We start from the raw sequence: 72,089 nt of genomic DNA on the forward strand, positions 1-72,089 counted from the left end.
CACACCAAAAGAAAACGACGACGAGGAACGGAAGGACGCAACGATGGGTTGTCCCCTTGAGAAGCAGTCAAAGCGGCGGCGTAAGCGCCGCCCCAAATCCTGCCTCGGCAAAAACAACGATCATACAGACCCGGCGTTAGAGCAGGGTGAACCATCGTTGGACCACGGCAACACGGAGAATCAAACCGAACAACCCGACTCTGTCAAAGATAATAGTCCGGACGAAATCACACCGGACAGACACCCGGAGCAACAGAATGACCATCAAAGGCTTGTTGCCACCGCGAGGAGTCTGAAAAAGCAGAAGCAAAGGCTCAAGGCTGCGCAAGACACACTCAGAATCGGATGGAGTAAAGTACTCAACACAGCAGTGAAGTACGGCGGTAATCGCCCCACCAAGAGCTACCCGAAGCAGAAGTTGCTACCTGAATTCGATGAGGAAGCCTCAGATCCCCCGCAACCAAAAATTAAAACGGCCATCTGGCCGGATAGACGACCTCACGGCCAACATAGAGCGGCAAACAACGCCGCACATAAGCCAATACGCGATCCGCGCGAGGGCTCGCATCAAAAAGACGGCGCAATTAGATCCATCTATGGACTACACAAGCGCGCTCCAGCATACGATGCAACACAACAAACATCCGAACGCCACGGTACACGCAAATACAGGGGTGCCGCACACCCTCTATGTTTCACCGACGAGGTGCTGGATCATGAATTTCTAGAGGGATTCAAACTCGTAAACATAGAGGCATACGACGGAACAACAGACCCTGGGGTCTGGATTGAGGACTATATCCTCCATATCCATATGGCTCGAGGAGATGATCTCCACGCCATCAAGTACTTACCCCTCAAGCTCAAAGGGCCAACTCGACACTGGCTTAAAAGCCTCCCCAAAAGCTCCATCGGAAGCTGGGAAGAGCTCGAAGACGCTTTTCGGGCAAATTTTCAAGGGACTTATGTCCGACCTCCGGATGCGGACGATTTGAGTCATATAACTCAACAGCCCGGAGAGTCAGCCCGAAAGCTTTGGAACAGGTTTCTTACTAAAAAGAACCAAATAGTCGATTGTCCGGACGCCGAAGGCTTGGCAGCTTTTAAGCACAGCATTCGAGACGAATGGCTTGCCAGACACCTCGGCCAAGAAAAGCCGAGAACAATGGCAGCATTAACAAGCCTCATGACCCGCTTTTGCGCGGGTGAGGATAGCTGGCTAGCCCGATGCAGCACCAGCGACCCAAGTACATCCGAAGTTAGAGATGGAAACGGGAAATCACGACGCAGCAGAAATAATAAGCGCCGGAATAAATAAGACGGCCCGAAGAGCACGGCGGTAAATGCCGGATTCAGAAGCTCTAAAGGCGGCAGAGATGAACTGTCCAGCTTAAACAAAATTCTGGACCAAATATGTCAGATCCATAGCACCCCCGATAAACCTGCAAATCATACCCACAGAGAATGTTGGGTCTTCAAGCAGTCCGGCAAGCTCAACGCCGAACATAAGGGGCATGATACACAAAGCGAAGACGAGGATGAGCCTCGCACGCAAAACACTGGGGAACAGAAGAAATTTCCACCAGAAGTCAAAACAGTAAAGTGTTACACGTGATAAAGGGGAGAAGCAAACCGGCACTCCCAGATAAACATGCCCAAGGGCCTATCGTCGCGGAGTTCTGCCACTGGCCGTCTCAGCCGATCACCTTCGAGCATCAGGATTACTCAGCAAGTATCCAGAGTGCAGGATGGGCTGCCTTGGTATTAGACCCAATAATTGACGGATACCACTTCACACGAGTCCTGATGGACGGCAGCAGCAGCTTAAACCTGATATATCAGGACAGAGTCCACAAAATGGGGATAGACCCAACAAAAATTTGCCATAGCAATACTTCCTTTGGAGGAGTAACGCCAGGCCCAGGGGCTCATTGCACGGGCTCCCTGCTACTAGAGGTTATATTTAGCTCCCCCGATAACTTCCGTAGCGAAAATTTAACCTTCCACATTGCTCCGTTCCAAAGTGGCTATCAAGCACTACTTGGACGCGAAGCTTTCACTCACTTTAATGCAATACCGCATTACGCTTCCCTCATGCTTAAGATGCCCGGTCCACGTGGCATCATTACAGTAAATGGAAATGTTGAGCGATCTCTGCGCGCCGAAGAGAGTGCGGCTGCCTTGGCAGCCGCACAATAAACGACCTCACCAACTAAAGCATTCGATAGGTCGTTAAGACCATGGACACGGTTAGACGAGTCTGGCGCAGCTATATGTTTCATACAGGTTTTATGGCCACACCCCTACTACAAATACAAGGGGCTCAACGCGCGCAGACAAGTGGCAATTTTTACTTATCTTGAACTCTACATGGTTTCTTTAAACCTACATTTTTGCACGACAACTTTTCACCTAAGTTCCTCTCTTTTACAGATGACCATCGTGCTACACCCGTCCATGATACGGCACAACGGAGACATAGGCACAGACGTGCACCAAGGACCCGTTCTAAGGATTCTTTTTAGATTAAGACCATGCGTCAACCTTTTTTACTGTCTCTTGTTGATACACATCCCTCGGATTCTCAGTACAATTGAGAAGGATGCTGATGTCTTGGCATGTGGCCACGTTAGAACAATGCACGTACCTGGACAACAGGGGCTTCTTACAAAGGGCACTGTTTAGGCCCGGTTTACACCATAAAGACCGAATACCTTAGGGAGTGTTCGGCGTTGCGAGTTTGGCCTTATATGCATCAGCTCCGAATCATGTCTTTGGTCAAATGTTGGGTTTTCCCGGCTCCTGTGTTTTGGTGCCTTACGTTCCACTCTATCGGCTAAGGCAGCACCAGGAGAACTACTACGATTGTGCCCTGGTTCATCCGGACGAGCACCTCAGTAGAGAAAGCCGAAAACTGAATGTCATGATATAGCGCGAGACTGGTCAACCACTCGATGACCTATCGGAATCTTAGAATACCTCTGCCTTAACGAAGGGCCGTTTCCCGGTCGGGCATGTACGCACCCCGAATTCGGGTGAGTGTGGAGCCACCAGGGGCTATATAGTAGCCCTACTATCAAACTCCTATGGCTAAGTGAAAGTGTTAAAGCATTATAGTCCGGTTGCCTAGTTCGCTGCGCTATCACCTCCTTATTAGGACCAAGACGTTGGATTAAGTGTGAATACGCGTCTTCTGCGAACACCCCCGCATTATGTGCGTGGGGGCTGAAGCCGACGACTGCAATCTTTCAGGTTATACACATGTATACATAAACGGCCGCACAGGAGGCATCACAATACTTTGGGGCAAAAGTATAAACACAGCCTTGATAAATTTAATAAAACATTGTTTTTACAATGGGAATACATGTCACTCAAACATAATATTGGCCTATGGCAACTCGGCCTATCAAACGGGCACCCTTAAGAACTTCTTCAAAATAGTGCTCTGCAGCAACTCGGCCTATGGCCGAACCCTGCGCCGCAACAGTGGTAGCATCCATCTCCGCCCAGTATGCTTTGACACGGGCAAGGGTCATCCGCGAGCCTTCTATGCATGCCGACCTCTTCATCACACTGATGCGCAGCACCGCACCAAGGAACTGCTGCACTAAGCTGAAATAGCTGTTCAGCTTCAGCTTTTGCAGCCACAAATGATCTATGACGGACCTCATGGCGAGGCCGGACAATCTATTAAGTTCGGCCCATTCGGCAAGTTGATCAGATAGTGGAAGCGGACGCTCTGGAACATTAAACTGTGACCAGAATAGCTTGTCCACTTCACGATCTGTTTGATCTCGGAAGTACTCGGCCGCATCGACAGCACTCGGCGTCAAATCCAGATATGCGTCTGCTGAACTCCACAGCCGATCCAGAGGGGCATACCGCGGATCTCCGAACTTCCTCCGCAGCAAAAAGGGCTTCCCAGCCGCAATATCACTAGCTTCATGCAGCTCCTCCGTCTTCGCTCTCATGGCAGAGCGAGTGTCTTTGGTCGCCATCGTGGACTTTTCGAGGTCCGTAGCCTTCGCCCGGTTTTCTTCTTCAAGGAACTGGCAACGGTCGGCAGTGTCTTTTAACTTTGTAGCCATCTTGGCCATTTTCTCTTTGCTCTCGCAATGTGCGGCCTTCTCGGATTTCAACTCTTCGGCCGCCTTTAAAGCAGCCGCATTACTACTCCTTGCTTGTTCTTTGGCTTGGGCAAGTTCAGCCCGAAGGGTTTCCACGATGGCAGCTCCATCTGCAGTCATAAAATATTAAAGAAACTAGCATCACGCTGCACTTACTATGTGACATTTACCAGAAAATATCACTTACCCTATGCCTCGTCAAGCCTCTTGTTAACAAGCTCGATGTCGGCATCCGCCGCATCCAGTTGCCGCTTTAGTTCGACAAACTCATGAGTCCGGATAGCTGCCGGAGCTTCCACTACCTGCACATTAAAGCGGTATGTTTATTACCTGGGACTACGATCCTCTTCTTGCCGCCGTTCTCGGTGACAACCAGAGTCTCAGGGGCTACTATCTACACAGGACACATCTAAAAATGTGTGGTACTTTCAAAAAATATACATCATTTCACGTACCTTAAAACCCGTTAGTAGACACATAAAGGCGTCATGCAACCCACTTTCGGCGGACGAAATCCTTTCCATCACCGTACTCATTAACGTATGGTGTTCTTCCGAGATGGTCGCTCGCTTTATCAGATCCCTCTGTGCGTCCGACCGCATACCAGACGGCGCCGGACTCCTTTGTTTGCTCTCTTCAAGATCCGGATGCTGGGGACTTTGGGTGACTATAGGATTATCTTCTGGCCTCACCGAATTCGGAGAGGCCCTCCGTGACGACACTTCAAGGTCGCCCGCTTCTTGAGCGAGGGAGTCCGGGGAGGCGTTTCGCTCTCCATCATCTCCGGAAGAAGGTCCCCTGAAGACGAGCTCCGTTGAGAAGGGCTAAGATCCGAACTGCAAGACAAACGCTTTGGTTATTTTGCTTGGAAGTAAGGTAGAATATCTTTACTATTAAGTATTTTTTGATCACTTATGGCTCGTTAGAGGGCTGATCCCCGCGCGGACTTTGTGCGGCAAGAGCACCCCCCCAAGGCAGGACCCTCTGTTGGAGACTTCTTCTCCCATTTGGAAGCCTTGGTTTCCGGATCTTCAGAGGCAGTCCTCTTCCTTCCCCGGAGCGAGAGAAGGTCAGAATCTTCCCCTTGGTTATCCTCCCTCATGGAGGCGCTCATTCCCTCGGTTGGAATTGGTAGCGATGGGGCCCCGCTTTCGCCCTCATTATTCCCCCTTTATCTTCCTTTGAGGGCTCCAGGCAAGGTGCTAGCTCGAGCATCTTTTCCAGTACCGGATTGTCCAAACCCTCAGGGAGGGGGGTCGAACACCGAATCATCTTCGCCTTTGTTAGCCAGTCCTGGTCAAAGAGCAATTTCTCAGAATGACGTCATGATAAATGAAAGATAGTGTGTTTGGCTAGAGGATTACTTACTTGGTCGGCGGTGCGGTTGCTGCTCAGGCCCACGTCCTCGGTAGTATCCGGACACTCTATTTGAGGTCCGAAGAATGATTTATACATCTCCTCGTGCGTCAGGCCGAGGAAATTCTGAATAGCACGCGGTCCTTCTGGGTTGAATTCCCACAAGCGAAGGGGCTGGCGTTTGCAAAGCTGGAATTGACGAACCAGCATGACTTGCATTACCATAACCAAACTAAAATCTCCCTCGAAGAGATCCTGGATGTGGTTCTGCAATATGGGCACATCCTTGGCTGGACCCCAGCTCAGCCCCCTGTTGATCCATGCCATCAGTTGTGGTGGAGGGCCCGAGCGAAATGTGGGGGAAGCTACCCACTTGGCACTTCTGGGAGCGGTGATGTAGAACCACTCCCGTTGCCATAATCCGGACACCTCTGGAAAGGAACCTTTTGGCCACGGGGCTCCTGCAACCTTGCTTATTAACGCGCCTCTGCACGCTGCGTACTGTCCCTCGACCGTCTTCGGCTTCACATCAAAGGTCTTGAGCCAGATGTCGAAGTGAGGGGTAATGCGGAGGAAGGCCTCACATACGACAATAAATGCCAAGATGCGGAGAAAAGGAATCCGGGCCTAGATCGTGGAAATCAAGACCGTAATAGAACATCAAACCCCTTACGAAGGGATCCAGAGCGAGGCCTAGTCCTCGGAGGAAGTGGGAGAGGAACACGACGTCTTCGTTGGGTTCAGGAGTAGGGACGACCTGCCCTCGGGCGGGCAGCCGATGTGAGACTTCGGCGGTCAGGTACATTGCCTCCCTCAATTTCTTGATATCCTCTTCCGTGATGGAGGAGGGCATCCACCGGTCCTGGAGGCTGGATCCGGACATGATCAAAGGTCCGAAGCACCTGACCTAGGCTTTGGGTGTTAGAACTCGAGGCGGGGGAAGGATTCGATTGAGCACGGGAGGAAAAAAGTAAAAGCCTTGTCCCTTTATAAATAGGGTGAATATCAAGCGTCCTCCCCATGGCCGTTTGGGACTTGCCTAAAATCTAGGAGTCCTAGGCACGGTTGGGTTACCCACGTCTGTATTGATGAGAATCCCGTAATAGGGGGAACACGATCTCTGCTTTGACGAGACGTGTCAAAAAACTGCCTCGCGTTATGCGTAGGGCTAGTTAAAAGAAACGGTTCGAATAATTACCAGGCCATGGCGTAATGTCCTGCTGCCAAAACGTGTCAGCAGATTGGATTTGTGGAAATATTATTCTCTCTATGGTGGTATGTGGAACTTATTTTGCAGGGTCGGACACTATCCTTGTATTCAAACTCTTCTGTGATGTATTCGAAGGAGGAACCCGCCTTGCAATGTCGAAGACAATACTGCGCGCCGGACTCATCATCACTGAAGCCTAGTTTAGGGGCTACTGAGGGAGTCCTGGATTAGGGGGTCTCCGGACAGCCGGACTCTATCCTTTGGCTGGACTGTTGGACTATGAAGATGCAAAAGACTTCGTCCCGTGTCCGGATGGGACTCTACTTGGTGTGGAAGGCAAGCTAGGCAGTACGGATATGGATATCTCCTACTTTGTAACCGACCTTGTGTAACCCTAACCCTTTCCGGTGTCTATATAAACCGGAGGGTTTTAGTCCGTAGGACAACATACAATCATACCATAGGCTAGCTTTTAGGGTTTAGCCTCTCCGATCTCGTGGTAGATCTACTCTTGTACTACCCATATCATCAATATTAATCAAGCAGGACGTAGGGTTTTACCTCCATCAAGAGGGCCCGAACCTGGGTAAAACATCATGTCCCCTGCCTCCTGTTACCATCCGCCCTAGACGCACAGTTCGGGACCCCCTACCCGAGATCCACCGGTCTTGACACCGATAGTCGCCATGGCCTTCGAGGACATCTTCGGCGAGCCCCCATCTCCGGCCATCCCCTCGTCCTCCCTCGGGACCTCTCCTTCCCTTTCCCAGAGCACCACCACTACCCTCTCCTCCGACCTCGCCCAGTCCTCATGTCTGCACCCACTCCCCCTGTCATACCATCGGCCGACTCCCTCCTCATCTCCTTCCACAATGATCATATCTCCAACCACATAAATTCAAACTAGATCCGGCCGAGAACAACTACATCAAGTGGCGAACTTTCTTCTACTGCGTTCTCATGCAGTATCGCGTGCAAGATCACGTGGATCGCCCGCCTCCTCCCAACCCTGATGCGGCCTGGCTCGCGGTCGATCATCGCCTCACCCTTTGGCTCTACTTCACCCTGGCCGACTCCATTGTCGAGCTCGTCATGGGCGGCGCCGTCAACGCGTTCACCGCGTGGCGCCATATCCGGGACTACTTCCTGGCGAACGAAGGCGCCCAGTACCTCGACCTGACGCGCCAGTTCCAGAACCTGAAACAAGGAGACCTCTCCGTCTTTGACTATGCTTGCCTTCTTAAGGCCCTCGCGGACGGCCTCACGGACACCGGTCACGCGGTCGAGGATCACGACCTGACCATGCAGCTCCTCCATGGCTTGGATGCCCGCTTCGACACCATCCACACCATCCTTGGTGATACGGTGCCTCTGCCTCCGTTCCACGTCGCTCGCTCCCGCCTGTATCTTGCCGAGTACAACATCAACCTCCGGGCGGCGAAGGCCGGCTCTACTGCTCTCACCATCTCCGGCGGCCTCAACTCCAACAATGACCGTGGTGACTGCGGCGATCGTGCCGACCGCAACGCTCGCGCCCCCCATCGGGCCACGGCTCTAGTGGCAACCATGGCGGCGGTGATCCTGGGCGTGGACGCGGCCGCACTGGTGGCCGTGGGCACGGCGGATCCGACTCGGGTGGTAGCGGGTCTGCTCCGCCTCAGCCGTCCCCTTGGACTGGGTACTTCGCTCCATACGGCATGGCCCTCGCCGCCCCTCGCTCCGGGTGGTTTCCTCCCAACGCTTCCGGTGTGCTCGGCCCTCGTCCCGGCATTCACTCTCAAGCGTATCCACTGATGTTGTGCGGGCCATCACCGCCGCCTCTATCTACACCATCGTTCCAGACCGGCCTGCCTTCCTGGGATCACGTCGCCCTGTTCCAGCACGCCTACAGCCAGCAGAGTCTTCCTCACCACAGAGCTGAAGGGATCCTCGACTCCGGCGCGGCCACACACGTCACCGGCAACCCTGGTAATCTCTCTACGTTTCTTTCTTTTCCAAAGCATAATTCATCTAGCATTATCATCGGTAATGGTGATCGTCTCCCTATCATTGGCATGGGTTCTACCACCCTTCCTCCTTCTAACCTTTCCCTCACCGATGTTCTTGTCTGCACTCATATTGTCAAAGATCGTATCTTTGTCCAAAAGTCATCTACTGACAATAATGTTTCCATTGAATTTAATCCTTCTGGTTTCTCTGTGAAGGCACTTCCAACCCGGACTGCTCTTCTGAAGTCCAGTAGCGCTGGTCCTCTCTACCCGTTCTATGGCAATAAGTCTGTCGATGGCGCTGCTTTCTTCACCACTCCAGGTGACTTGTGGCACCAGCGCCTCAACCATCCGGGCAAAGCTTCACTTGCCTCTATCTCCAAGGATTTTCTTCCAGATTGTAATAACACTGCCGACTCTCCTTGTATGGCATGTCAATTAGGACGGCAGCCCCGTTTATCTTTTTCATCTTCCCACAATTGTACTAGTCCACCATTTCAACTTATTCATTGTGATTTGTGGACCTCCCCAGTTGTAAGTTTCTCTGGTTATCAATACTATCTCATAATTCTCGATGATTACTCCCATTACTCTTGGTCCTTCCCCTTGCGCCACAAGTCCGACACCTCTTCTACCTTACAACGCTTCTTCACCTATATCCTCACCCAATTTCATACTCTCATCAAATGTATGCAGTGTGACAATGGCGGGGAGTTTATCAACACTTCTCTCCGCGACTTCTTCTCGACCAACGGTATCGTATATCGTATCTCTTGCCCTCACACTTCTCCGCAAAACGGCAAGCCTGAGCGCATGCTTCCCACCACCAACAACGTCATACGTACCCTTCTCATTCACGCAAACTTACCACCTCCCTTTTGGGTTGAGGCCCTACACACTACCACACACCTGCTCAATCGCCGCCCCTCCATCAAGACCACCCCGTACACCCCATTTTTCCTCCTCACCGGCGTGCATCCTCGTTATGACCACCTCCGTGTGTTTGGTTGTTTGTGTTTCCCCTATCTCTATGCCACCAGCCCTCACAAATTAGCCCCTCGCTCTACGCGTTGTGTTTTCCTTGGCTACCCATTAGAGCACAAAGGGTACCGCTGCTTCGATCTACACTCTCGTCACGTTATCGTTTCTCGACACATTACTTTTGATGAGACTGTTTTTCCATACACACCCCCGGTCACAGGAGCAACTACCGCACCAGATATCGCCCCTCCCACTCACCTGTGCATGATCCCCTCCGGGATCCACGCCCACCCACCAACCTCGGACGCCAGCGGCTCCACGCGATCCGCCTCACAATCTGCTTCACTGCCCGCCTCTTCCCACGCGTCCGCCCGTCTCCCCACCGAGCTGACTGGGACGGCCCACCCACCTCCCGCATGCCACGCGCCCTCCCCGGGTTCACCCTCACTAGATTTTCCTGACCCACCTGATCCTGCTCCCCTTGGGTCGCCCACGCCTGCTCCCCTCGGATCGCTCGCGCTTGCTTACCTCGGATCTGCCGCCCACCCCGCCCAGCGACCCACCAAATCTTCCTCGCCCTCCGTGCCAGCCACTCCTAGTCCTCCACGTTGTCCTGTAGTCCCTGTTGCTCCACCTGTTAATTCACATAACATGACAACTCGAGCCAAGCGGGGCTTATCTCAACCACGCCGTTTATTTTCCCTCGCGGTCACCCCTGCCATTTCTCCTCTTCCCTCCTCTTACAAAACTGCTCTCAAAGATCACCACTGGCACGACGCAAATGATTAACGAATTTAATGCTTTGCTAACGAACGATACTTCGAGTTTGATTCCTCGTCCTGCAGGTGTTAATGTGGTCACCGGGAAGTGGATTTTCTGTCACAAATTTCACTCCGAACTGCAGCCTTTTGAAATGCAACTTGGCTTGGGGTCCGCAAAAGAAAAGACATTGCACTATCCATTTAAAAAATTTCTATGCATAGGAACCTAACCATGGAGAGAGAATTTTTTAGTACATTGACGGATCAACAACATTAAGATAAATTTTGGTCTCTTTGTGGAACACATCATTGATTATTTTTTTCTGCTTTGGGTCAATTTGCAAGACACTCAAGCGATGACAACAAGAATTAAACTGTTTGGAACCTTACTGCTCCGGTAGAGTAGTCGACATCATTGGAATATTCCGCTCGACTCGACTCCACAAAGTGTTTAGTTAATGAAGCCAGATTTTTGGAAAAATAGATTGTCGTCTAAGAGAAAGAAACACACTATGACAAAATACATGCCATTATGGACCACATGGGGAGTGGAGTTTGGTCACAACTTAATGCTTTTACCTTTTCATACCAAATTATATGAAAGCTCTACTTTTCCAAATTTACTATTAATTATGCATCACATACCTATGCGCAAACTGTTCAATGTTCGTGCATCGCACCATCCGAGGCGACATGGTAGGTGACCATTCCGGCCCACCAAACACTTTTCACTACAACTCTCTGATCCTCGCTGAGTGGCAGCCAGAGAGCTCACGAAGCTCGAGTACGGTGTCATCAACGCTCTTCATGTGCACCTCATTTCAATAGCGAGTGGCGCACCTACATTTGGCAGCTGGGCGACAAGGAGGTCCTAGTTCCGGACGACCAAGTGCCAGCGCCGCGTCCGGTGCCCTCCTATGCTAGTGGTGCTTTGTGGATCTTAAGTTGACACCTCTCGCGGGTGGAGCTCTAGCGACACGATAATGTGGCAATTAACTTTGAAAGTTTGGATGGAGCACCATCTCACTCCTCTCGGCTGCTAGCTAGTAGTGTGTGTAAGTATGCACCCAACGTCGATGTTGAATTTTGGTGCTTTCGACCAGGATGGTAGTCTAGATCTAAGACGGTTTTTGTAGCAAACTAGAGGTCCGCACTTGGAGATTTACTGGTCGACATTGGGTCTCATGGTTGCAAAGGTATAGTTGCTTCCTTATTTTGTTGTGAAGGCGTGGGGTTTGAAAGCCGGGTGACAGCCCTGGATGGTGGTCACTGTAGTGTTCTGATGGCGAATCTTGCAATGTGGAGTGCTAGTTGGCTGCTAAGGCAATATAGTGGTCTTCTTGACGATTGGTCGTTGTTTGTGGGCCGTCTATGATGCCTAGATTTGGGTGTCATGTTTACCAGCAGTCCCCTTCTCTCCTTTTCAGGGTGTAGCGATAGGCCTTTAGATGGATGGGTGTCGCGGTGCCCTGAAGATAGCTTTGCTTGATAGTGGTAAGTGCAGATAACGACGATGTTCTTGGACATCAGTGTCTTCCCCGGAGGCCTCATTGAGGTTACATGATCATCTTCCTCAATTTTCGGGTGAAAAATATTAACCCGGATTGTCGGAGCAGCGCTACAGCCTCGTTACATTGTTGGAGGCGTCGACCTTCGAACTTTTGCTCCTAATCTATGGGTCTATGTGTGGCTGTGAGGCAGTCAGTGGTAGTTGTGATCACAATGTGGACTTTCCTTTGGTGTTTGCAAAACAACCCATTGTTTTTCTCCTCCTTTATATTTTGTCACCATTCCTCACCATATGGTTTGGGCGATATTCTCTACACGCCGATGGTATGACACCCATAGAGCCAAGGCAAGAGTGCAGGGTCTCCTCTTCGGCGATGGGGACGAATGAGTATGCAGTGTGATTTAGCCTTCTTTGAAATAGAGGTGGGCCTATATTGCTTTCCTACACACACACACACACACACACCAAGTTCTTGAGAGTGATTTTTCAAGGTTGAGCTCGATAGTACCTTCTATCTATCTTGTTCGTACCAGATTCCTTTCCCTCGAGATCTCAACCATGACCTGCGATCTATTGTGATTAGCAGCAGTACCTCTGTCACATATGTTGTCTCCCTGCATTCTCTCTCTCCCCCTCTCTTAAGAAACTTCAAGATTGTCTCTTATTCCTTCCCTTTTCTCTCTCTAGTCTTCTCCTCTATCTCTCCTTTGTTCTCTCTCAGAGCCTCCTCCCATTTCTCATCTATCTCTTTTTTTAGAGAAAATGCAATTTCCCGACTTTATAGATAAAGCCAAAGGAGATTCACAACACCGATTACAACCATTAAAGAAGTCTCACAAGTTGTCGAACAACCAACAACCAACAAATCCCACATGAACAATTCAAAAACGACACATAGGCCAACAACCAGGTACCAAAAGAAAACTAGTAAATGATGATCGGATGTCCACTAAGCTAGAGCCTGCACCCCTGGTGATAGCGAGTTCGATGTAGCCCTGAAGCGAGAGCTGAGTAGGTCCGTGGCGTCGATGTCGTAGCTCTTAACCAGGTGCCTCCACTACTGCATTAGTGTAATGGATCTGAAAATAACATTAGCTGGTTTCGACGGGAACACATGCTCGATGGTAAACTTATTACGAGTAGTCCAAAGAGCCCAACTGACAGCAGCAAACCCAAACTAGAATATGCATCTCAATGGGCAGATAATGCACTAAAAAGCGGCAGTAATTGAGTAGAAACCGGTTGGAGCCCAGCTAACCCAGCCACGACCGAGTACAACTTCACAAGAGAATGACAAAGTCACATGGAAACATAATATGGTCAGAATCTTCTTGCCTAGAGCATAAATAACAAGTAGAATCAGCTTGAGCATTATGCTTCCTAATTTTATCAACAACACCAAGCTTCCCATGGATGTCTTGCCAAAGAAAGGTCTTAATTTTCAGTGGAACACGAGCCCTCTGGACACCCATGAACTTAGAAGAACAGGACCTAGCAATAAGACTATGGTAAAGAGATTTGACCGAAAAAATCCTGAGGGGGGAATGAGGCTAGACCAGTGAGTCCAAAATCTCCGAGAGTGTGAGGAAAGTGGCATCAAGCTTATGCCATTGTTCCAACTCTACAGGAGATAGGGAGCAGCTAAAGGCCAAATTCCAACCAGAATTAGTAAGATCAAATATAGTAATATCAAGATTACCACAAAAAGAGGAAATGACCAGGAAAGAAGAGCAAAGATGGTGGCCCGTGCCACCAATCAGACCAAAAGTGACTGGATTTCCCATCTTTAACAATAAACTTCACATGAGATTGGCGAACATCTTTGATCTTATTCAAAGCTGCCAAAATTGAGATCCATTATCATGTGAAGCCAACAGATCACTAGTGGAGGGAAATATTGTGCTTTAAGAATATCAAACCAAAAGGTCCTAGCGAAAGCAAGAAGAATGCACCACCACCATTTGACAATTAAGGAACAATTCATAATAGATGTGTTAATAATGCCCAGGCCATCGTGGCTTTTAGGCTGGCAAATGATTTTCCACCTGACTAATTGATCCTTCTTTTTATTGTCAGCTGAATTCTAGTAGATTCTGCTATGATGCTTATAAAGACCAGCGTGTGTACCCTTAGGTAGCCTATAAAAACCCATAAAGAACATAGGGAGAGAGGGAAGAGAAGAGTTGGTGATGAGAACTTCTCCAACAACTGTATTATATCTACCACAACATGACATAACCCTGTTGCCCACCTTAAGAACAATGGGGGCAATGTCTTTCGTACACACTTTAGAAGATGAGGGGGAGCGTGAGCAGAAACTTGGCCCTCATCTCGAACATTGGTCTGAAAGGCTTTACTTTTGGGGTATACCTCAGTGAAACCACGCGGACCCAATCTGGCGCACTACACCAATTCCTCGTATGAACTAGGCCAATCTAGACAAAGAATCTTCATCCACATAAATAAGTTTTCCAATGATCTCACCAAATGGCATCAAACACGCCTTGTTATGCACGATCGAAGGAACATCATTTAACAAAACACAGTTATCCACGAAGTTGCCAAAGCATCGATCATCGTCCCAACCTTTTTGAAAAAAATATATAAGCTAGTTCACTGGAAGCGTAAAACTAGTGCTCTTAGATAATATCTTTAAACTTTCCTGAGACTGGGAAATCAATCCCAAATTCTGATTGTGAAATCTACTTTAACTACCAGTCCTAACCATCCGGACCCCATTCGCTTAGCTCATCCGCAATCGTCTGCAGGGTCACATAGCAGATTGGACCGAGATGAGAGCAACGTAGGATGTATGAGGCGCAACCACAACCATGTCCAAACCACCATCCAAACAAAAAACGCACAACCTGGCAGGCCTAGTCTATATTGCTTAATTAAAGGAGGTTTGGAGCGATTAGTACAACCCACTGTGAGGTGGCCTTCGACATAGCAAATCAGGCAGAAAAAGAGGAAACATACAACGGGATTCGGAGTGACCCGGCCTATGACATGCAAAGCATGTGAGAGAAGGACAACCAGAGCTATTACCAGAGCCACCCACCGGTGGAGCAGATCCAGAGATTGGTAGAGGCGGGTGAGGATTCCATCACCATAGCCATCAGAATTGTCATTCGACCAAAATTTACTGAACTTCTTTGGCCGATTGTTAGGAGGGCATTGTGCAAGCCAGCAAGGTGGGATTTGGGATGGAACTGCCCTTGGAACCCATAAACACTGGAAGGAGGAGCAAGCAGAGCGGCATCCGTAGTCGACCGAGAAGCATCAGCATGGGGGAGGGGGGGCACGGCGCCCGATGCTGCCGCCTCCCAGTTATCTAGGGCAGACGAATCTGAGCCCACCCGTTGAGATGGGATGGGTGAAGAAGAGGAGCGAGTTGCCGCCATATTTTCCTCCTGATGTGCCCAGTACTCCTTGTACCACTCTTATTCCCGAAACCAAACCGGCGGTGTGCCCCACGCCTCCCGCTCCTTGGTAGCACGCTCGCGAGCCTCCTTCCCATGCTGCAACTTAGCCCTCAACTCCGCCTCAGGCACCACGGAGTCCACAAGTGGCCTCACCAAATCCATCAAGTTCCCTCTTGCTGTTGGTGTTGCGGTCCCCCAACTAGCCCATCTTTAGCACCTCGGCGAAGGAGCGGTCAGAGGTGGGGGTGGAACGATTTGGATGGAGCGAGGAAGGAGGTAACCAGATCTAATCTTGCAAATCTTAGCGCAGGAAACAGAAAACCCTAGGATTAGGACGACACAAGCTCGACGGGGCCACATATACCCACACCATGGGCCAACAAGATTAGGTGGGACAATTGGCTGCTCTGGGCCACTCACGGGAGAAATTAGTCGAAGCCCAAAAGGGAGGGGGGAAGAATAGCCGAAGCAGTATCCAACCCTTGGACAGGGTCACCACCCTGCGTAGAGCCCACCAAGCTCCTAGACGAGCCCACCATCTCACAAGCTGACGACCGGATTAGGGTTCCGTCCCATAAGTAGCAGAGACGGACGCAAAAGGCGTCGCTGGCCCCCTATCCCGCATCGACATTGCCAACGAGGTGATACCCACACTAGGATCCAATGAGACGAAGCACACATGTGAAACCGGGTTAGAGCCAAGCAAACCAGGGGAAGGAGTAGGATGAAGTAACCTACGAGCGCGGCGAGATCTGGGCGTCACAACCACCCAACCTCAACCCCCTCCCCGCCGAGACGAAGAGCTACGAGCACTGAGTGGCCACCAGGTACGAACTTGCAGAGTCAGATCGCAGCGCCCCCCAGGTCACGCAGTGCCGTCGCACTGTCATGGGAAAAGGCGAGGGGGAGCTACCAGCATTCAAAACATCGTCAACATCCAGATCCAGTGCCTAGAAGCGATTTGTGAGAGACTGCACTAGAGAACAGAGAGCGAGGGAGGGGGCAGGGAGGGCGGAAGGAACCGATGAAGAAGGGGAGGAGGACGAGCCACAAGGAGATCCCGGAGCAGGGAGGCAGGGAAAACAAGAGAAGGGGAGGGGGCGGGTCACCGGAGTAGGGAAAGAGAGGGGCGTCAGGCGAGGGGGAGCAAGAGAGGGAGCCATCCTCACACACCACAACTCCAGGCTTGACCTCTCTCCTCTATCTCTCACATCTTCTTCTTCTTCTTCTCTCCCCCATTTCTGCTCTCTCACAACCTCTATCTCGACTGCTCACATGCTGAGAGGGGATGGCGCATTCTCTCTCCTTCCATTTCACCTATGTTCTTTCTCACACACACAACCTAGTCCCATTTCACCGTTGTTCTCCCTTCCTCACACACACACACACACATCATAGTCCCATTTCATCTCCTCTCTCTCTCTATCTCTCATTTTCTTGTCCTTCTTCTCTTTCTCTCTCTGTTGCACACACGCCATGAAGCAGGAATCTTGCATGGAGCATCTGCTTGTGTTGTGTGGGGAAGCTCATCACGTGAGAATAGTGACAGAAGATGCCAAATAGGGGCTTGGTCAATGCCTGGTAATGACGCAAGAGCGGTCAGACGTGGGCTCGCGGTGCTCCCAGCTGCAACGATCATGATGTCAAATAGACAGCCATGATAGCAGGTACCGTGGAGCTTGACCTACAATTCAACTTTCCACAAGTTCCTCCTTCATCTTCACTTTGGTGAGTGCTTCGACGTCTCCAAGCTCCGCATTTTCTTGTTTTACATTTGTTAGCTTGCTCTTGTTTGCTGCCCTATAAGTTGTTTCCTCGGCACTTTGTATCTTTACTATAGCCGTTTGGAAAATTAGTAATTTAAAGTCAGACTCAACCAGCCTATTGTCTAAAAAGTATTTGTATGCATCACATCAAATTCTCGGGGTGTATATGAATGAGTGCATACGTTAGAAATTTGGTTCACTATTTTCCCGCTGACTCCTATATTACACTGCTTATTACCCGCAATCAATAACCATACCACTCCCCTAACAAATAATGGTGAATTTACATATGTAATAAAACCTGAAATGATAGGCATACCTCATAAAAAATTCGTGTAGTTCATCCTTGGTAAGTGGATAGCCATTAGAAAATGTCACGAACAAAGTTCTCTCATTAGGTGGAACATCAGATAGGTGTTGCGTGATCTGCAGAGAAATATATTATTATTTTCTCTGCAAGCTATGAACTGCACTAGATATTTTGATGAAACCTATCAAGTCTTATTGGAATATAAATGAATGAACATGCAAAGAATGATCAGGGACGATAAGTTACTGCATCATTATGGTTCTCTCTTAAGCTCAACTTATCCAGCAATGTGACCAAATGGGAGGTTGGCTGATAATCATGTACTTCGTCCTCTGTATCATGGTGGAGCATACGACTCGTTTGAGGATGGATATTTCTTGAACTTGAGACTTCTCCATGGCACATTTGACTTGTTTGAACACGGATATTTCTAGAACTTGTGCCTTCTCCATGATGCTTCGAATTGTTAGCATACAAAGCCTTGATCTTGGTAAGAAGGTGTTTCTGCATATAGATGATTTTGCTGAATCAGAAGGAGTAGAAAATACTTCACAAATTATTAACAGATCTTTCATTACTCTCACCGAGCTATTAGGAATCTGTTCATGTGATGATTCTCCATTGGCCTCTTGGTATAGATCTGTCATCTGCATAGATGATAAAGCAAATCACAAAAGGGTAAAACCTTGTACTAGTAACAGATCTGATCTTGAATAACTAAATATGAACACTAGTCTTACTGAGATATTAGGAATCTGTTCATGCAATGATTCTCCGTAGGCCTCTTGGTATAGATCTGTCATCTGCATAGATGATAAAGCAAATCACAAAAGGGTAAAACCTTGTACTAGTAACAGATCTGATCTTGAATAACTGAATATGAACACTGGTCTTACTGAGATATTAGGAATCTGTTCATGCGATGATTGTCCATAGGACTCTTGGTATAGATCTGTCATCTGCATAGATGATAAAGCAAATTACAAAAGGGTAAAACCTTGTACTAGTAACAGATCTGATCTTGAATAACTAAATATGAACACTTGTCTTACTAAGATATTAGGAATTTGTTCATGCGATGATTCTCCATAGGCCTCTTGGTATAGATCCGTCATCTGCATAGATGATAAAGCAAATCACAAAAGGATAAAATCTTCTACTACTAACAGATCAAATCTTGGATAACTAAATATTAACCCCAGTCTTACCGAGCTTGCAGCAGGAACCCGATCAGTCCTGGACTGTCCATAGGCTTCTTGGCGCAGGTATGTCATCTGATTACGGACAAAATTCATCTCTATCATTTCTCGAAGATCTTCTAAGGCCTCATAACAGATAGTATTGAGGTAGAGAGAAATTCCTTCAATAGCTTGGTTCTGAAAGTCACTTCTTGGTATAAATCTGGCCTCTGAACCACCGAACGCAAAATGGAGAACTTCCAGAAAACGTTTTGCAGAAGAAACAATTGCGCGAAAATGGTTGTCACCAAGAGAGTATATGTGCTGAAGGTAACCAACTTGGCCATTCCCTTGTTGGAGCCACAACCAAAAGGCAATTATCTCCATGGAAAGGGAAGACTCAACTTGAAGACCAAGGACCAAACGAAAGAACAACACTCGAAGTAGCATATAGGAAGAATTTGAAGCATTATTCAGTGGATCTGGTGCCATGGAAGGTGTGGCAAGCATACAGGAGTCTATAGAAGAGTTGCTAGTTTTGAATCAAGAAAGACATACGGGGAAGAAGAAGGTAGGAAGACTAAGGTATGCGGGCTTGCTTATCATTTAAGTAAATCCAGAAGGTTCAAGCGGATGTTAATTGACAAATTAATGCCTCCCAAAGTATGCGTAGAGGATAGGCAGAGGCGACAAAAAAAGCAAACTGTTGACAGTCTATACTAATTAATGGCAGCCCCATTATAGCCATACTTGCCAAATAACTGCTGATTTTCTTTTTTTGCATGGGTCACCTTTCTGGTAATCTCTACTGTACAAAATCACCAACTATATCACGAGATATATAAAATATATATGGAAATATTCATTATTTAATGCTATTTAAAGCGCTTCTATGTATATACTTACATATACATAGAACTGAAAAAAGACGCATGCAGTTTGCACTTTGTGAAAAGCTACCCACTTTATGTTGGCAAATAATATATGATCATTAGTTCCCTGATCCCTGAGCTAATGCCTCATCTTTAGACTTTGTTGTTCCATAATTCCTTCTTCTCACAGCCATCAATCCCATCTAATCGCCTAGATGTTTTTCACCATCTGCGAAGATGGAGAAGACTAATGGAAACACTCGTTGATTAGCTGCACAATGGCACGGTGTGTGTGTGTGCATATGTGCTTTAGCTCATGAAGAGTTCAGTGAGCATATCTCGAGAAGTGCCGCTGGTGACCCACGGGAATGGCTAATGGAGTTCCAGGATACCGTTAACTAGTGAAGAGTTCATCACAAGGTGCTCATTATTTTATGGGCAATCTGATCGGCCAGGTGTAAAGCAATCCTCGAATCAAATTTTCAGTTGCCGTGTAATAATTACGGGGTTTGCTAATGGATTTATCGGTGAGCTCAAGTTTCTATCAAAGAAGAATATAGTTTTAAATAGCCGGCTATAACAAAGCTATTAGCCCGCTATAGCCTTTTTAGCAGGGTGCCGCTAAAAGGCCGTCTTCATAAATAGCCTGTTTTAGCCCGCTATAGCCCCGCTATAGCTGATTTAGAGGCCCACCGTTATTTTTCATGGCCCGCTATTTAAAACATTGAAGAAGAATGTAAAGGTAGGTAATTCACCAGTGAAAACAAAACCGCTCAGCAGGTGGCATCTGCAAACTTAATGTTGATGGAGCAATGACGAATTCATCAAACAGGAGATCAGCTAGTGCAATTTGCAGAGCAGAGGATGACTAGCATCCACACTACCGGAATCGGCCTGTTAGCCGAGTGCATGCTCATTCGCCGAGTGTCTTTTTTTCGGGCACTCGGCAAGCAAACCCTTTGCCTAGTTTTTGGGAAAATGCACTCGGTCAGCTCATGGTTTGCCTAGTGTTACATTTGGCAAACAAAAAACACCGACAAAACAATTCGTTTTTTTATGTTTTCATTATCTTTATTTATTTAACTTTGTTTTTTTTGTATTTTCATTCTATTATTTCTTTCCTTCTCTATATTTTCATTCTTTAAATTATTTCTTATTTTATTCTCTTTTATTGTCTTTTCTTTTTTCCTTTGCATAACATGAAAAAAGTTGGGGAAATTGTATTCACAAATATTATTTATATTAATGAGTCTATGTTTAAATATTATATCCAAGGAAAAAAGAGGAATTCCAAATATCAGGGTGCCAAGCCTCGACCCAAAACATGAAACTTGTCGGGTTTTTTATTTTAAAAAATGCAAGCGAATTCTGAAAACATAAACATGGTGTCATTATATGATCCCTAGAGGTTGTGGTAAAAAAATTTAGAAGGTTCCGTAAATTTTATGATGTACACTACTTAGAAACTGAAGCATGTTCAAGTAAGAATCGTGGTTTTGAGAAGGAACAGGTTAGGTTTGATTGTGAAGTGTCGGTTGCTTCATTGTTTGACCTTGAAATTTTTTCTACCATCAATATATACCATCACATGTTCCATGTCAAAATTCGCCTTTCCTGTTCTCGTTTGCTATATTTAAGTCATTACATGCATTCCTAGTCATTTAATTTGATATATATAACTCAAATTTAGACTGCAAGTGTGTGAAAAAGTTATAAAAAATTGGTTAAAAATTATATTTGTGTTACTGAACTTATGTTTAGGCCTTATCAAAGAAAACGGCAGGAATTCCAAACATCCGGGGAAGCCAACTCGATCTCAAACCTGGATCTTGTTGGTTTTTAATTTCAAAAAATGCAAATGAAGTGTGAGAAACATGAAACTTGGCATGGTGTTATTACCTGACACTTGGAGGCTGTGGTAAATATGTTAGAAGGTTTCGCCAAATTTCATATCTTTGAGAAAGAATCGTGGTTCGGGAGAGAATATGTAAAGTTTTTGAAGGTAATGATCATTTCTTCATTGTTTGACCTAGAGTTTTTCTCCTATGCTCAACATACACCATTACATGTTAAAATTTGGCCTTTTTTTGGGTTCATTTGCTATATTTAATACATTAAGCACGTCTCTAGGAATTTAATACATTGAGTGCATTTCTAGGTCCTTTTCTTGCTGGTATTTTCCGAAGGGGCCGAACCCCTTGCTTGGCAGAGTATATGCTAGTTTGTTTTGCCGAATACCTGTTTTTTGACACTCGGCAAAGGCTTCGCTGAGTGCGCTATGGAAAGAACTCGACAAAGAGCACTTTGTTGGCAGGGTGTCTACTGAGTGCGGTTTGCCGACTGTAACACTCGGCGTAGACTTTGTCAGGTGTCCCTATCACTAGGAAAATCACTCGATTGACAATAGACCGTATCGTTGAGGTGATGGCCTGCCGAGAGGACTAGGTCTTGCACTTGACCTGAACGTACGTGCACCTTCTTCAGGTCCCTTCAGATTATCTATTGGTGGCAGAAGATATAAATAAAGGAAGCAAATGTGTATACAGAGCTAGCCGTTGAAAATTCATCCTCAGGATCAATCACATCAAATCACACGATGAACACGCGCACACAAAACTGATAGCCAAGGATGCGTCTCGCATCCTCTAATCCCTCTCTTTATTGCTTTTCTGTTTTCTCTCTGATGTTACTCATCACGATACAATCTTTCAGCCCAGATCGTATGTATATATATACACGCTCGATCGAAGCAAACCTAAACAGGAACCGACTAGGACTCAGCCTAAACTAAACCTACCACGTAACCGGCTAATACCTAAACCGACTATGAAACCAATAAAGTAATCGGACGCAGCCAAGTACTATTAGACTCACACGTATAGGACTAATACCAAACTCAGACTTACCTATTCCGTATCAACCGGCAACGTTGATCATCTTTTACTAATCATAACTACTATATGTTTGAATTATTCCAACATTTATCCCCTAATTCAAACATTGAACTTCTTACTTGATAAGACACGCAGACGATCGTCTCTTCATCTTGTTCCGCCGGTTGCCTCCGGTGACGCGACTTATCGGACCGCAACCTCTCTCTTCTTGCAACGATGGCCACCACTTCATCGTCACCGTAACTTCGTTTGCATACCGACTCATAGACATTAACCAACGATTATCCGGACTACCAGCCACGCTGTCACATCTTAGCGTGCTACATGCAGACTAAACGCATAGCCTCATGCTGGAACTCAACTTAACTGGTGCTCGTCCATCTTCACATTGATCTTCGTCTTCTCATCGGTTGCTTGTGCACGGGGAAACACATCTTTTCACCCGCCATATTTTTTCTTCTTCTCAATGTCGCCGATGCCACATCATATCAAACGACACCTCATGTCCAGTAGCAACACAACTCGCCATATACGTGCAACTCATCTTCACCGTATATGAACTCGCCGGAACTTCATGATCATGAACGGAAACGCAAGGCACATATTCCTTTTTCCGCCCGCTCTCGCTCGCAATTCTCCTCCGCCAGTGACGCATCTCAACTGCAGCAGAAGACTCATACATCTGAGCTCTTGGACGCACCTTGCAAGAACTCATGTGTACACCTTGATGACAGCTCGCAACTTCGCCATCTCCACCTTGCATCATCCAATAATGATCTCGATGATTTCCTCGGTGTCGCAACTTCGACACCTCCATAACCATCAAGGATCACCAACGCCTTGCCGACGACAGCCCTGTCGCCCTCTTACGGATCGTTCCGCCGAGCGGCAATCACGCGTCACCTCTCTTGTGACAGCACCTTCACCGCCTTCTCGTCGCCGCTATGCCGAACGACGACCACCCAATTCTCTTCGTCGCTACAACAGCAACTATATTGCCCGCCCCGAGGCGCTAGCAGGGTCGCTACGCCGGGGCAAGCGCAGCTTCACTCGAACCTTGCTCTAGATACCAAATGTTGAAAATTCGCCCTCAGGATCAATCATATCAAATCACACGATGAACACACACACACAAAACTGATAGCCAAGGGTGCGTCTCGCACCCTCTAATCGCTCTCTTTATTGCTTTTCTTTTTTCTCTCTGATGTTACTCGTCACGATACAGTCTTCCAGCCCGTATGTATATATATACACGCTCGATCGAAGCAAACCTAAACAGGAACCGACTAGGACTCAGCCTAAACTAAACCTACCACATAACCGGCTAATACCTAAACCGACTATGAAACCAATAAAGTAATCGGACGCAGCCAAGTACTACTAGACTCACACGTATAGGACTAATACCAAACTCAGACTTACCTATTCCGTATCAACCGGCAACGTTGATCATCTTTTACTAATCATAACTACTATGTGTTTGAATTATTCCAACACTAGCCTCTGGGAACACTCTTCACGCCGAGCTTTCTTTGAATTTTTTTTGTTTAAATTTGAGAGTAGAAATTCAAATAAGGTGGAAGATAGGCTAGCAAAACTTGCAATCTCTATGTTGTTACCAAAATACTTGGCTCTTGGAGCCACCTGATGATGCATCTTCCTTCCAATAAAACGGAAAAAATAGAGGTTAACATTTAACTGACTTCACACAATAACTACCATAGATGAAAATAGGTTTCAAGGACCGAATGTTAATGTTGATATGACCATTATACATACCAACAATACGAATTTGTAATCCTTAACAAGTAGAAATTTTAGTCCTCACAGTGGCATACATCGGAAGTTCAGAACAATACCAATAAATATAGGTCACAAATGGGTAATTAAGGTGCAGTAGGCACAAGAGTAATCTTAGAAGTGCAGATTATATTCCAGTACGCCTCCAGAATGCTTGGCATACATAGAATATTCTTGAATGTTTATGCAAGGAGTAGGTCATCACACTTCAGTTTATTTCTTCTTCTTGGGGACGAACTGTCGAGCCCGTATATGTTTTCCGCTGCTGGTCATGAATTCGACTCTAATGTTCCCATCTAGAACACGGAAGAGTGTCAACTGCGAGTAAAATGTAACTTGTGCGTATAAAGGTAGCCTGTCTTCGATTGGCACCTCTATACTTATTTCTTCAATATCTCCATAGTGGCTGTGACATGGAAGGAATTAATGCAACATAATTAGCAACTGCATATATAGGGAAAACTAATGCAATAAATTCTCCTCATATCAATTTCTTCTTCCTTATGATAGTTTTCCTGTTTTTTATGTCATAATATCTAACTGTCAAATTTACCACTTTATCTTTTGTGAAAGTCAAATTAACCGCTTAATTAACTAGTTATATATCTACATCTTTTTGCTTATCACTTGCCAAGGCATCATACAAACCTACTAATTTGTCTGACAATGTTGAGCAATATCTTGTTAATTACCTCTAAAAGTTACCTCACTGGTCATATTCAATCGAAACAGTCATCTCAACATTGTTTCACCGATCAGACTATATATCCTTTCAAAAAAATCCGACTATATATGTACGAGTAACATATATATAGTCTTCGTTATATGTAACATGTTCCCAGTATACATTAGTAAATTGGTATAATTACAACAATATATGTTAGCCATTTTCAGGGTTCAGTGATATACAAAATAATCAACTTCATCATGTTGATTCTTCTAGTAGCCTTTCATCTATATAAATAAATTAGGGATGCTGAAGCTTACACAATGCATACTAAAAAACCTATAACATTTATTTCTCGTCACTTTTCTGCTTACTCACTCCCAATCCAAACCTGTATCACCTATATCTAAGTAGTTGATCATCACTACTTCTATTGATCTGAACATGCATACATGAAACCTCATGAAATGCCTACCTCAACATGTCTAGGAAAAGTTTTCCATTATTACTTGATCCCCATTACTTCTATTTATCTCAAAATACACATATATATTCTAACCACACATGTCACCTTATCAAAGATCAACGACAACATGCATGTGATTTTTCTTTTCATTTATTATGCTATTACATTCAATAAATATTTTCTTAGCTATATTTGTAGTCAAATATAATATATATTATGTGTTTTCAGTTTTATTTCATATATTATTAATCCAAATATTCATGTTTCATGCAACCATTTTCATTAAAATATATTGCAGCTAATTCTCGCAGAAATGCGTGGGGGTCATCTTGTTAATGCAAATAACAAACAAACCGTCTCTGATTCTCAAGTTGGACATAAAAAAGGCTTTTGACTCTATGCAACAAGAATATTTATTGGACCTTTTGCAGAAAAGAGAGTTCCCTTCAAGGTTTCGTGGCTAGTTGATTGATCTGTTGCGCATGTCATCCTCTGATTTTCTTCTTAATAACATCTAGGGTAGCCTACACAATACCGGAGATGCCATTGTTAGGGGAAGCCATTTTCCCCATTCTTGTTTGTCATCACTATTAAGCCGTTGCGGTAGGTTTTGGATTTGGCGATGGCTAACGGTTGCCTTCCACGGATTCAGAGGTCGGGTTGCATGTCTTCACACCTCCCTTTATGCAGACCACGCTTCGGTTTTTGTGGTCGCTATCAAAGAAGATGTCAGTAACATGTCAAGCGTTTTGCAAAGCATTGGTAAGGTTACCGGTCTCGTTACCAGTATGGAAAAAATCTCTGTGTCCCCTTATGCATCAATCTCAATGATATTCTTCTTAATTTCCTTCATCAGCACGTTGCTTGCGAAGTGTGTAGAAGATCACATGCAAGCTCATTGACATGTATGGAATGGTGAGGAGAAACACGTTGATTTAATCGGTCCTTAATTCACAAGCTAACTACCCCTTACTCCCGTTGTCCTTAAGCAATCATGAATACTAAAGTTAAGTTACAGTGTGCTTTTTTGGGGTCGGGTCCGGGAAGGAGTCCAGAAGGAAGTGTAAAATCAAGTGGAAACTTGTCTGTTGGCTGCCATCTATGGGTGGGTTGGCATCCTTCATCTAGAGAAATTCTACACTACTTTGTTGGCCATGGCTTGCATGAAAAGACCTGGATAATGGGTAGGGTTTGACACGTATTTGGTGCCATCAACATGGACGTCTTCTATGATGTGACCACAACCACTATTGGACATGGTAAAATTGCTACCTTTTGGCATGCACCATGGCATGGGGGGCACAAGTCAAAACACATTGATCAATCCACTTCCGCAATCTCCAAGTGCAAGAACCTAATGCTTGAGAGAGCTTTGAAGCATGACCAATGGATCACAAACATTAAGACAAATTTAGGTCTCTCTATGCAACACATAATTGATTATTGTTTTTGAGATTTGGGTCAGTTTGCATGACACAAGCGGTGACAACCAGGGTGAAATTGTTTGGAACCTTTCAGTAGAGTACTCGGCATCATCAGCATATTCCGCTCAACACAACCCCATGAACTTTTAGTTCTTGAAGCCGCCTTTTTGAACTATTGGTTGTTTCCTAGCGACAATTTTTGCATGGCTTATCTTGGAAGACTAGGCGTGGGCGGTTGAGAAACTACACCGTAGAGGACGGTTTATGTCAATCATGCGGAAGGGAGCCAGAGTCAGCTGTTATTGAAGTGTAGATTCACGAGGTGTGTTTGGAATGAGAATAAAGTGTTTCTTGGGCTTATTGATGTTATAACACCGACGATTGGAGCTACTTCAACATGGTCAAAGATTATTCGTACTCTATGATCAACATCAATATAAAAGTGATGAGGGGGTCACTTCCCTCCTTATTATTAATTCGTGGGAAATTTGGAATGAGTTGAATGCGAGTATTTTTATGAATCTTTCAGCCATGTCTAGTATCATCACTCGCAAGGTAAAAAGGGAGGCCACACTTTGGGGGTGGCAAGTGCAGAAGATTTGAGATTGATCATGCTACGAGAGTAGGTTAGATGTTTATGTGCCATACTTTGGCTAACTTCTAATTGTTGTAAAACTCTTCTTAACTAATGAATGAGGCAATTGCATCCATTTCAAAAGAGGAAAAGCGTGTCATTATGAATATCACCAAGGTCTTCGAATGCATATTTTACCACAAACTATTATATGATGTTCGTGGAGCACAAGAAGATAAAATATTATGAACTACATTTTGCACAAATTTAAGTATATGAATTTTACTTATCTAGTTAAAGTAGCTAAAGTTTGACTACACCTAGTAGTTTGGTTGGAAGGGAATGGGAATTTGGAGTATGTTAGATACAAACTAACTTGTTTGGTCGGAATGAATGAGATTTTTAGTAGAGACTAAACATAGGAGTTTAGAGTTCACCTCCCACCATTTTAGTAACCTCCATATTATAGGATTCGACTTGCAAAGAGCCAGACCATTGTTATCATCTCTTACTTAAGCTCTCATTTAATTCCCACAAACTCTCTCAAATTTTGACACATAATTCCTTGTAGATACCAAAACAAAGGTCTCAGGAATAATGTGACTCGTCATTTGTCTTTCACATAAGCCCCTGCATCTTAATTTCCATTCCCCTTCACAAAAGTTGCCAAACGCCCTGGGATAAAAAAGACAAGTATTTTTGAACTGCATGGAGAATGGAGTTTTGTCACAACTTAATATTGTTACCTAATACCAAATTATACGAAAGCTCTACCTTTTCCATTTTCAACAATTTATTAGGCCTCACAATACCTTGTTGGGAAACGTCTCACTTCCACGTGTCACTCCATCCAGACTGATATCGTAGGCGACCAACCAGAGCCCTCAAACACTTTTCCTTCCCGCTTACAGATCATGGCCAAGTGGCAGCTAGCAAGCTCGCGAAGCTCGAGGATGACAATAGCGAGCCACTCTCTATGTGCAACTCATTTAGTAATGGGTGGTGCAACCATGTTTGACGTTGGGTTAGTCGGGGGTCCTAGATCCTGACGACCAAGAGCCAACGACGCATTTTGCATCTTCCTAGGTTGCTGACACTTTGTGGATCTGGACCTGATGCCTCTCGCGGTGGGGAAGGGGTGGATGGTGAGGGAGCTCCAGTGATACAATGGCATGGCAGCTCTAGGAGTTTGCAAGGAGCAGCCTCTTCGTCCTCTGCGCTGCCAGCTACGTGCATGCACGCGCTTGTGTGTGTGTGTGTGTGTGTTTGTGTGTGTGTGTGTGTGTGTGGGAGAGAGAGAGAGAGAGTGCACAAAATTGTGTGAGTTGTATTTGGTTATTGGACAAGTCTGAGCAGTTTTTTATTGCTTTCTGGTGGTCCACACATGGAGATATACTAGTTAGTGTTGGGCCTCTCAGATGAGAAGGTATCTTCCTTGTTCCTTCATGGAGGCGTGGGAGGTTTGGAAGCCGAGGGGAGCCTTGGATGATGATCATGATGGTCTCCTGACTAAGCATTGTGACATGGAGGGCTAGTTTTCTTTCTTGGTTGCTAGGCATCAGAGTGGTCTACTAGTGATCGGTCATGGTTCACGACACGTTTGTTACGCCCGCCCCCACCCCCTTTCAGATCTAGGTGGCATCTTCTTGACCTCCAATGCCCTGTCTTGGTGCCCATGTAATACCTTTGTGTGATGGTTGGGCGATGTTCTTGGATGTCGCTTTCCTCCCTGGACGCATCATTGAGGGTCCACACCCATATTTCTCGAGTTCCGAGTAAAAATCCTTTGCACGGATTGTCAATTCGGGAAGCACTACAATGTCATTACTAATTCGAAGGCTTCGGCCATGGAACCTTGGGCCCTGATCTGCATATCGATATGTTGTTGTGAGGCAGTCAACAGTAGTTGTGATCTATGACATGGTCATTTGTCTTTCTTCTCGCAGGTTTCTCATCATTCCTAACGCTATGCTTTAGGTGAGATTCTCTACTCGTCAACCGTACGACACCCATCAAACTAGAGCGACATGTTCTAGCCTTCTTTGAAATGGACGAGGGTGTTTCCACGGTTGCTTGCCTACTTGCACACCAAGTTCCTGCTTCACCATCACTCTCGGGAGTGCTTCATCGAATCCAAGGTCCACTTTTTTTGCTTTACTTTTGTTAGTTAATTCATGTTTTCTGCCCTATAAGTTGTTTCCTCGGCACTTTGTATCTCTACTACAACCGTTTGGAGCTTTATTAATTTAAAGGAGGCTCATCGAGCCTACTGTCTAAAAAAAGATATGCATCACATTAGATTTTGGGGGTGAATAGATGAATATGTGCTTACATTTGAAATTTGGTTCACTAATTTCCCACGACTCTGATATTGGACTGTTTATTACCAAGCCATTCTCCAAGCACATAATTGTGTTGTTACGTACACTTTAGCTATATGTAAATCGCCTAGAAGTTAATTTTGAGTTAATTGATTTTTTGACCATTGATTTCTGCTATGAGATTCCTGATTTTTCTTGTGGGCTATCATGTGAGCTGGTTTGCGGTGTGTCTTGTTTTTTCTTGACTGAACACATATTTGGGTGGGTAAGTCGATTGGCTAATGGGTTGAAACCCATTACCTATGCCACCCCTCCCTTCTCTCCCTTTGTTTCTTTTTTGCCTTTTCTATTTTTATATGTTTCTTCTTTTGTTTTTTGTTTTTCTTTATTAATAAATTGTTTTCTTTGTAGGTATTTTTGGGATGTTGGGTGAGTGTAAATGTATACACATAAATACTATGCAATAGTGCAAAAATTACACTATTATATGATTGTCGTTTGCATGCAATAAAAAGTTCAATTTTAATGCAATGGTGTGTGCAAGTTTTCTTTTGAAAAATCATTATCTATTTTCTTCAAGATTTATACCAATGTCGCTAGTTTATTGTTTCTTATTAAATTTTATTAATTTGATTTAGTGATCATTTCATTTTATTTCTTCTTTAAGGTTAATATCAATGTCACTAATTCATTCCTTGTTAGGAAATATTTTTTTGATCAATTCACACTATTATATGCTTATTCTTTCGTATTAAAAAAATAAAAATTATGTATATTGTATGCAAATTTTGTCATTGTGTGTTTTAGCCTTTTATTTTCTTTCTTCTTAAAGGGTAATACCAATGGCATTAATTCACTCTTCCTTGGAAATCCCATAATTTTTTAATTCTTTATTTATTTTCTCTATTCTTAAAGGGTGATACTAAAGTCACTAATTCATTCTTTTGTAGAATACATTATTTCGATTTTGTCGTAGTTTTTATTTCATTTTCTTTATTCTTTTATGATACTACCAATGCCACTAATTCATTCCTTCTTACTTCTATATTTTGTAGAAATTACAATATTATATGTTTATTCTTGCATATTTTAAAAAGCGCAATGTTTGTGTAAATTGTATGCAAATTTTGTCATGTTTTATTTATTATTTTTCATTTTTTCCACTTGAAGGGTAATATGAATGCCATTGATTCATTCATTTCAGAAAACCTAATCTGTACGATTTTCTGGTTATTATTTCATTTTATTTCTTAGTTAAAAGAAATACCAGTGCCACTAATTCATTCCTTCTTAGGGATTTTTTTTAAATTCTGCTATAATATGCTTATTCTTGCATATTTAGAAAAAGTGTAATTTTTGTGTAAACTATGCACATTTTTTTCATTATTTCATTTGTTTGTTATTTTCTTTCTTTTTAAATGTTAAAAGTAATACACTAATTCATTCTTCATTACAAAACTTCGTCATTTTGATTTTGTTTTAGTTTTTATTTCTTCTTTAACGGTAATGCCAATGCAACTAAGTCCACTATAATATGTTTATTTATTCTTGCACATTGTAACAAAGCATAATTTCTGTGTAAATTGTGCGCAAATTTTGTCATCATATTTTTTGTTTTTATTTCATTCTTTTTGGGTAAGAGCATCTCTAGCAGACCCCGCAAAATCCCGACCCGCATAAGTCTTTTTAAGTTTATGGAAAAAGGTGTATGCAGGCCGGCGTGGGTAAGGACAGACTCAGACTCCGTATAATCAACCCGTAAAAAGAAATATTCTTCGAATATACCGAACAGACCCAGAGCTAGCTCTTTTTTTAGTCATCATCTTCCTCGCGTCAATCCGGCAAACAGGCAGACGAGGGAAAACACGAGACGAGCGCGGCACGGGCAGAGGCCAAGGTGGTCGGGGCGAGCGCGGCGCGCGCGGATCGAACGGCCGGCGCCATCGAGCTAGCTAGCTAGCTCTTCAAATCGATTGAGCAGCTAGCTAGCTAGCTCCATTCCAATGGATTGAGCTAGCTAGCTAGCTCCGTTCAAGAGCCGCAAAGTCACGGGCGAGCACGGCGGCCGGGACGGAGGGCCGGCCGCCTATTGGACGGCCGGTGGGCGAGCGCGGCACCGGCGGTGGCAGGGGCAGACGGGCGCGGCGGCCGGGCGAGCTTCATGGTGTTGGTGGGAGCAAAGATTCCTCAACCGCCAATGTTGACCGGTATGCAGGGCCCTGACAAAATTGCTCTCAAAACTGTATATATAAGGGTTTCGCGTTCATGTTTACAGGGCCTCTTAAAAAAATTTAAGGGCCGGACGATTTTGCGGGGTCTGTTCGTGCTCGTTTTTTCGACTGAAACTGCAAAAAACGGTTATTTTGCGGGTTTGACCACTTATGCGGGGTCTGTTAGAGATGCTCTAATATGGATGCCACTAATTCAATCCTTAGAAAACTTATTTTAGCAAAATTTCTTCTATTATATATTTATACTTGCATGTTATAAAAAATAATTTTTTATTATTTTTTAGTTTAGTTTTTATTTTCTTTCTTTTTAAAGGGTAATACAAATGGCACTAATTCGTTTTTTCTTAGAAAATACTTTGTTTTTTTGTTCATTTTTTGTCTTGTGTCTTACCAAGTATTGGGACAGCTTTTTTAGACAAACAGGGAGGAGCTCCCGAACCCGATTATATTAATTAAACCAAAATGGCACTGGATACAAGCACCAAACGCTGTTCATAAAAGCATCGAAATAGCAAAACGACCAGACCTCCTACGACAGGAGACAGCTGCTGTTAGTAAGAATGGCATTCAAAAAAAAAATAACTAGTTCTGAAGCTCCACTCGGGGGCAGGAAACTAAACTTATGTTTAAAACCAAGCCCAAGTATCTAGTGGGCTTCTGCCTTACGGTTGCATAGGGCCGACTGCTCCTCTCAAAAATCAGCTGAGAACAAATTGGGCGCATGTCAATTTTTATTTTGATACGCTTTCATTTGTCCATTGGATGGTGCAAAATCGGATTTACCACAAGTATTAGAATTTCGTACGACTGGCCCTTTTCTTCTTTTGATTATTATCTGGTTAATGCTTTGTATTTTGCTTTCGATGCACTCTTTGCCTTTCTTCTTTAATATATAATATGCACACTCGTGGATATTTGAGAGAAAAAAACAATTTTCTATTTGTGCACAATTTTGTGTTACGAACTTAAATGGAATTTATATGTTAATCGTTTTTGCTATTCTTCTGTCACATGAAATCTTTTTTAGTTAGTCAATCTTTTCGTCTGTTTTAAAGCAGCCCAGCTACATAGGATTGTATCATGTGTGTGATTCAAGTATACATAAAAATGACCGATCTCTCGCTGACCTACGCCTGAAAGAACTAGCGACCCTATGCATGTTTGCCACAGCTGGATGATGAAAGCATCTCTTTCTTTTTCATTTTTTTTTTGCGAGGGGATGAAAGCATCTCTGCTAGTACGTAGGAACACACATGCAAATAGAAAAATCAACTAGTGATAAAGCAGCTACAGCTGTGTACTGCTAAGGAGCTGGGTGATGAAAGATATGGAGCAAATCGACAAACAGAATTTTTAGATCAGTCGACTGACCAAAATAGAAAAATCATTCAACTTGCATGTAGGCTGTCCCTATTACGTATGTAATGAACTGAAATGAAAGGCATACCTCATAAAAAAATCATACAGTTCATCTTTGGTCAGTGGGTAACCATTGGAAAATGTCACGAACAAAGTTCTCTCATCAGGTGGAACATCATATAGTTGTTGCATGATCTGCAAAGAAATATATTATTATTTTCTCTCCAACGTAGGAACTGCACTAAGTATTTGGAAGAAAGCTATAAAGTCTTATTGGAAAATAAACAAATGAACATGCAAAGAATGATCAGCGATGATGGCTTTCTTACCGGATCGTTCTGGTTTTCTCTTAAGCTCAACTTATCCAGCAATGCTGCCAAACTGGAGGTTGATTGATAATCATGGCGGAACATATGACTTCTTTGAGCATGGATATTTCTTGAACTTGAGCCTTCTCCATGATGCATTTGACTTGTTTGAACATGGGTATTTCTAGAACTTGTGCCTTCTCCAGGATGCTTTGGAGTGTTAGCATACAAAGCCTTGATCTTGGTAAGAAGGTGATTCTGACTTGGTGAATCAGAAAAGGTAGAAAATACTTCACAAACTATTAACAGATATTTCATTATTGCAGATTTGAACTACTCTCACCGAGCTTTTAGGAACATCAGATGATTGTTGCATGATCTGCAAAGTATTGGATGAAAGCTATCAAGTCTCATCAGAAAGTAAAAGAATGAACATGCAAATAATTATTAGTGACATATAATCATGATGCATAGAATTTATGGCGTTCTTACTGCATCATTATGCTTCTCTCTTAAGCTCAAGCTATCCAATGATGTCACCAAATGGGAAGTTGAATGATAATCGTGTACTTCGTCATTTATATGACTTGTTTGAACATGGATATTTCTAGAACTTGTGTCTTCTCCATCATGATTTGGAGTGTTGACATACAAAGCTTTGATCTTGCTGAGAAGGTGCTCCTGCATAGATGACTTGGTAAATCAGAAAAAGGCAGAAAATACTTCACAAACTCTAACAGATCTTACTACTCCGCATGAGCAGTTAACTAACTTAAAACCAACAATCAAAAACTAATACTACTAATGTTTGTTGGAATTAACCACGCTGTTGTAGTCCGGCTAGGACAAGAATCAATCACCGTATAGGATTAGGAGAGTATATATAGCTAGCTATGGCTGCATTATATATACCTATAACCTACCCCTGTAACACAAGATCAAAGCAATAAACTACAAGAGTGACACACTCGTCGTGTGCATGTGTCCCGGTGAGATCAATCGATCTACACCTAGCATCAGCGTATAGGGACCAAGGCCAACAATCTTTCATTATTTGTAGGTATAGATCAGTCATCTGCATGGATGATAAGGTAAATCACAAAAGGGTAAAACCTTCAACTAGTAACAGATCCGATCCTCGGTAACTAAATATTTTTTTTCTAGAATATAGGTAACTAAATAATAACCCTAGCTAGTCTTACCGAGCCTACAGGAACCCGATCAGTCATGGACTGTCCATAGGCATCATGGCGCAGATATGTCCTCTGATTATGGATAAAATCCATCTCTATTCTTTCTCGAAGATCTTCCAAGGCCTCGTAACAGATACCATTGAGGTAGAAAGAAATTCCTTCAACAGCTTCCTTCTTAAAGTCACTTCTTGGTATAGATCTGCTCGCTAAATCATCAAATCCGAAATGGAGAAGTTCCAGAAAACGTTTTGCAGAAGAAACAAGGGCGCAAAAATGTTTGTCACCAAAAGAGTATATGCGCCAAAGGAAATCCACTTGGCCATTCCCTTGGAGCCATAACCAATAGGCAATTATCTCCATGGAAAGGGAAGACTCAACTTGAAGACCAAAGACCAAACGGAAGAACAACTCTCGAAGAAGCATATAGTAAGAATTTGAAGCATTCACTAGATCGGGTGCCATGGAAGGTGTGCAAGGCATACAGCAGGATGAGTTGCTTCTTCTTTTTTTGAGGGGGGGGGGGGGGGGGGGGTAGAAGAGTAGCTAGTTTTGAATCAACAGATTCATACGAGGAAGAAGAAAGCAGGAAGAAGAAGGTATGTCGGGTATGCTTATCATTTAAGCAAATGAATAAAGGTTCAAACAAAGATGCTAAGAGTTTAATACCTCCCAAAAAGTATGAGTGGAGGATAGGCAGACGCGACAAATAGAGCAAACTGTGGACAGCATGTACTCATTAATGACGGTCCCATTGTAGGCATACTTACCAAATAACTGCTGAAATGTATGCATGCGCCATGCGCCACCTTTATGGTAATATCATATTACTATACAAAACCAAGCATATCTGGAAACACGTATAGAATTAAAAAAATTGTATAGAAAATATTTATTATTAAATGCTATTTAAAGTGTACCTTACAAAAAATCTACCCACTTTATGTTGGCAAATAATATATTTTCGTTAGTTGTTTTTTTGGAAAGGAGACAGAACTACCGCTAAATTTCACCAAAAGTAGAAAGAAACTCAAACATAATAAAACTTACATCAGCGTCCTTAGACCACTGAATGACCACTATGCTGCTAGAACGAGTCGCTGACGCACCGCTCCCCTCCCGGACCTGACCTAAACTTGTCGATGACTGCCGAGAAGTCTTCATGCATACGTCCCTAAGGACCGGCGTCCTAAAGCCACAATTGTCATGGTTGAACCTTGGATCAGTCTGAAGTGCCTCACACCAGATCTCTCGCCTGTTAGAACTAATCTTGATGTTTTGTATCTGCATATTTGTTTTAAGTTTTGCATATAGTGTAGATGGTCTAGAGTAGCTAGTCCGGTGTTGCTTCGACAAAGGCGTGGCAAGAAGGAGATATGCCGAACTGCCGTGCGATGCGGCGAGCACGCCGAGATGCTGACGGCAGTGTGAAGCTGCAGTGTTGCGTAAGGCAGCAAAGTCATGTGATGCGACAAGCGCATGGGCCGCAAAGCGAACCGGCTGGCTGAATGGATTAGTTAGATGCATGCAAGTGGTTAGCCAACTTCGTGGGTAAGTAGTGGCCGCATGGAGGTTGTTAGCTGGTCAAGGGGTGTGCATGTAGTTAGCTGTTGATTACTTTGCATGCATAAGTTAGTTAGCGCACAAGCTGTGAAGCCACCGATCGTACAGATCCTGGAGCGATTCTAGGTGAGAGAGAGGGGGTCATGTGTGAGTATGTGACTTAGTGGCCTGGCTGTGTTTAGTGCCTGCGTGAGTCACTTGTGTATATATATGTCATATTTAGTAATGAGAAGGGAGGCCGTGAGGGCTGAGGGAAAATATGTAGTCTCTTGTGTCACCAAGGTGAAGAGCCACCCGGCCGGCAAAGCTAGCGGCTGGTCTGCCTTGGCGTGTGTGTAGAGTTCCAACGTGTGTGTGTGTGTGTGTGTGTGTTCTTGAGAGAAGGACAAAGTGAGAAGAGAGAGTTGTGTGAGGCAGCTCGAGGTAGAAGAAGTGCGGCGGCGCTGCGAGGAGGCGGTGCCAACAATTGGCATCAGAGCCTTGTTGATCCGTGGCGGCGACGACGGTGCCGGCGGCTATGGTGGCCGGCATGGCGGTGGCGGACACTGGTAGAAAAACGGCCTATAGTCCCGGTTCGTAAGGGCCTTTAGTCCTGGTTCCGGAACCGGGACTAAAGTGTCGGTACTAATACCTTCCCCCTTTAGTCCCGGTTCAATCCAGAACCGGGACTAAAGGCCCTCCATGTGGGCAGTGCGCAGAGCCCAGTCAGGAGACCCTTTGGTCCCGGTTGGTGGCATCAACCGGGACCAATAGGCATCCACGCGTCAGCACTTCTGTGGCTGGGGTTTTTGTTTTTTTTTTGAAGGGGGGGGGGGGTTGGGGGTTTTGCGGGGTTAATTTAGGTGTTTCATATATTGTGTTAGCTAGTTATAATTAATAGAGAGAAGTGTCCTCTCTTATGTCCGTGCTTGGTCGACGCTACGTACTATACATACGTATATAGAGAGGACTAGACACTCTAGCAAGCTAGTAAGCAAACGAAGGAAACAGAAAATCGTCATGAACATATATGCATATATACAGAGAGAAGTGATATCGACCACCTCTCCTTCTCCGAGAGATTGGTCGAACAACAAGTTCTCGTATATCTATCTGACACTACCGGCTACATATATACAATAATTATCTCTTACAAATATAATCATACGGACTGAGGGTCCACATAGAATTCTCCGTCTTCAGGGATCACGTGGTCAAGAAAGAATGCCGCCAATTCCTCTTGAATTGCTCGCATGCGAGCTGGTGCTAGGAGTTCATCCCGCTTCCGAAACATCTAATTTCAAGAAGGGGGTCAATATATATATATATATATATATATATATATATATATAAATGAATGAAACTCAACACAAATGATGGTAATAAAATAAACTTGTGAATATTGTTATTTACGTACTTCATATTGTTCGTTAGAGTACCCGCCCCGCTCACAGGTCGTGTGGCGGATGGACTCGCAGATGTAGTATCCACAGAAATCATTCCCTTGTTCCTGCCACAACCACTTTACAAGAAATAGAGGTCAATCAAACTGATAAGCAAGAATGCTAAATGGTATTGATGAAACTAGCGCTTGAATCACTAGGAGATGCGCGGAACATGCTACTATAGTACTTACTTTCGGGTGTCTAAATTCCAGCTCCTTCGGCAGTCCCGGAACTGTTTTGGTGAATTTTCTCCAAACCCTGCCGGACAAAGAAAACAATTACTTGATATCAGGAAATGAACAAAGTTGCTGATATGGTGGATAATGATCGATTTAACTTACTTCTTGAGGATTTCAGTCATGTCCGCATACTCCTTGGGATCTTTTCATTTAGAGTCCAAGACGGTTACTACTCCCTGCTCAAGCTTAATCTCTAGGAGAATATAGTGGTAACTGCACACACATGCATAACTCATCAATTACATTACTATAACCTTGACTAATATATAAGGGAAACCGAATACGCACAAGACAGTAACACTCACCTGAAGTTGTAAGGAAAGAGTATTATATCTTTGTTTTGATTTATTACGAACGATCGTAACAAGCTGGCCTCGGTAGCTGCGGCATGAAGTTTAACCTGAGTTGCATCTATGAGATATGTGTTAATGAACCCAATATCACCGACTTGTCTTTTCTTCAATTCGACCATATTCAATCTGCATAATATAGTGAGGATGATTATAAATACATGCAATGAAAGAGCTAAGCTATATAGAGAAACTTAATGACAGAAGTAGTACTACTTACAGACAGTAGCAGGCGACCGTTGTTTTATCGAGGGCCAATTGATTGAAAAACTGATAGAACTCCTCAAATGGAACAGGCAACAGATCAATTCCAACGAGGTCATGCTCCGGTTTAACTATCGCATACAAAGTACTCCCCCCCCCCAGAGTCTCTGCAGATTTTCAAGTACCAATCATGCAATCTTCGCATCATCGTTGATAGAGATCTTTCATCTTTGACGAGAGGCTTCCCGTACTCGTATATTTGTATCTGCACGTCCATGGGTTCATAATGTACTTCGTCGGGCAGGTAATCTGCAAGATTGCTATAACCGGGCACCATCCTTGGATCATTATCGACGTTGTGGCTAGGCACCTTGAGCGGGGGGCACGATTGCTTCGCTTGTTCGCCGAGCTGGGCAATTTGTTTCCCAGCTCATCGTTCTTTCAACCTTTGATCACTGACAGTACTTCCCGACCGCTCCGCTTCGGCAAATTCTTTTCCAATAATGCGGTCATAGTTTCCTTTCGGCGGATCAGACTTCGGTGGTTTTGTCAGGGCAGCCAGAGTGCGCTTCACTTTCACCCGATCTACCTTCTCCTCCGGAGGTGGATGTTTCTTTGCTTTCACCCCTTCAAAGAATTTCTTCACTTCTTCTCGCGCGATCTCGGCGTTCTCCTCCTGGGTCCTCTCGTATGGTAACTTCTCTGGAGTCTTCAGAGAAGGACCGAATCTGTATGTCCTCCCGCCTCTGGTTGTACTGCTAGACGCCGACCGAGCAGACGTAGCGGTTGTCTTCTTTACTTGCTTAAGCGGCGGAGGAGAAGGACTACGACGCGCCGGAGCAGCTGGAGCGGCGGCAGGTCTTTTCCGTCCTTGCTGACGAGGCGGAGAAGGAGGAGGCTGGCTGCTCGGGCGCGTCGGCGCAGGCGGAGAAGGAGGCGGAGTGCCGCCACGCGCCGGAGAAGGAGCCGGCCGAGGGCCCTGATCGTCACTCGCCGGAGGAGGAGGCGGTGGAGGCGGAGTGCCCTGACTCGCCGGAGGAGGAGGAGGAGGAGGCGGAGGCGTCTAGTTCGGAAGGTTGATGAGCTCCTTCCGCCATAGGCATGGAGTCTTCAAAGCAGACCCCAGCCGAGTCTCCCCTTCACCGGTAGGGTGGTCAAGCTGGAGGTCCTCAAATCCCTCCGTTATCTCATCCACTATCACCCTAGCATATCCTTCTGGAATCGGCCGGCAGTGAAAAGTTGCGCCGGGTTCAGTAGGATAAACAGAGCCAACAGCCGCCTTGACCTTCAAATTCATCTATTGCGTCATAAGGTGGCAATTTTGAGACTCCGTGATAGCATCCACGGGATAGCTGGCAGGAGCCGTCAAGGCATGCTCTGGCTGAAGCAGCTCGGTGGAAGCCACGCTGCTTCTACGCTGAGATGGCGGGGTAGCTTCGGGGGAGGCTTCGGCAGTACGTTTGCTGCGATTTGCTTCTCGTTCCTATATCGCGTCCACCCTTGCTTGCAGCGCCTGCATTTGGGTCTGCTGCACTTTTTTCCTCCTCTCATGGGATTTGTAACCGCCTGCGTCCGGAAACCCAACCTTCCACGGAACGGAGCCTGGCGTGCCTCGTGTCCGTCCAGGGTGCTCAGGATTCCCGAGGGCCATTGTGAGCTCGTCGTTCTCTCTGTCTGGAAAGAACGTCCCTTCCTGTGCTGCTTCGATATACTGCTTAAGCTTACTGACTGGTATGTCCATTTGATCGTTCGTCCAAATGCACTTCCCTGTTTCAGGGTCCAGGGTTCCGCCAGCCCCGAAGAACCAAGTCTGGCAACGGTCTGGCCAGTTATTTGTCTCTGGTTCGATCCCTTTATGAACCAGATCATTCTCAGTCTTGGACCACTTAGGCCGGGCTACGAGGTAGCCACCTGACCCCGTGCGATGGTGAAGCTTCTTCTTCGCAGCATTTTGCTTGTTTGTCGCCGACATATTCTTACTCTTTTCTGATGTCTTGTGGGCCACAAAAGCGGGCCAGTGATCTCTGATCTTCTCATATCTGCCCTTGAATTCTGGTGTCTCATTATTTTCGACAAACTTATTCAGCTCTTTCTTCCACCTCCTGAATAGTTCTGCCATCCTCTTCAGAGCAAAAGACTTGATTAATTTCTCTTTAACTGGGTTCTCTGGATTATCCTCAGGCGGTAGGGTGAAATTTGACTTCAGCTCAGTCCAAAGATCATTTTTCTGCATATCATTGACATAAGACACCTCAGGGTCTTCTGTAGCCGGCTTAAACCATTGCTGGATGCTTATCGGGATCTTGTCCCTAACCAGAACCCCGCACTGAGCAACAAATGCGCTCTTTGTCCGGAGGGGTTCAATAGGTTGGCCGTCGGGCGCGATTGCTATGATCTCAAACTTTTCATCCGAGCTCAACTTTTTCTTCGGGACTCGTCTCTTTACCGAAGTTGTGCTCGATTCGGAGGGCTAGAAAAAAGAACAAAGACTTAATTAATATGTGTACATACCAAAACAATGAATGCATCAATCAGCTAGTCAGCATAGGCTTAACTAATATATATACCTGGCCGGACTCGGTTCGGTCACCGGAGCCGTCATCACGGTCTCCTTCTTGCACCGGCATTGGGTCACCGGAGCCGTCCTCATGTTCTTCTTCTTGCACCGGCATTAGGTCACCGTAGCCAGCTTGTTCACCCTCTCCTTTCAGACCATCGGTTTCGTTGAGAAACAACGAGATGGCATCACTTCCTTCTGCGATTATGTCCCTCAACAACGCTTCTTTTGTTGCTTCGTCTAGGGCGGTGTCCATAGTTTCTACAAATATTTACAACATGGCAATTATTATTCAAACATGACAGATGGATATATTAGTGCCAAACGTAGAACTAGCTACCTAATCATAGTAAGCTATCGGGAGGGGGTATATATCGACAACGACGACACTACATCATGTTCGAGAGGATCGCCGAGGGGTCGGGAGGTTGCCTAGTGTCAAAGGATTCAACAAAACCATGTCTTCATCATTAGGCGAAAGTAACATGTGCATGATGGTACGAAGCTCTTCAAAGTTGTTCTGGAACGGAGTCCCATATAGGATAATTCGCTTTTTGGTACAAAGTTCAGCAAGAGCCTTCCGAATATCGCTATTTGGAATGCCTTTGCTGAATTCGTACCAAAAAGCGGATTATTCTATCCGGGACTCCATTCCAAAATAACTTTGCAGAACTTCATACCAACATGCCCTGGTTACTTCCGGCTAATGATGAAGGCATGGATTTCTTCAATACTTTGACACTAGGAAACCTCTCTCGACCCCTCGGCGATCCTCGACCCCTCGAACCCTCGACGACCCTGGAACCCTCGACCCCTAGACGACCCTCTTCTTCCTCTCATGTTCGAGAGGATCGCCGAGGGGTCGGGAGGTTGCCTAGTGTCAAAGGATTCAACAAAACCATGTCTTCATCATTAGGCGAAAGTAACATGTGCATGATGGTACGAAGCTCTTCAAAGTTGTTCTGGAACGGAGTCCCAGATAGGATAATTCGCTTTTTGGTACAAAGTTCAGCAAGAGCCTTCCGAATATCGCTATTTGGAACGCCTTTGCTGAATTCGTACCAAAAAGCGGATTATTCTATCCGGGACTCCATTCTAGAATAACTTTGCAGAACTTCGTACCAACATGCCCTGGTTACTTCCGGCTAATGATGAAGGCATGGATTTCTTCAATACTTTGACACTAGGAAACCTCTCTCTACTTCCGGCTAATAAGAAGAAGAAGAAGAAGAAGAAGAAGAAAAGAAGAAAAAAAAGAGGAGAAGAAGAAAGGAATAGTGTAGAAGAAGAGAAAATAGAATATATTCTATTTTCTCTTCTTCTCCACTATTCCTTTCTTCTTCTCCTCTTCTTTTTCTTCTTTTTTCTTCTTCTTATTTATTTCTCCTCTTCTTTTCGGTAGAGGAAACCCTAAATAGCTAGCAAGTATCATGGGTGTGAGATATATGTGGCCTTCGGTGTCGGACACTATATCCACGTCCCACAAGTGACGTGGGCGTCGAAGCCCGCGCCACTTGTGGGATGTGGGTGTAGTGTCTGACACCGATGGTACATGTATCTCACACCGACGATACTTTCTATTCAGGGTTTCTCCTCTACCGCTCCTCGACCTCTCGACGACCCTCATTCCCGATAAAATAAACAGGAAGAAGAAGAAGAAAAAAGAAGAAAAGAAAGAATAGAGGAGAAGACTTCCTCTTCTTCCTCTCCTCTTCTTCTCCCTCTTCTTCCCCTTCTTTTTTCTTCTTCTTATTTATTTCTCCTCTTCTTCCTCTCCTCTTCTTCTTCTTATTTAGTTCTCTCGACCCCTCATCCCTCTCTCGACCCCTCGATGACCCTCGTCCCTGATAACATATTTTTTCTCCCCTCGACACCTCTCGACCTCTCGTCCCACTCTCGACCCCTCATCATCATCTATCACCCCCTCGTTTTCTTTAGCATATATCCATGAACAAAATAGAGGAGAAGATCGAAGAAAAAAAAGAAGCCTTCCTCTTCTTATTTTCCTTTCCACTCCTTCCTTTTCTTCTTCTTCTTCTTCCTTCTTCCTCTTTTCTTCCTTTTCCTTATTTTACTTTTTCCTCTACACTAACCTAAAATCGATATCTACTAATTAACAACCTAAATAAAAAAAATGAATACATATATGAAAAAAAACATCATATAAAAAAACATTTTTGACATATTTAGCATATTCTGATCCATAGTTCAAAATTTTCAAATTTCATTCAAATGAAATTTGAATCGGATTCAAATAACTTGTTGAAAACCTATTCTAAACCTCTCCAAAAATTCTGAAATTTTGCCATCGCCTTTGTCTTGCATCAGTACCTCACCACAATTTTTTTTTAAAAAATTCCAAAAATGCCCAAAGCCATCTAGCATTTCATCAAACACCTTCTATATGGACAAAAAAATTCCTCCTGTTCCAAAAAATTCAGAAAAGTGGACAGCGCGTTGCTGCTGCTCCACTTCTCCTCTCCTCTACTTCTCCTTGGGCGCTCGGGGCCGACGGAGCAGGGGCGGAGCCGGGGCGCTCGGGCGGCGGCGACCATGGAGCAGGGGCGGAGCAAGGGCGCTCGGGCGCAAGAGTGGCACTCGAGAGGGGGGCTCACTTTGAGGGGGCGGCGACGGCTGGAGCTGGCGACGAGGACGGCGGGCTCGGGGCGGCACGCGGTGACGGGTACTGTAGCCGGGGTGGCGGGCGTCGGGCAAGGGGCCGGCGCGGGCGACGGCGAGGGCGGGACGGGGCGGTGCGCGTCGGGGCAGGGACGAGGGCGACGGCGACGGGGGCGGGCCGGGGCGGCGCGCGTCGCGGGCGACGGCGACGATGGGCGCAGGCGACGGCGACGATGGGGGCGGGCGGCGTCGGGGGGCGGCAACTGCAAGATGAGAATGAAAAATTCCAAAGTGTGGCCTTATATAGAAGAGGCTTTAGTCTCGGTTCGTGGCAGCAACCGGGACTAAAGGTGGGCATTAGTCCCGGTTGGTGCCACGAACCGAGACCAATGGCCTCTTTTCGGCAGCCCAAAGGGCGGGAAGCGAAGCCCATTGGTCCCGGTTGGTGGCACCAACCGGGACTAAAGGGGGGCAATGGTCACGGCTGGTGCCACCAACCGGGACCAATGCCACCTTTAGTCCCGGTTGGTGCCACCAACCGGGACCAATACCCTTGTGCTGCCCCGCGCCCATAAGTTTAGTCCCACATCGCTAGTTGACAGCGCCCGACACCAGTTTATAAGCTCTGCTGCCTCCTCCCTCTCGAACTCCTCTGAACTGCAGGCCTATGGGTCTAATTTGACACTGCTTTGCCTGTGGGCCTATTGGGCCTTCTGCGGGCCTGAATCCTGGCCCATGTAGGGTTTCTAGTCGTATTCAGGCCGTGGAGGCCCAGTAGGTGGCATTTTTTTTGGTTTTTTCTTTTTTATTTCTACATTTTTTTGGTTTTTTTTATTTTTTTTATTTCTACTTAAAACTAAATACTTACAGTTTTTAGTGATTTCTTTTTGCTTTTAGGTCACAAAAATTATAAACTTTCTGTTAGTGCCATTAGTTTTAAATTTTAAATAGTTTAAATTTGAATTTTTAAAAATTTGTGTGAATCACTAGTTTATGAATAACTTTACTATAAAATTAGAATTTTTTTTCTATTTGTTTTTTATTTCTACTTAAAACTAAATACTTACAGTTTTTTATTGATTTCTTTTTGCTTTTAGGTCACAAAAATTATAAACTTTCTGTTAGTGCCATTAGTTTTAAATTTTAAATAGTTTAAATTTGAATTTTTAAAAATTTGTGTGAATCACTAGTTTATGAATAACTTTACTATAAAATTAGAATTTTTTTTCTTCTTTGCTATTTATTTTTTATTTATACTTACAGTTAAATACTTATAGTTTGATTTTAGGTCACACAAATTATATTCTTTTTGCTATTGAAGAATATTATAGTTTTATTGTAGTTGATCATAACATAATATTTTAATTGATTGTTTTTATTTTCATAAAAGTTTTGTAGTTCATTCTGTTTGCTATTAATTCATTCTTTGAGCTAAATGACTCTGAAATTGGAAAGCATTTCAAAATGAACTCTGAAAAGGTTGAAAGTTGGCATGGTCTCATCATTTCACCCACATAGCATGTTCCAAAAAGTAGAGAGGGTTACGACAAAAACTTGATGCACTTCGTGTACAAAATGGACAATCACTTTCGAAGTATCAAAGTTTCGAACCATAAGACATGAAAGCATTTCAAATGAACTCTGAAAAAGTTGAAAGTTGGGATGGTATCATAATTTCACCCACATAGCATTTGCTTATTGCGGGAGAAAGTCTTCACTTTTTCTTCGCTTGTGTCATTTGCTTATTGCACCGTAACCATGGATAATCTTCATTTTTTATCAGGATGCTTGGGTCAGCCTTGACATTGAAGGGAGGAATTTCATGAAACTTTTCATAATCTTCAGACATGTCTGTCTTGCCGTCCACTCCCAGGATGTCCCTTTTTCCTGAAAGAACTATGTGGCGCTTTGGCTCATCGTATGATGTATTCGCTTCCTTATCTTTTCTTTTTCTCGGTTTGGTAGACATGTCCTTCACATAGATAACCTGTGCCACATCACTGGTTAGGACGAACGGTTCGTCAGTGTACCCAAGATTTTTCAGATCCACTGTTCTCATTCCATACTGTGGGTCTACCTGTACCCCGCCGCCTAACAGATTGACCCATTTGCACTTAAACAAAGGTACCTTAAAATCAGGTCCGTAGTCAAGTTCCCATATGTCCACTATGTAACCATAATATGTGTCCTTTCCACTCTCGGTTGCTGCATCAAAGCGGACACCGCTGTTTTGGTTGGTGCTCTTTTGATCTTGGGCGATCGTGTAAAATGCATTCCCATTTATCTCGTATCCTTTGTAAGTCAATACAGTCAAAGATGGTCCCCTGGACAACAAGTACAACTCATCACAAACAGTGTTGTCACCTCTGAGACGTGTTTCCAACCAACTGCTGAAAGTCCTGATGTGTTCACATGTAATCCAGTCGTCGCACTGCTCCGGGTGTTTGGAGCGCAGACTGTTCTTGTGTTCATCGACATACGGGGTCACCAAGGTAGAGTTCTGTATAACTGTGTAGTGTGCTTGAGACCAAGAATATCCGTGCCTGCATATTATTGAGTCTCTTCCAAGAGTGCCTTTTCCAGTCAGTCTCCCCTCATACCGCGATTTAGGGAGACCTATCTTATTAAGGCCAGGAATGAAGTCAACACAAAACCCGATAACATCCTCTGTTTGATGGCCCATGGAGATGCTTCCTTCTGGCCTAGCGCGGTTACGGACATATTTCTTTAGGACTCCCATGAACCTCTCAAAGGGGAACATATTGTGTAGAAATACGGGCCCCAGGATGACAATCTCGTCGACTAGATGAACTAGGACGTGCGTCATGATATTGAAGAAGGATGGTGGGAACACCAGCTCGAAACTGACAAGACATTGCGCCACATCACTCCTTAGCCTTGGTACGATTTCTGGATCGATCACCTTCTGAGAGATTGCATTGAGGAATGCACATAGCTTCACAATGGCTAATCGGACGTTTTCCGGTAGAAGCCCCCTCAATGCAACCGGAAGCAGTTGCGTCATAATCACGTGGCAGTCATGAGACTTTAGGTTCTGAAACTTTTTCTCTGGCATATTTATTATTCCCTTTATATTCGACGAGAAGCCAGTCGTGACCTTCATACTGAGCAGGCATTCAAAGAAGATTTCTTTCTCTTCTTTTGTAAGAGCGTAGCTGGCAGGACCTTTATACTGCTTCGGAGGCATGCCGTCTTTTTCGTGCAAATGTTGCAGGTCCTCTCGTGCCTCAGGTGTATCTTTTGTCTTCCCATACACGCCCAAGAAGCCTAGCAGGTTCACGCAAAGGTTCTTCGTCACGTGCATCACGTCGATTGAGGAGCGGACCTCTAGGTCTTTCCTGTAGGGTAGGTCCCAAAATATAGATTTCTTCTTCCACATGGGTGCGTGTCCCTCAGCGTCATTCGGAACAGCTAGTGCACCGGGACCCTTTCCAAAGATTACGTAGTGTAAATCATTGACCATAGCAAGCACGTGATCACCGGTGCGCATGGCGGGCTTCTTCTGGTGATCTGCCTCACCTTTGAAATGCTTGCCTTTCTTTCGACATTGATGGTTGGTTGGAAGAAATCGACGATGGCCCAGGTACACATTCTTCCTGCATTTGTCCAGGTATATACTTTCAGTGTCATCTAAACAGTGCGTGCATGCGTGGTATCCTTTGTTTGTCTGTCCTGAAAGGTTACTGAGAGCGGGCCAATCGTTGATGGTCACGAACAGCAACGCCTTAAGGTTAAATTCCTCCTGTCTGTGCTCATCCCACGTACGTACACCGTTTCCATTCCACAACTGTAAAAGTTCTTCAACTAATGGCCTTAGGTACACATCAATTTCGTTGCCGGGTTGCTTAGGGCCTTGGATGAGAACTGGCATCATAATGAACTTCCGCTTCATGCACATCCAAGGAGGAAGGTTATACATACATAGAGTCACGGGCCAGGTGCTGTGATTGCTGCTCTGCTCCCCGAAAGGATTAATGCCATCCGTGCTTAAAGCAAACCATACATTCCTTGGGTCCTTTGCAAACTCATCCCAGTACTTTCTCTCGATTTTTCTCCACTGCGACCCGTCAGCGGGTGCTCTCAACTTCCCATCTTTCTTTCGGTTCTCACTGTGCCATCGCATCAACTTGGCATTCTCTTCGTTTCTGAACAGACGTTTCAACCGTGGTATTATAGGAGCATACCACATCACCTTCGCAGGAACCCTCTTCCTGAGGGGCTCGCCGTCAACATCACCAGGGTCATCTCGTCTGATCTTATACCGCAACGCACCGCATACCGGGCATGCGTTCAGATCCTTGTATGCACCGCGGTAGAGGATGCAGTCATTAGGGCATGCATGTATCTTCTCCACCTCCAATCCTAGAGGGAATACGACCTTCTTTGCTGCGTATGTACTGTCGGGCAATTCGTTATCCTTTGGAAGCTTCTTCTTCAATATTTTCAGTAGCTTCTTAAATCCTTTGTTAGCCACAGCATTCTCTGCCTTCCACTGTAGCAATTCCAGTACGGTACCAAGCTTTGTGTTACCATCTTCGCAATTGGGGTATAACCCTTTTTTGTGATCCTCTAACATGCGATCGAACTTCAGCTTCTCCTTTTGACTAATGCATTGCGTCCTTGCATCGACAATGACCCGGCGGAGATCATCATCATCGGGCACATCGTCTGGTTCCTCTTGATCTTCAGCAGCTTCACCCGTGGCAGCATCATTGGGCACATCGTCTGGTTCCTCTTGATCTTCACCAGCTCCCCCCGTTGCAGCATCACCGTATTCAGGGGGCACATAGTTGTCATCGTACTCTTCTTCTTCACCATCTTCCATCATAACCCCTATTTCTCCGTGCCTCATCCAAACATTATAGTGTGGCATGAAACCCTTGTAAAGCAGGTGGGAGTGAAGGATTTTCCGGTTAGAGTAAGACCTCGTATTCCCACATTCAGTGCATGGACAACACATAAAACCATTCTGCTTGTTTGCCTCAGCCGCATCGAAAAACTCATGCACGCCCTTAATGTACTCGCGGGTGTGTCTCTCACCGTACATCCATTGCCGGTTCATCTGTGCGTGCATTATATAAAATTAAGTGTCCAAATTAATAGAAGTGTATAAATCTCGAGGAAAATGGAGCTTGAAGGTCGAGCTTCGAGAGGAGAAAGCTTAAGTAGTGTGGCTCGGGCATTCCATCGAACACCTCATGTGCATAGGAGGTGAGCTAGAGCACCACAAAGCCCTCTCCCCCTCGGCCAGAAAAAACAGAGCACTGTGCTCTGCTCTTGCGCGAGGGGGTATATATAGGCACCTCATTGGTCCCGGTTGGTGGCATGAACCGGGACTAAAGGGGAGCCTTTGGTCCCGGTTTGAGGCACGAACCGGGACCAATGGTGGTGGGCCAGGAGCAAGGCCCATTGGTCCCGGTTCGTCCCACCAACCGGGACCAAAAGGTCCAGACGAACCGAGACCAATGGCCCACGTGGCCCGGCCGGCCCCCTGGGCTCACGAACCGGGACCAATGCCCACATTGGTCCCGGTTCTAGACTGAACCGGGACTAATGGGCTGAGCCGGCCTGGACCATAGCCCTGTTTTCTACTAGTGGGAGGCAACGACTGCGACGCCGGCGACTTGGTGGACTCCATGTGAGGTGGAGGACGCTGGCGTGAGGGGATGGCTGGCGATGGCGCGATGCCGCGAGCGGCCGGTTGTGGTGGGATGCCGCAAGATGATGATGGTGTGGTGGTCGGCGTCGCAAGGACGTCATCCACGACAAGATGGTCCATGGTGACCGGCGCTGCGACGACGTCAGCTGTGGCGCGGTGGACTCCATGCGAGATGGAGGTCGGCGGCGCGAGAAGAAGGCTGACGGTGGTGTGATGCCGCCAACAGCAGGTTGCGGTGCGATGCCGCTAGGAGGTTGGTGGCGGTGCAATGCCGCTAGGAGGTCGGTGGCGGTGCGAGGCTGCTAGTGGCTTTGACGGCGCGAAGCTATAGTGAAAAGATGACGTGGCGATCGGCGTCGCTAAGGCGTCGTGCACGTCAAGAGGTGGTCGCCGGGTGCGGCAAGAGGACGTGGTAATGGGCGCTATGACGCCATCGACCACGATAAGGTGGTGCGTGGTTGTGACCACCGCTGCGATGGCGTCGTCCACAACAAGATGGAGTGCGGTGGTCTACGGCGCTATGATGGCGTCGACAAGATGCTGCGGGTGATCCGCGTCGTCGAAGACTGACATCAAGATTAGGAGGGTGAATGTTAGAACTAATCTTGATGTTTTGTATCTGCATATTTGTTTTAAGTTTTGCATATAGTGTAGATGGTCTAGAGTAGCTAGTCCGGTGTTGCTTTGACAAAGGCGTGGCAAGAAGGAGATATGCCGAACTGCCGTGCGATGCAGCGAGCACGGCGAGATGCTGACGGCAGTGTGAAGCTGCAGTGTTGCGTGAGGCAGCAAAGTCGTGTGATGCGACAAGCGCATGGGCCGCAAAGCGAACCGGCTGGCTGAATGGATTAGTTAGATGCATGCAAGTGGTTAGCCAACTTCGTGGGTAAGTAGTGGCCGCATGGAGGTTGTTAGCTGGTCAAGGGGTGTGCATGTAGTTAGCTGTTGATTACTTTGCATGCATAAGTTAGTTAGCGCACAAGCTGTGAAGCCACCGATCGTACAGATCCTGGAGCGATTCTAGGTGAGAGAGAGGGGGTCATGTGTGAGTATGTGACTTAGTGGCCTGGCTGTGTTTAGTGCCTGCGTGAGTCACTTGTGTATATATATGTCATATTCAGTAATGAGAAGGGAGGCCGTGAGGGCTGAGGGAAAATATGTAGTCTCTTGTGTCACCAAGGTGAAGAGCCTCCCGGCCGACAAAGCTAGCGGCTGGTCTGCCTTGGCGTGTGTGTAGAGTTCCAACGTGTGTGTGTGTGTGTGTGTGTGTGTTCTTGAGAGAAGGACAAAGTGAGAAGAGAGAGTTGTGTGAGGCAGCTCGAGGTAGAAGAAGTGCGGCGCTGCGAGGAGGCGGTGCCAACATCGCCATCAAGCATGACCACAAGTAATCCTAACCTTGTCGTCCCAAAGGGACGATCAGAATCTAGATAGGAGTTCCATCAACTCCACCCATGGACAAACTTGAGAAGGATCGAAGCCCGGAAGACCAGTTCAAAGATGAAACGTCGCCATCCACCCAAGTGCCGCCAATGCGAGGACTGAAAACATCTAACCTAAACTATAGTTGGAGCCGAGGCACCGAGATTCCCCTCCCAGCCACCGGTCACTGGCGTGACAGGCGGAGAGGAGGCGAATCCACGGGTTCACTTGCGGAGCCTAGAGGGGATGAGTTCTTCACCCTAGGCACCGCTTTCGCAAGAGAGGAAGGAAAAGACGTAGCCTCATTAGTTCGTAGAACCTTGTTTTTAGCTAATGCCTCATAGTTAGAATTGGTTGTTCCAGAATTCCTTCTTCACAATCACAACCATCGATCCCATCTAATCGCCTAGATATAAATTTTAAATTTTCTTCTTAAATTTCTACAATTGTCATATGTAGTTCTTAGTTCACATATGTGTTGTTATATATTTAATACAACAAAAGTTTTAGAAGTTCATAAAAAATCAAAACACATGTGTGAACCCAGGGGATAAAAATCATCTGTGCATATCCAACACGTGCATGATATTCTCACAAGAGCATTGCTTGCAATGTGTATTGAGTGTGGATGACTGACATGGAAAATTTGCTTATGCATTGGCAGAACTTGGAGCGTATTCGTGTTAATCAAGAAATATAAAATCACTTTCAACTGAATCAACAAATTGTCATTCTATGCTAATACTTCAAACCAGTCCACAATTTTTAAAAAATACTTTAAACCAGCCCGTCGTGCAATTACTATAATAATCCTTCGCACAGATATATACTTGCCTCAAATCTCGGTGGAAGGAGGGGAGCCACCATGATTTGAAATAGCACGCTATAGCTTCGAATGTATGTTCTTACTAAAGAAGATGTTCACAAATAATATGTTTGAATATATGTTCTTACTAAATAAGATACTTGCCTCAAATACTTGCCAACAATCTCCATAATGTTGTAGTGTGTTTGTTCGCTCATTTTAGTTTGTATGTAGTTTATATTGGGATATCCAAAATATCTTATAACAGTGAGTGGAGGGATTAGTAAGCAACGTGAAAAATTCACGTGAGTACACAAATGTCTTACATTATTGCAAAAAATGATAAACTGAACTTGAGTTTTATAACAAGTTATGGCAATATGACAAGCTCAAGCGACACATGTAGTATACTTCCACCCTATTATGAGCACCGGACATTGACCGCAAGAAAATGTTCACTATTACAACCTATAATGTCGTGTTACATATGGAATTCCTTGTCCATGGTCCATTCTCCATTGGCAGCTTCAATTTGTAGCTGGCTAGTGGAGATGGTTGGATTTTTTCTTTTCTTTTTGAAAGAAGAAACATGAGTGAATTTTGCCATGCAACAACATTTTGTTGATATAACATGTCGTTAACTTGAACTATTGCCAAACAGGCCTAAACAGAATGTGCACCAAAACAGCCGCTGCAGCAGCAACATCTGCAAATATCATCGGCTAGCAACCATGTTTGGTCCCTGTGTCCTAGCCATGTTTGGGAAGACTGAAATAACTCCCCAGGATCCACATACTAGCAGTCGCACCTGAGAGCCTAGCCCCCCACACCTAGCCCGCCGGTGGCCACTCCGGCCCCAGCGTCCACAAACCTCGCCGGAGTCGGACTGCACTTCACGCCGCCCACTCCACCTTGCGACACCATGGCACTAGCTGACCTCAATTTTGACATCGGGCAAGATTTCACCACTGAAGTTTGGAGGAAATGGGGAGTCCCGGTCAACTTTGAAGCAGATAAAGATCTGGAGGAATTCCTCTTGGTGGCTGAATTCAAAAGATCACAAATCCGCCTCACCGATGAATTTGTAAGCACCATTCTCCTTGGATTCTTTGGTGGCCGAGCTTCACTTTTCAAAGTTGAACGCTTGCAAAACTGGTCCTTCAAATTCTCTATTTCTTCCAAGGAAGTTGAGTTCTCTATCATCAAGGGGGGTAACATTTCAACCCATTTGCTCAATGTCAATTTCCTTCTTTGGGGCAATGGGGTCCCAAATTCATGCTGGGAACTGGATCAATACCTTCAAGAGAAGGAGGATGAATGGACCCACATTTTCCGTAAACATCCTAGAAAATATTACCTCCATGCTCTTAGATCACCGGGGATTTTCACATATCAGAATCATGGGATCAATGGATCCTCCCCTCCACGTGGCATTTCTTTGAATCCCACTCCATCACCGGTTCATGCTAGAACAACGGGTTTGAATACCATCAATGATACTTTTAACGATCTGAGGGTGCGATCCATGCGCATTCAAATGAGGGAGCAAAACATGTTCTGTGTTCGATGCCTGCTTTCGGGCCACTCTATGCCCAGTTGCACTAACCACATCAAATGTCGGTCCTGTAAGCATTGGGGCCACATTGAGAGAGATTGTTTCTCTTCGGCTCAACCTAGCCCACCAGCGAGAACCAGCCCAATGGATCATCTAGCGATTGAGTTTCCTAGACAGAATGACATTATTCTCGCGATTGTGACGACACAGACTTTCCTTCAGCCGACCAACCAGGATCTTCTAGTTAATGCCCCCACTCAATAACACCTGAAAGGCAGCCACCATTGTCGGACCTCCAAAATCTCCACAACCCAAAGACTTCTGGCTGCAGTAATCCATCCAACCTCTCTGCCTCGCAATCTTCCACCTCTAACCGCAAGAATATCCCCGACCATGGCCACATTTCCCTTCGATCCTACGCCATTCCTCCCACCAAATCATCAGAGCATTCATGTGTAAGGAAGGCCATCTAGGGTTCGTGTCATCACCAGCGCGGCCCCACCCACGCACGAGGACTGGGCGATTGCCATCATTGTGCCAATGCCAAATCTTCTAGTCGCCTTCAACACCGTACGAGAGGTACTATCGGACTTTCGGTCAGACAAAAGACTGGGTTTTTTGGATATTGAACCATGCCCTTTTGGCCAAGCATATGTCAGGATGAACAGTGTTTTTGACAGAGATTCTCTAATTGCCAACAACCCACATCTATTCACATATGTGCATGTCATTTTCCAAAAACACAATCAGGGGTTAAACTGAAGAAGCTTGGTCTTGAACAGAGATGTATGGATCTTGCTCTGTGGATACCCATTTGATAGAAGAAATATCTAGGAAGTGAGTAATGTTGTTAACAAATTAGGTTAGTTCCTCATGTGGGATCATGTTAGGAGCACATGGGCTAATCTTATGCTACATGTCAGAGTTGAGAAGCTCTCTGATATTCCTATCAACATTGTTTTTGGAGAGGGAGACGAATTCTAGTCTGGATCTCTTATGGTCCCTGTTTTTATTCCGCAACAACAGATACTAGGAGCAATGCTACCTGATGAAGATCCTATCCCACCTCAAGGCAATCCTCATGATGTCCCACCTCAAGATGTCTTTCGTCCAAACCAGCATAATCATTTCATGGGGCCACTTCAGCAACATGAGCATGATGATCTTCATTCTCCACCTGTCCAACCAGATGACAACCAGGTCAATCTTTAGCTGGCACTGAACAATGATGTTGATGACCATGCTATGATGGAGAATCAACTTGAAGATGAGGAAGCGGAAGCTCACCTGCCTAGATGGGGGCACTGGGCCATGCCAGTAGACCAAGAGCTTCACCAGGGGGAGTTTCTAGCTCTCAATGATTTAATGGAACCACTGAATGATGAAGATAATGTAGTTGAAGGAAATGCTAACAGTAGTATCACTATTATGGATGGTCCTTCACACAACTCTGCTAACACTGATGCTTTTGCCAATGGGCCATTGGCACCAATACAACAAGAGCTTCCATATTTGAACTTGGCATTCGAACCAATTGGGCCAGGCCCACTTATGCCTCCTCAAGCACAGGCCTAGCAAGCTATGATTGATAATGGTATCAACCCCCAACCTGTACCTATGGTTGTTCTGAACCCACCTGTCATACAGAAACTTCCCATTATTGATCTGAGCATTGATGTTATCATGGATAAGGAATTGGCTATATATGAGGATAGAATGTTGGACCCCATGCAGTTGGAATTCCAGGAATATGCCCCAAATGCTAGCAAAAAGTTTTTGGCTCTACAGATTTCAGAAACTGCTATTGACACCACTGAGACAAACACTGCCCCTGCTGGCATTGTAAATCCAAAAGATGCAGATACTCTGAACCACCACAGGAAGATTGCTGATAAAGATGGGGACATTGAACTTCTAGCGTATGAAGGTGACACTTCTGAGGACCCAGCTGCACCTCCAGGATTTCCTACTCCTGCCTTTATTAATCAAGCTCATACTATCTGCCCAGGACTCCAATCTATGATAGAAAATATACCAGATCCAGCTCAAGGTTCAGAAGCCCCACCAAAGGTACTAACAGAGGAACCTCTTATTGGAAGTGAGGGGGCAAAGATTTGGAGGTCACAATTTGCTCCCACTATACATAGCAAAGAAATTATCCAGGTACCTTCTAACTGGGTGAATTTTCTGGCAGTTAACCTCTTATCACCTGACAAATTTGAATGGGCAAAGAAGTTTGTTACTTCTAATGTATGGGAAATTATTAGGCATGGATCATCTTACCATGCCACTCTTCCCTTTTCCATACCTGAGACATGTCCAGCTCATGACGATCTCATCTTCTCTGCACCTTCCTCTCTACGGGGCACCAAAGACAATGCTCTTGGCACTCCATTGGAAGATGAATCCATAGAAGTGACCTCTGCTTCATCCACATCTGCTCTTCAAAATCACAAAAAGAGAAAGGATAAAATCCCATTGGTTGAGATAGAGGTAAGAAGGAGCTGTAGACTTCAAAAATTATCTAAGGGTTTAAAAATCAGTTTGCATGGATAAAGAGCCTTAACACCTCATTTTTCAAGGTTATTGAGAAGGACACCACATAAGAGATCATGTCCAAGAGGCCAAAGAAGAGCAAAGGTGCCAGCTCCACACAGGAGGGGAATAAGAATTCAAAGGAGCTTGCCAAGAAATGGATCTAGTTACTCATAATCCTGCTCTGTTCTGTAGTATTTTGTGCTCAAAGATGCTACCTGGCTGTTCTGAACCTGCTATGAAAGTCTGTATGAGATTTAGATGTACTGCATCTGCTATGAAAGATTGTATGAATAATGGCATTGTTAATCTTTTGTACTGCTCTTTAGGTTACACTACAGGAATCAGACACTTTGCCGTCCGCCATAGATAGCAACAGGCACGGCTGAATAGGCTACGATGAAGGGCTCTTTGCCGTCCGCTGGCGGACGGGAAAGAAGAAATGGTCTTTTCCGTCCGCCAGCAAACGGCAAAGGGCCTGGACGGCACACGTGGCAGCTTAGGGCCGTTAGGGGGTTAACGGTGCGCTTTTCCGTCAGCTGGTGGACGGCAAAGACGATTTCATATTTGCCATCAGTCAGTGGACAACAAATTAACCAGATAGGCTAGCCCCCAGGTTGCACAGGTAGCTGTCACGTGGCAGCTTTACTATCTACTGGCTGATGGCAAACCTCTTTGCCGTCCGCCAGCAGACGGCAAAGAGCCTGTATAGCCCCTGTTTTTTTCTCTTTTTTCTTAAATTCATTCAATTTCAACACACAAGTTTCAATACACACATTTCACAACAGACATATCCAACACACAAGTTTCATCATATATACATACATAACCAACACATAATTCCATCCATACATATTACAATAGTTTCACATTGTTCATCCAACACCTAGCCATCCATCCATATAACAAGTTCCATCCGTGCAAGTTCATCGATACAAAATAAAAGCAGAAAGGGAAAAGAAGCACTCCATCCATGCAAGCTTCCGTGAAGTAAATGAAATTTGCAAAGTGGGAAACAAGAAAGTTAGAAGAAGAAGACTAGAAGAAGAAGAAGAAGAAGAAGTAAGCATACTTAGGTAAAATGGAGCTAACCTAGCTTATTATGCCATTTTTGATATAAAGCAGCTAAGTATAGGTCTTTATTGAGCTAACCTAGGTAACTAAAGCATATTAGAGCTAACTTAGGTCATTTTGGAGAAGAAGAAGAAGAAGAAGAAGAAGAAGAAGAAGACTAGAAGAAGAAGAAGAAGAAGGTTTTTACCCTTTTCCTTCTCATTCTTCTTCTTTCATTCTTTCTTTTTCTTCTCTTTCTTCTTCTATTCTTTCTTTTTATCCTCTTCCTTGTTTTTCTTCTTCTTATTCCTTATTTGTGTCATTTTAGAGCTTAGATAGGTAATTATGCCATTTTTAGAGATCATATTGCAGATCTGACATACATGGCATAGTTCACTCCTCCTTCTTCTACTTCTCCTTCATCATCCTGATGCGCTTAGAGCAGCCAGACAGTGGGATGTAGTCTTCTGCCACAATTGGCATGGTTATGTCGCCCGGTTGTGGGATCACCCGCGCCACCACCATCGCGAGGTCATTGTCGGGCACCACCACCATCGCGAGGCCATCTTCAGCTAGCACCATCGCTAGGTCATCCTCAGCCACCATCATCTCTTGCCCATCGTCAGCCACCACCATCGCTTGCCCATCGTCAGCCACCAACATCTCTTGCCCATCGTCAGCCACCATCATCGCTAGGTCATCATCGGCCCCCACCATCTCTTGCCCATCGTCCGCCAGCACCTCCTCATCCCCACTCTGCTCCTCTTCTTCCCCACTCCATTCCAGATCATCCTCGCTGCTGCTTTCGCTATAGCCAGGCTCGCTGCTGCTAGTGCTATAGCCAGAGTCGCTGTCGCTGCTCCGATTTCCTAGCCAAATGCACCAAAGTTTTTTTAACAATCAGTGTCAGACAAAGACAAACGGAGAGGAAGAAGAGGCAGAGCCTAATGGCATCGTCATTGTCCTGGTAGTGCATGTGGCACATAGTCGTGTTGAACACCTTCACGGTGAGCATGGCGTCGCCGTCGTACCTGAAGAAAAGGAAGTACCCATGCCTCAGGTCGTAGGCACGGACGAACTGCTCCCAGCCATGACACAGGTACATGTGGTCCTTCCTAATCACCACCTCCACATCCCAATGCCTGCGAAGCCTGCTGTCGGCCTATCGCAGCGTCACATTCTTTGGCCGATGGCCGTCCAACATCTACAACGTGGGTCTAGGAGTTATGTAGCAAATAACGTGGGTCCATACTTTTCTAGACAAAATCAGAAGTGGATTCATCACACACAAATCCTCTTGGCATGATGTTACTAGTATAAAAGGAAGAGGGAGATCAAATTCTTTGTCCGTGTCTACCAACTAACAATAACACAAACAAAAAGGCCACTGCTTTCTTTCTGCCTTCATAATACAACAATTCAATTCAGATAAATTAAGACTACACATTATTAGCCCTATCTTATCATGTATCTAAACTACTAGTACCTGCTAATTAACAACCACCGACTAATCAAGAAACCAAACTTATGTCAATCATCATCATCCACTAATCAACAATGGGCAGCAAAAATAAACCAAGGAAAAAACCATTATCATCACACGCACAACACACCATACAGAGAAGAACAAAGCAGCCATGATTGGCCCCCTCTATAAGAGGCACTCCAAACCCGAGCCGGAGCATGCCGTTCTCCGGCTTGACGAGGAGGCCTGGCGGGGGAGTGCCAACGCGCACATGACCTGGTCGGTAATGCCCGTGGCGAGCGCCATCGGCCGGAACCTGGCCATGCCGAAACTAAACCTAAACAGAGAGAGAGGGAAGAGGGAGGGAAGAGGGGGGGGGGGGGTGGCGCACCTCGGTGTTGGGGACGGCCGGAGTCAGGGGAGGGGCCGGGCCAGGGGGTCGATGGTGACGACGTCGGGGTCTGGTGCGGTGTCGGAGGGGCCGGAGCTCGGGGCGGCAGTGGTCGATGACGGGACTCGGGGGACGAGGCAGAGGCGATGGCGTTGGAGAGGCGAGGCAGAGGCCTAAGGTGGCGACGCACGGGGGCGGAGCTCGGGGCGGCGGGGGCGGGGGGTCGAGGCGGCGGGCAAAGCGAGGAGGAGGCGGTGATGGGGCGGGGCGGAGCTCGGGGCGGCGGGGGCGGGGGGTCGGTGGTGGGGGCGGCGGCGCGGGTGAGGTGAGGGCTGTGAGAGAGAGAGGAGGAGGGTGAGGTGAGGTGGGGCCGGGGGAAGCAGCCATTAAAACGGCCATCTTCTTTGCTGTCTGTTGCGTGACGGCGCCGTCGGCTAGCTGACGGCAAAGAAACTGGCCGTTAGGTTGTTCTTACAGTCCGCCACCCACCATCTTTGGCATCTGCTAGCAGACGGCAAAGAGAAGGCTGACGGCAGACACCTTCTTTGTCGTCTGCTCTTTCTTTGTCGTCAGCTTTATTTAAGCTGATGGCAGCTAACCGACGACAAAGAGATGGCTGACGACAAAGATCCTGATTCCAGTAGTGTTATGAGTATCTCCTCTATCATATCTACAGTATCTCCCAATCACAACATCATATCCCAGTTTCATATTCTTGGCACTATCATGTTACAGCTAAACTACTCAGCTCTGATGCTATATCATGAATAGATAATGGAGCATCTAAACTGGAATATTAGGGGTATTGATGACCCTAAGAAATGGACTGCAATTGCCAATAAAATAGAAGAATCTCGGTGCTAAGTTATTTGTATTCAGGAGACTAAAAGAGAGTCATTTGACATCACATACATTAAATTTTCTGTCCCAGAAGAATTAGCAAATTTGAATATCTCCCATCTGTTGGAGCATCTGGTGGAATTTTAGTTGCATGGAATGTTCAAATTTTTGGGGGCCAGGTTATTCACAGAAACAATTATGCCATTGCCATCCAGTTTACATCTAAACATAATGGAGACCAGTGGGTGATCACCAATGTATATGGGCCATGTGAACAACAAGAAAGACTTCTCTTCATTGATTGGGTAAAAACATTCCAAATGGATGATGATATTAACTGGATCATACTGGGAGACTTCAACTATATTAGATATCCACACCAGGAGTAGAGGAGGGGGAACATAGATGATATCACTATTGCGGGATGCTGCTAATGCGACACTACGATCAGAGGCCCTTTGACGAAACTATGTGCGATGCGTTAATCACAAACGGGGATGTAAAAAACCGTCAAAAAGGTGCAAAACATTTGCGATGGTGGAGCCATCAAACACGGTTCAGATTTTAGTTGCGTGTGCGATTCAGGGCACATGGTTAACCCATTCGAACTGTTTGCTATGAGGCAGAACAACAGAAACGGGCGGCCATATCAATGTGTGTGCGATATACGGCATACAGTTCGCTCCGATGAACCATTTGCTATTAGGGAGTGCAACATAAACGGTTAGCCAGATCAAGGTGTGTGTGATATAGGGCATACGGTTCACTCGGACGAACTGTTTTCGATTAGCGAACACAACAGAAACGGTTCAACTTAACCAGATGTGTGTGATACGTGGCAAACAGCTGACTCGGATGAACTGTTTGCGATGAGAAATTACAACACAGATGGTTAATACATTTAGTTCGTGTGCGATTCTGTGTGTACAAAAAACTTTGAAAAATGCAAACTAGTTGCTTGCGGTGGCTAGGAATATCGCACACGATGCGTCTGTGAGTACCCGTGTGCGATGATTAGTAAGTTACACATATGTTTCCTTATGTTAACACTTGTGTGATAAATAACACGTGGCACCAGATATGGTATTCGGGTTGTGTGTGCTCCACTTATTCTTCCCGTTCTTCACATGGGTGAATTGTAAAATCCACGCCTATTCCCTCACCGGTTTCCAGCCACCAGCTAACGGCTTGCTGCATATAACCCAGGCGGCAACGCACCACCGCGACACTCTACGAAGATCTAGTCCTCATCCATCTACAATTAGTTATTCCAAGCATGCCAGGCAATGACCAAAGCTTCGACATCGACGCCTACCTGCATTACATCTTTGGTGAGGAGAACAAGCCGGAGCAGGTTGGGGAGCAAGAGCTTCATCGGCCGGTGCAGGCACCATGACCCATCGACAGCGATATAGGCGTCACAGTCCTTGGGAGCACAATCGACATATTGCAGAGGAGATGTGATGAGCAGTTTTCCATCCATCGTGCAAAATATCCAGAGCTGCTTGGCGGCATGATCTACGACCCACCCGAAGAGCCATTGTCACCCGTGCTCATCGAGAGCCTGATGCCCCGCAAGGATTGGGCAGACGATCTCTGTGATTCAGTCAAGACAAAGGCAGCCTGTGTCTTCATCATTGCCCCGCGGCGGCCGTGTCAACCTCGATCCCGATGATGTGGTGGCCAGGCTCGAGCGCATCCTTGGCGGAGTTGACATCCCCGACGAAGTAGAACATCGCCAAAGTGATATCTTGAGGATACAGGTGATCGACGGAATTTGCTACCAGGCCAGAGACATGGAAATGGAGCGGTTCCATGGAGTTTTCATGCGCGCGATTGCACGCTGTCAAGCTCTTCTGGAAGAGGCCCAGCAGCCCCAAGAGCCTCCCAGTGCCAGCAGCTCCGTAGGCGGAGGCGGGTCGGGACACTTGGAGTGAATGGCCGCAAGGGTGCTACTCTGACCATGGAGTCCGAGAAGACCATAGTCGGAAGGCCACCAGCTCAGCCTTTTAGCTTATATTTTATTATAATTGTATGCATATGTAGGTCGTGAGTGTTCTGGGCCTTGCCGCATTTGGCATTTTAAATTATCTTGAATATGTAAGAAAATTATTAAGAATTATTAACCGTTGCCATTGTAACTTTGCCTCAACGGCGAGCCGAGCGCGTGCAGGGACGCTAGAGGGGAGCGCGGCGCGGCCGCCTCAACGGCGAGCAACCACGTGGTCAACCTTCTGCCATCAATAAATTTTGACCTTGTTTCTCGTCACATTGCTGATTACAACGCAATAAGTAATTGCAAATCTGTTCACACCTATCAAACTAATATGTGTTCACACTTAGCATCAGGCTATAAAAACTACCCACTCAAAAATTACTTCATGGTTCCTCTCCTCATCACCCACAAAACTGGTTTTTTCTGTTAAGTCGTTCCACCATGGCCGGTAGGAGGAGTTTAGGGTGGACATATAATCAGGCAGCAAAGACCAAGGCCGCGGAAGCACGAGAGAGGTCGCGCTGCGAAGCCGCAGCCGCAGCAGAGATGTCCCGGCATTCCACAGAGCCCTCGAACGACCTCTCATGGGCACGTGAGGGCTCTCACAAGCGCATTCGCGCCATCGGCCATCGCGACGAGCCGGTGTTCCTGAAGTCCTTCGCCGGCGATGATGACATTCTTTCTGGCATCACTACGCAGCAGGAGCTGGTCGACGGCTTGATGAAGCCGCTCAACATCAGCGATGCCTCGGTTGACAAGGCGGCCGGCCTCGTCGAGCAAGTCATGGGTGAAAATGTGAAGCTCCTCAAGTTGGTCGCCAAGAAGGAGGAGGAGGCCGCCGGCTGGAAGATGCTGCATGAGGAGAGCAGTGCCTCGGAGATGATGCTGAAAGCGGTCATCAAGGAACTAATGGGTGGCTTGAGGAAACTCTGGATCGAGCGCGAGCAGGAGGTGGAGGAATTCGTGGCTGCTTTCAAGCAAAGTCATGAGGAATTGAAGGTGGAGCTGGAGGATTTCGTCGCTCGACGATCCATCGACGAGTAGAGACAGTAGCGACCCAGATCATTGTCTGCAATTTCATTCTTCTCTTGCCCCCGTCTGTTCCGGGCTTTGTCGCATGTGGCATTTTAAATTATCCGGAATATGTAAGACAATTATTATCTGCGCCATTGTAAATTTGTCGTCATATTATCTGTTTCCATTTTATCTGTGGTCGTATTATCCATTGCCCTATGTGGCAATTTAAATTAGGGTGGAATACGAGTTGAAAACACGAACAAAGAAAATGCTGCCATGGGATCACAAGCAAACACCCTCCGTCTAGGTGCTTTAATTAATCCATTAATGGAGAATTTGTGAGCGAGGCGGGCGGAGGCTGGTGCATGGAGGTCAAAGAGCTTGCTTTCCGGTGAGCATGGGTGGCCTTGCTGCTCGCACGTGTCCCGTCGAGCCTGCAAGCTGGATAGGATGCACGCATCCCGTCGAGCCTGCGCGGCGGACTGCTCACACGCGTCCCGTCGAGCCTGCATGACGGACTTCTCGCGCTCATCCCGTCTAATCAAACAGTTGCGCGCACGCCACCGAGTATGGTTAAATTTCGACACGGTTAATATAATACAACCGTTTGTGATATTAACGTGTCATCTTTTTGTTTCAAAAAGGACTTTGTTGGCTACTAATGTGTGCGCCTCTTCTAAAATTGGCGATTTTTTTACCATGGCATATATGTGCCATGTCATGAAACCATGCCAAGTTTCATGTTTTTTTGGTGACTTTTTGATTTACTGGGATTTAAAAACCGAGATTCTCAACGTTTCAAGACAATGACAATTTTGTAATTCCTTAATTGAGACCTAAAAATGCACCCAATGACACATGTATGATTTCCCACCCATTTTGCTTCACTTGAGCATATGGTTGTAGTTCAAATTTGAATTATGGACTACATTAAATGCACAGAAAACTTAGTAATTAGTAATATATATACAATGGCCAAACGAACCCTGAACAGTTTCAAATTTCATCCCGACACTCCTATTATTCTATGTTGCTGATACGTCTCCAACGTATCTATAATTTATGAAGTTTTCATGCTATTATATTATCTGTTTTAGATGTTTATGGGCTTTACTGAACACTTTTATATTATTTTTGAGACTAACCTATTAACCGGAGGCCCAGCCCAAATTGTTGTTTTCTTGCCTATTTCAGTGTTTCGAAGAAAAGGAATATCAAACGGAGTCCAAATGGAATGAAACCTTCGAGAGAGTTATTTTTGGAACGGAAGCAATCCAGGAGACTTGGAGTAGACGTCAGGGAAGCTTCGTGGAATCCATAAGGTAGGGAGGCGCGCCCTACCCCCCTGGGCGCGCCCCCCACCCTCGTGGGCCCCTCGTGGCTCCCCTGACCGACTTCTTTCGCCTATATATGTCCATATACCCTAAAAACATCGAGGAGCAGAATAGACCGGAGTTCCGCCGGCAGAAGCCTCTGTAGCCACCGAAAACCAATCTAGACCCGTTCCGGCACCCTGCCGGAGAGGGGAATACCTCTCCGGTGGCCATCTTCGTCATCCTGGCGCTCTCCATGACGAGGAGGGAGTAGTACACCCTCGGGGCTGAGGGTATGTAAAGTAGCTATGTGTTTGATCTCTCTCTCTCTCTTGTGTTCTTGAGGTGGTACGATCTTGATGTATCGCGAACTTTGCTATTATAGTTGGATCTTATGATGTTTCTCCCCCTCTACTCTCTTTTAATGGATTGAGTTTTCCCTTTGAAGTTATCTTATCGGATTGAGTCTTTAAGGATTTGAGAACACTTGATGTATGTATTGCATGTGCTTATCTCTGGTGACAATGGGATATCACGTGATCCACTTGATGTATGTTTTAGTGATCAACTTGCGAGCTCCGTGAACTTATGCATAGGGTTTGGCACACGTTTTTGTCTTGACTCTCCGACAGAAACTTTGGGGCACTCTTTGAAGTACTTTGTGTTGGTTGAATAGATGAATCTGAGATTGTTTGATGCATATCGTATAATCATACCCACGGATACTTGAGGTGACATTGGAGTATCTAGGTGACATTAGGGTTTTGGTTGATATGTGTCTTCAGGTGTTATTCTAGTAGGAACTCTTGAATAGATCGATCCGAAAGAATAACTACTACCTCTTTTAGCACTGTGTTGGTTTTCCCCGAAGAGGAAGGGATGATGCAGCAGAGTAGCGTAAGTATTTCCCTCAGTTTTTGAGAACCAAGGTATCAATCCAGTAGGAGGCTACGCGCGAGTCCCTCGCACCTGCACAAAACAAATAAATCCTCGCAACCAACGCAAATAGTGGTTGTCAATCCCTATAGGGCCACTTACGAGAGTGAGATCTGATTGATATGATAAGATAATATTTTTGGTATTGTTATGATAAAGATGCAAAGTAAAATAAAGGCAAAGTAAATAAAAAAGTAGTAGGAGATTGATATGATAAAGATAGACCCAGGGGCCATAGGTTTCACTAGTGGCTTCTCTCGAGAGCATAAGTATTCTACGGTGGGTGAACAAATTACTGTTGAGCAATTGACAGAATTGAGCATAGTTATGAGAATATCTAGGTATGATCATGTATATAGGCATCACGTCCGAGAAAAGTAGACCGACTCCTTCCTGCATCTACTACTATTACTCCACTCATCGACCGCTATCCAGCATGTATCTAGAGTATTAAGTTAAAAACAGAGTAACGCCTTAAGCAAGATGACATGATGTAGAGGGATATACTCATGCAATATGAAGAAACCCCCATCTTGTTATCCTCGATGGCAACAATACAATACGTGCCATGCTGCCCTAACTGTCACAGGGAAAGGACACCGCAAGATTGAAACCAAAGCTAAGCACTTCTTCCATTGCAAGAAAGATTAATCTAGTAGGCCAAACCAAACTGATAATTCGAAGAGACTTGCAAAGATAACCAATCGTACATAAAAGAATTCAGAGAAGATCCAAATATTATTCATAGATAGACTTGATCATAAACCCACAATTCATCGGTCTCAACAAACACACCGCAAAAAGAAGATTACATCGAATAGATCTCCACAAGAGAGGGGGAGAACATTGCATTCAGATCCAAAAAGAGAAAAGAAACCATCAAGCTACTAACTATGGACCCGTAGGTCTGAATTAAACTACTCACACTTCATCGGAGGGCTATGGTGTTGACGTAGAAGCCCTCCGTGATCGATGCCCCCTCCAGCGGAGCTCCGGAACAGGCCCCAAGATGGGATCTCGTGGATACAGAAAATTGCGGTGGTGGAATTAGGTTTTTGGCTCCTTCTCTGATCGTTTGGGGGTACGTGGGTATATATAGGAGGAAGAAGTACGTCGGTGGAGCAATAGGGGGCCCACGAGGGTGGAGGGCGTGCCTGGGGGGGGGGTAGGCGCGCCCCCTACCTCGTGGCCTCTTGTTAATTGTCTTGACGTAGGGTCCAAGTCTCCTGAGTTGTATTCGGTGAGAAAATCATGTTCCCGAAGGTTTCATTCCGTTTGTACTCTGTTTGATATTCCTTTTCTACGAAACCCTAAAACAGGCAAAAAACATCAATTCTGGGTTGGGCGTCCTATTAATAGGTTAGTCCCAAAAATAATATAAAAGTGGATAATAAAGCCCAATAATGTCCAAAAAGTAGATGATATAGCATGGAGCAATAAAAAATTATAGATACATTGGAGACGTATCAAGCATCGCCAAGCTTAATTCCTGCTCGTCCTCGAGTAGGTAAATGATAAAATAGAATTTTTGATGTGGAGTGCTACTTGGCATAATTTTAGTGTAATTATTCTTAATTGTGGTACGAATATTCAGATCCGAAAGATTCAAGACAAAAGTTCATATTGACATAAAAATGATAATACTTGAAGCATACTAACTAAGCAATTATGTCTTCTCAAAATAACATGGCCAAAGAAAGTTCGTCCCTACAAAATCATATAGTTTAGTCATGTTTCATTTTCGTCACACAAGAATGCTATCATCATGCACAACCCCAATGACATGCCAAGAAATTGTTTCATACTTTAGTAATCTCAAACCTATAAACTTTCACGCAATATATGAGCGCGAGCCATGGACATAGCATTATAGGTGGAATAGAATATAATGAGGGGGTTATGTGGAGAAGACAAAAAGGGGAAAGTCTCACATCAACGAGGCTAATCAATGGGTTATGGAGATGCCCACCAATTGATGTTAATGCAAGGAGTAGGGATTACCATGCAACGGATGCACTAGAGCTATAAATGTATGAAAGCTCAACAAAAGAAACTAGTGGGTGTGCATCCAATTTGCTTGCTCACGAAGACCTAGGGCACTTGCGGAGGCCCATTGTTGGAATATACAAGCCAAGTTATATAATGAAAAATTCCCACTAGTATATGAAAGTGATAACATGAGAGACTCTTTACTATGAAGATCATGGTGCTACTTTCAAGCACAAGTGTGGCAAAGGATAGTAACATTGTCCCTTCTCTCTGTTTCTCTCATTTTTTTTTTCTTTTTGGCCTTTTTTATGGCCTTTCTCTTTTTTTGGGCCTTCTCTTTTTATGGCCTTTTTTTATTCCTCACTTGGGACAATGCTCTAGAAAATGATGAACATCACACTTCTATTTATTTACAACTCAATGATTACAAATCGATACTAGAACAAAAGATGACTCTATATGAATGCCTCCGGTGGTGTACCGGGATATGCAATGGACCAAGAGTGACATGTATGAAAGAATTATGAACGATGTCCTTGCCACAAATACTATGTCAAATACATGACCATGCTAAGCAATATGACAATGATGAATGTGTCATGATGAATAGAATGATGGAAAGTTGCATGGCAATATATCTCGGAATGGCTATGGAAATGCCATAATAGGTAGGTATGGTGGCTGTTTTGAGGAAGATATAAGGAGGTTTATGTGTGAAAGAGCGTATCATATCACGGGGTTTGGATGCACCGGCGAAGTTTGCGCCAACTCTCAATGTGAGAAAGGGCAATGCACGATACCGAAGAGGCTAGCAAGGATGGAAGGGTGAGAGTGCGTATAATCCATGGACTCAACATTAGTCATAAATAACTCAAATACTTATTGCAAAAATCTACAAGTCATCAAAAACCTCGGTACTACGCGCATGCTCCTAGGGGGATAGATTGGTAGGAAAAGACCATCGCTCGTCCCCGACCGCCACTCATAAGGAAGACAATCAAATAACACCTCATGTCTCAAATTTTTTGCATACCGTTTACCATACGTGCATGCTACAGGAATTGCAAACCTCAACACAAGTATTTCTCAATTTCACAACTACTTAACTAGCACGACTTTGATATTATTACCTCCATATCTCAAAACAATCATTAAGCATCAAACTTCTCTTAGTATTCAACACACTCATAGGAAAGTTTTATTATTAATCTTGCATACCAAGCATATTAGGATTTTAAGCAAATTAACATGAAATTAAAACTCTCAGAATAATCTAAGTGAAGCAAGAGATATCAATAGTTTCTATAAAACAAATCCACCACCGTGCTCTAAAAGATATAAGTGAAGCACTAGAGCAAAATTATATAACTCAAAAGATATAAGCGAAGCACATACAGTATTCTAAAAAATTCCAAATAATATATGGCTCTCTCAAAAGGTGTGTACAGCAAGGATGATTGTGGTAAACTAACAAGCAAAGACTCAAATCATACAAGATGCTCCAAGCAAAACACATATCATGTGGTAAATAAAAATATAGCTCCAAGTAAAGTTACCGATAGAAGTAGACGAAAGAGGGGATGCCTTCCGAGGCATCCCCAAGCTTTGGCTTTTAGGTGTCCGTATATTATCTTGGGGGTGCCATGGGCATCCCCAAGCTTAGGCTCTTGCCACTCCTTGTTCCATAATCCATCATATCTTTACCCAAAACTTGAAAACTTCACAACACAAAACTTAAAGTAGAAAATCTCGTGAGCTCCGTCAGTGAAAGAAAATAAAAGATCACTTCAAGGTACTGTAATGAACTCATTCTTTATTTATATTGGTGTTATACCCACTGTATTCCAACTTCTATATGGTTCAAAATAAGCAAACAACACAATAAAAACAGAATATGTCAAAAACAGAACAGTCTATGGTAATCTGTAGCTACCGCACGATCTGGAACCCCAAAAATTATAAAATAAATTTCTGGACGTGAGGAATTTATCTGTTAATCATCTGCAAAAAGAATTAACTAAATAGCACTCTCCAAATAAAAATGACAGCAGTTCTCGTGAGCACTAAAGTTTCTGTTTTTTACAGCAAGTTCAACAAGACTTTCCCCAAGTCTTCCCAACGGTTCTACTTGGCACAAAGACTAATTAAACACAAAAAACACAACCAAAACACAGACTAGATAATTTATTTATTACCAAACAGGATCAAAAAGCAAGGAATAAAAAAAAAATTGGGTTGCCTCCCAACAAGTGCTATGGTTTAACGCCCCTAGCTAGGCATAACAAGCAAGAATAGATCTAGGTATTGCCATCTTTTGTAGGCAATCCATAAGTGGCTCTCATAATAGATTCATAAGGTAATTTAATTTTCTTTCTAGGAAAGTGTTCCATGCCTTTCCTTAATGGAAATTAGAATCTAATATTTCCTTCCTTCATATCAATAATTACACCAATCATTCTAAGGAAAGGTCTACCAAGAATAATAGGACATGAAGGATTGCAATCTATGTCAAGAACAATAAAATCTACGGGCACATAATTCCTATTTGCAACAATAAGAACATCATTAATTCTTCCCATAGGTTTCTTAATAGTGGAATCCGCAAGGTGCAAGTTTAGAGAGCAATCATCAAAATCACGGAAACCTAACAAATCACACGAAGTCTTTGGAATCGTGGAAACGCTAGCACCCAAATCACATAAAGCATAGCATTCATGATCTTTAATTTTAATTTTAATAGTTGGTTCCCACTCATCATAAAGTTTTCTGGGGATAGAAACTTCCAATTCAAGTTTTTCTTCATAAGATTGCATCAAGGCATCAACGATATGTTTAGTAAACGCTTTATTTTGACTATAAGCGTGAGGAGAATTTAGCACGGATTGCAACAAGGAAATACAATCAACCAAAGAGCAATTTTCATAGTTAAATTCCTTGAAATCCATAATAGTGGGTTTAGCAACATCTAGGGTTCTAATTTCTTCAATCCCACTTTTATCAAATTTAGCATCAAGATGAACAAATTCAGAATTCTTGGAACGCCTTCTACGTAAAGGTGGATCATATTCAGTCCCATCATTATCAAGATTCATATTGCAAAAAAAAGATTTAATAGGGGACACATCAATAACTTTTAGATCTTCATCATTATTTTCATAGCAACTCGGTATAGCGGCCATCTTATTAACTAAGATAGCCTGCTTACCCGAAATTTCAGCAGTTAATTTCTCAAGATGAGCAAGTTGGGATTTTAATCCATCAAATTCTTTAGACATATCATCAAGCTCTTTATTCATAAAACTTTTCTGTTCTTTAAGCTCGTTTCTGAAGAAACTATTATGTTCGAATTGCAAAACCATGAAACTCCTAACATTGCTTTCGATCTCTTCTAACCTTTTAAGGTGAAGGTCATTGAATTTAGGTAGAGCCATCGCGACAAGCAAGCAAACTAACACACAAGCAAACAAAAAAGCAAACGGGCAAAAAGAGGCAAATAGAGAAAGAGAGGGAGGATAGAGAGAGAGGGCGAATAAAACAGCAAGGGTGAATTGGGGGGAGAGGAAAACGAGAGGCAAATGGTAAATAATATAATGAGGGAGATAAGGTTACGTTATGGGTACTTGGTATGTTGACTTTTGCGTAGACCTCCCCGGCAACGGCGCCAGAAATCCTTCTTGCTACCTCTTTTAGCACGGCGTTGGTTTTCCCCAAAGAGGAAGGGATGATGCAGCAGAGTAGTGTAAGTATTTCCCTCAGTTTTTGACAACCAAGGTATCAATCTAGTAGGAGGCTACGCACGAGTCCCTCGCACCTGCACAAAACAAATAAATCCTCAGAACCAATGCAAATAGGGGTTGTCAATCCCTATAGGGCCACTTATGAGAGTGAGATCTGATAGATATGATAAGATAATTGTTGGGGAACGTAGCAGAAATTTAAAAAATTTCTACGCATCACCAAGATCAATCTATGGAGTCATCTAGTAACGATGGGAAGAAGAGTGCATCCACATACCCTTGTAGATCGCGAGCGGAAGCGTTCAAGAGAACGGGGTTGATGGAGTCGTCCTCGTCGTGATCCAAATCACCGATGACCAAGCATCGAACGGACGGCACCTCCGCGTTCAACACACGTACGGTTGGGAGAGACGTCTCCTCCTTCTTGATCCAGCAAGGGGAGATGAGAGGTAGATGGAGATCCAGCAGCACGATGGCGTGGTTGTGGAAGCAGCGGGATCTCGGCAGGGCTTCGCCAAGCACCAACAAGAGGGAGAGGTGTCACGGGGGGAAGAGGGAGGCGCCAGGAACTTGGGTGTGGCTGCCCTCCCTCCCCTCCACTATATATAGGGGCCATGGGAGCGCCGGCCCCTCTAGATCCCATCTAGATGGGTGGCGGCGGCCAAGGGGGTGGCTTGGCCCCCAAGCCAAGTGGAGGCGCCCCCCACCCCTAGGGTTTCCAGCCCTAGGCGCAGGGGGAGGCCCAAGGGGGGTGCACCAGCCCACCAGGGGCTGGTTCCCTTCCCACTTCAGCCCATGGGGCCCTCCGGGATAGGTGGCCCCACCCGGTGGACCCCCGTGACCCTTCCGGTGGTCCCGGTACAATACCAGTGACCCCGAAACTTTCCCGGTGGCCGAAACTGGTCTTCCTATATATAAATCTTTACCTCCGGACCATTCCGGAACTCCTCGTGACGTCCGGGATCTCATTCGGGACTCTGAACAACTTTCGGGTTACCGCATACTAATATCTCTACAACCCTAGCGTCACCGAACCTTAAGTATGTAGACCCTACGGGTTCGGGAACCATGCAGACATGACCGAGACAACTCTCCGGCCAATAACCAACAGCGGGATCTAGATAACCATATTGGCTCCCACATATTCCACGATGATCTCATCGGATGAACCACGATGTCGAGGATTCAATCAATCCCGTATTCAATTCCCTTTGTCAATCAGTACGTTACTTGCCCGAGATTCCATCGTCGGTATCCCAATACCTCGTTCAATCTCGTTACCGGCAAGTCACTTTACTCGTGCCATAATGCATGATCCCGTGACCAAGTACTTAGTCACACTGAGCTCATTATGATGATGCATTACCGAGTGGGCCCAGAGATACCTCTCCGTCATACGGAGTGACAAATCCCAATCTCTATTCATGCCAACCCAACGGACACTTTCGGAGATACCTGTAGTGTACCTTTATAGCCACCCAGTTACATTGTGACGTTTGGTACACCCAAAGCACTCCTACGGTATCCGGGAGTTGCACAATCTCATGGTCTAAGGAAATGATACTTGACACTTAGAAAAGCTCTAGCAGACGAACTACATGATCTTGAGCTATGCTTAGGATTGGGTCTTGTCCATCACATCATTCTCCTAATGATGTGATCCCATTATCAATGACATCCA

General features: G+C 45.2%; 2 protein-coding genes and 1 pseudogene across 4 annotated transcripts; 1 reads left to right on the plus strand and 2 right to left on the minus strand.

Annotated features, from left to right (window-relative positions):
- The first annotated feature begins 7,382 nt into the window (after positions 1 to 7,382).
- LOC147989978 (uncharacterized) lies at positions 7,383 to 8,938 on the plus strand (annotated as a pseudogene).
- Positions 8,939 to 12,669: 3,731 nt separating this feature from the next.
- Positions 12,670 to 19,226, minus strand: LOC125532689 (uncharacterized). 2 transcript variants are annotated; one of them, XM_087546652.1, is made up of 8 exons: positions 18,646 to 19,226; positions 18,490 to 18,552; positions 18,334 to 18,396; positions 18,178 to 18,240; positions 18,022 to 18,084; positions 17,684 to 17,941; positions 17,447 to 17,553; positions 12,670 to 12,996 (listed from the first exon to the last, which is right to left on the minus strand). In XM_087546652.1, the coding sequence occupies exons 1-8, from the start codon at positions 19,123 to 19,125 to the stop codon at positions 12,891 to 12,893; spliced, it is 1,203 nt and encodes a 400-aa protein (XP_087402778.1). In that variant the 5' UTR covers positions 19,126 to 19,226; the 3' UTR covers positions 12,670 to 12,890. The 2 variants fall into 2 exon arrangements, with proteins under 2 accessions (XP_087402778.1, XP_087402781.1); XM_087546655.1 differs by having other exon boundaries at positions 12,904 to 13,015.
- A 4,906-nt stretch (positions 19,227 to 24,132) lies between these two features.
- On the minus strand, positions 24,133 to 35,236 carry LOC147989979 (uncharacterized). 2 transcript variants are annotated; one of them, XM_087546657.1, is made up of 6 exons: positions 34,734 to 35,236; positions 34,024 to 34,212; positions 33,875 to 33,910; positions 33,553 to 33,789; positions 33,312 to 33,418; positions 24,133 to 24,587 (listed from the first exon to the last, which is right to left on the minus strand). In XM_087546657.1, exons 1-6 carry the CDS (start codon positions 35,202 to 35,204, stop codon positions 24,395 to 24,397), a joined length of 1,233 nt encoding a protein of 410 aa, XP_087402783.1. In that variant the 5' UTR covers positions 35,205 to 35,236; the 3' UTR covers positions 24,133 to 24,394. The 2 variants fall into 2 exon arrangements, with proteins under 2 accessions (XP_087402783.1, XP_087402786.1); XM_087546660.1 differs by lacking the exon at positions 24,133 to 24,587 and adding an exon at positions 27,779 to 27,987.
- Positions 35,237 to 72,089: the final 36,853 nt, after the last annotated feature.

The sequence above is a fragment of the Triticum urartu genome, chromosome 1A (assembly GCF_056163025.1).
Source record: "Triticum urartu cultivar PI428250 chromosome 1A, HENAU_Tu73, whole genome shotgun sequence".
NCBI classification, from domain to species: Eukaryota; Viridiplantae; Streptophyta; class Magnoliopsida; order Poales; family Poaceae; genus Triticum; species Triticum urartu.

What these genes read in the sequence shown, in the direction of transcription:
- LOC125532689 (XM_087546652.1), bottom strand. Translation starts at nt 19,125, where the DNA reads ATGCTTGCCACACCTTCCATGGCACCAGATCCACTGAATAATGCTTCA. An exon ending in GGGTTCCTGCTGCAAGCTCG is followed by an intron (nt 18,553 to 18,645) that starts GTAAGACTGGGG and finishes TCATCTATGCAG; the next exon opens with ATGACGGATCTATACCAAGA. An exon ending in AACAGATTCCTAATAGCTCG is followed by an intron (nt 17,942 to 18,021) that starts GTGAGAGTAATG and finishes ATCTATATGCAG; the next exon opens with AAACACCTTCTTACCAAGAT.
- LOC147989979 (XM_087546657.1), bottom strand. Translation starts at nt 35,204, where the DNA reads ATGCCTTGCACACCTTCCATGGCACCCGATCTAGTGAATGCTTCAAAT. An exon ending in ATCGGGTTCCTGTAGGCTCG is followed by an intron (nt 34,213 to 34,733) that starts GTAAGACTAGCT and finishes TCATCTATGCAG; the next exon opens with GAGCACCTTCTCAGCAAGAT. An exon ending in CTGATGTTCCTAAAAGCTCG is followed by an intron (nt 33,790 to 33,874) that starts GTGAGAGTAGTT and finishes TCACCAAGTCAG; the next exon opens with AATCACCTTCTTACCAAGAT.